The following is a 72089-nucleotide window of genomic DNA, read 5'->3' on the forward strand; positions in this document are numbered from 1 at the left end:
TCACTTTCTAGATCATTACTAATTTCTTTTTTTTTTTTACTACAGCAAGAAATAGTTGCAGAATTTGGAACAAATTCTGTTATATTTGTATTGCCATCGTTAATTTCAGCACTAGTGGTACTAGTAAGATGATTTCCACCCATTAAGCACGTACCTTTAATGCAAGAAGTCTCTGCTGATTTATTACATTCTAAAAACGAATTTTGGAATAGTCTTTAGGGATTCACAGATCATTTTCTTTTTATCTTCTGCAGGCTTCCATTTTTGTACAGCACTTAGTTATTGCCGTTTCATTTTGCCTGGATTGAAAATTAATGTCACTTTTTAAATTTGATTCTACCATAACAATAAATTTGAATAATAGAAAATAAATTTATAAAACCGGAAGTTTATAAAATAAAATTTACTTTAGAATTTAGATATTAACACAAAAAAATTTATATTTGAAAATTAAATAACTCATTGCTGTGGATTAAATTTTAACTAACAGTGACCCTATTGGACAGAATAGAACTGCACAGTAGGGTTTCTAAGGAGAGGCTGGTTGAGACCTTTTAGTTTCAGCCAAGCTCTTAACCACTGTTCCACCAGGGCTACATTTGAAAATTAGTAAGTAAAAATGTTAATTTGGACCATGAGATTTTGTTCTTGAGGTCTTAGATAGTCCAAAGAAATAGTACATGATATCCTTCTCCATGGACTAATTCCTTCTGAAAACAGGTCCAAAGTATTGTAGGATGTAGTCTAGCCAGCCATCTTTGCTTCTAGGCTAGGGTACATTCTCGTTATACTTCTTTCAGGATAGATTTTTTCCTTCTTTTGGCAGTTCATGGTATATTCAGAATTCTTCACCAACACAATTAAAAGGCATCAATTCTTCTACGGTCTTCCTTATTCATCAGCCAGCTTTCCCACACATACGAGGCCACTGAAAACACCTTGGCTTGGATCGGTTGCATCTTAGTTTTCAAGGTGATGTCTTTGCTTTTCAACACTTTGGAGGTCTTTTGGGCCGATTTGCCTGATGTCAGTGCATCTTTTGATTTCTTAACTGCTGTTTCCATGGGTGTCGATTGTGGATCCAAATAAAATGAAATCCTTGACAACTTCAGTCTTTTCTCCGTTGATCATGATGTTGCTCATTGGTCCAGTTGTGAGGATTTTTGTTTTCTTTATGTTGAGGTGCAATCTCTACTGAAGGCCGCGGTCTTTGATCTTCATCATTAAGTGCTTCAAGTCCTCTTATCTTTTAGCAAGCAGGGTTGTGTCATCTGCAAAATGCAGGTTGTTAGTGAGTCTTCCTCCAATCCTGATGTCGTGTTCTTGGTAAAGTCCAGCTTCTCAGATTATTTGCAGATTAAATAAGTATTGTAAAAGAATACAACCCTGATACACACCTTTCCTGACTTTAAACCACGCAGTATCACCTTTTTCTGTTTGAACGTCTACCTCTTGATCAGGTTCCTCATCAGCACAATTAAGTGTTCTGGAATTCCCACTCTTTGCAATGTTATCCATAATTTGTTATTACCCAAGCAGTCAAATGCCTTTGCATAGTCAATAAAACACAGGTTTAAACATCTTTCTGGTATTCTCTGCTTTCGGCCAGAATCAATATGACATCAGCTGTGATATCCCTCCTTCCATGTCCTCTTCTGAATCCTGCTTAAATTTCTGGCAGTTCCCTGTCAATGTACTGCTGCAGCTGCTTTTGCATGATTTTTAGCAGAATATTACTTGCATGTGATATTAATGATATTGTTTGATAATTTCCACATTTGGTTGGATCACCTTTCTTAGGAATCGGCATAAATATGGATCCTTTCCAGTTCGTAGGCCAGGTAGCTGTATTCCAAATTTCTTGGGATTAGACAAGTGAGCGATTCCAGTGCTGCATCCATTTGGTGAAACATCTCAGTTGGTATTCCATCAGTTCTCGGAGGCTTTTTTTTCTCACCAATTCCTTCAGTGCAGCATGGACTTCTTCCTTCAGTATCATCGGTTTCTGATCATATGCTACTTCCTGAAATGGTGGAAGGTCGACCAATTCTTTTTGGCATAGTGACTGTGGGTATTACTTTCATCTTCTTTTGATGCTTCCTGCGTCATTTAATATTATACCCGTAGAATCCTTCAGTATTGCAACTCAAGGGTTGAATTTTTTCTTCAGTTCTTTCAGCTTGAGAAATGCTGAGTGTGTTCTTCCGTTTTGGTTATTCATCCCCAGATCTTTACACATGTCATTATAATACTTTTTCTTCTCAAGCCACCCTTTGAAATCTTCTGTTCAGCTCTATTACTTCGTCATTTCTTCCTTTCCCTTTAGCTACTCGACATTCAAGAGCAACGTTCAGAGTCTCTTCCGACATCCATTATGGTCTTTTCTTTCTTTCCTGTCTTTTAAAGGACCTCTTGCTTTCTTCATGTGTGATGTCCTTGATGTCATTCCACAACTCACCTGGTCTTCAGTCATTAGTGTTTAACACATAAAATCTATTCTTGAGGTGGTCTCTAAATACAGGTGAGATATACTCAAGGTCATACTTTGGCCCTTTTTGACTTATTCTACTTTTCTTCCGTTTCAACTTGAACTCCCATATGAGCAATTGATAGTCTGTTTCACAATCGATCCCTGGCCTTGTTCCGACTGATGATATGAGTTTTCCCATCTTCTCTTTCCACAGATGTAGTCAGTTTGATTCCTGTGTATTCCAACTGGTAAAGTCCACGTGTATAGCTGCCGTTTATGTTGGTGAAAAAAAATATTTGCAGTGGATGAGTCACTGGTCTTGCAAACTTCTTTCATGAGATTTCTGGCATCATTTCTATCAGCAATGCTGTATTTTTCAACTACTTTTCCTTCTTTGTTTCCAACTTTAACATTCTAATGACCAGTAATTATCAATGCATCTTGATTGCACGTTTGATCAATCTCAGACTGCAGAAGTTGTTTAAAATCTTCAATTTCTTTGTCTTTGGCATTGGTGGTTGGTGCATAAATTTGAATAGTCATATAAACTGGTCTTCCTTATAAGTGTATGGATATTAGCCTATCAGTGACAACATTGTACTTCAGGCTAGATCTTGAAATGTTCTCTTTGATGATTAATGTAACGTCATTCTTTTGACTCTGGTGGAATATCCGTGTTTGTAAAACTGCTCACAGACTGTTTCACCAGAGAGTTTTCTGGTACTGCAATATCTACCACTAATCTCTGTGATCCCTGTGAATTGGCAAAATAAGAATAGTGCTATAGATTTCTTCCAAATACAGAAAACATAATTATGAAAATGTTCTTGCTATTGATTATGTTCTTTACCAATCCGTTCTGATGGGATTTTTGATACTTCACTCGAAAAACGAGTCCAAGGTACTGTGATGTGATTGTTTACTTTGTGTGGCCTTTCTAGCCATGGTCTTATAACATCTACCCTGGTACTTGGGCAGGACTGTGTGATAGGGTAATTGTGGCTCACCAAGGGGATTGTTTAGTTTTCCCTTCAAAGAGAACCAGTTCCAGAGCAAAGAGGAGGATTCAACTCCCATCAAGGAAGAACAGCCAGGAGCTGAGCATATATTATGGACCTGAGATCCCTGCACTGAGAAGCTCCTAGAAGCAGGAGACTGAGATAGAGAGAGGAAGCTGTAACCCTGAAGACGGTAAGATGCCATGGCAGGAGAGACCAAGCAACAGGGACCCGGGTATAGGAGATGATGGCCCATGGAGAAGGAAAGCTGAGTGCCTTTGGAGAGAGTCCCAAGGCCAGGCAGAGGCACACCTATGAGCACAGGAGGGAAGAGGCTGTCCTAATAGAAGAACTGTATTCTGAGTATCTTTGAGCCTGAGTTATAACTGTTACTTCCCTAATAAACCCCATAATCATGAATATGGACTGTGAGCTCTGTGTGGCCGTTGCAATGAATTATTGAACCCAGCAGAGAAGTAGGGAGTGCTGTGTGAGGGACAGTTGGTGTCAGGGTTAGTGAAGATGGTGGAGAGAGGATAGTTTTTTCACCAATGCCTTCAATGCAGCTTCGATTTCTTCCTTTTATACCATCAGTTCTTGATCTTATGCTACCTCTTGAAATGGTTGAAAATTATCCAGTTCTACTGCAGTACTATATTAATATCAGACAAATTATACTTCAGAAAAAGGAGTATTATTGGGAATAGGTAGGGACATAACAAAATAAAGGTTCACTTCTCCAAAAAGATAAAACCATCCTAAATGTGTACATATTTAACAACAGGGCTCCAAAATACAAAAACTAATAAATCTGAAAGGGGAAATGGACAAATACGCATTTGTAATTGGTATCAGTACTTTTCTATCAATAATTAATAGAGCCCTGCTAGTCGAAGTCCAAAGCATCTGTATGAACCACTCATGGATGTCTATGTGTGTGTGTATGTATATAGTATAAAGACAAGTAATACAGAAATAAACATAGAGTCCTTGGGAGGTGCAAACGGTTAATGCATTCAGCTGCTAACCAAAATGTTGGAGGTTTGAGTCCACCCAGAGGCACTTCGGAAGAAAGGCTTGGCGATCTACTTTTGAAAAATTAGCCGTTGAACTGACACACTTGTGTGTCACTACTACTCTGACACACATGGGGCGAGGGGTCACCATGAGTCAGATCAGCTTGATAGCAATCAAATGATTTTTTTATTCATTCTGCCAGTGTTTGTCTTTTAATTGGTATCTTAGGCTGAGTTCTCTAGAGAAGCAAAACCAGTGAGATATATATATGTATGTATTTATATATAAATAGATTTATATCAAGGAAATGGTTCCCGAGGCTGTAGAGGCTGGTAAGTCTCAAGTCCATGGGTCAGGCTGGTGGCTTCTCCTGACTCACATAGATGCAGGGACTGCAGAACTCAAGATCTGCAGGTCATACAACAGGTCTGTGGCTCACAGGCTGCAAAGGCTGACAAATCTCAAGATCGGCAGGTAAGCTGGCAGGCCGCGGCTCACAGACTGCGGAGGCTGATGAATCCCAAAATTGGAAGGTAAGCTGAGAGTTCAAGTCCCAAAAACTTGAGATCAGATGAAGAGGAGACAGCTGCAGGATTCAGAGTGAGCAAAAGCTCAAGAGCCTTGCCAGAAAGTCCACCTATATTGGATGCAGTCCACACCCCTGAGGAAACTCCCTTACATCTGATTGGCTACTCACAGCAGATCCCATCATGGAGGTAATCACATTATATCACATCTCATCATGGAAGTGATTGCATCGTTTTACGACTGCTAAACTACATCATAACTGCCAAAGCACTGAGAATCATGGTCCAACAAAGTTGACACACAACTTTAATGATCCCAATTGTGAATTTAATCTATTTATATTTAAAGCGATTAATGATAAGGAAGGACTTATATCTTCTACTTTGTAATAGTAGGTGATATACGTATTTTGTTTCTCATTTTCTTCACTACTGTCCACTTTTGTGTTTGAATGATTTTTTTTCAAGTGTACAATTTTGATCCTCTCCTTGTTTCCTTTCCTTATATTTTTTAACTTCTTAGTGGTGAGCATGAGGATTACAATTAATATCTTATATTTATAACAATCTTCTTTTAATTAATACAAATTTAGCTTCAACAGTATAGAAAATTCTGCTTTTATTCAGCTCAGTTACCTCCCCTACTTACGTTGCTGATACAAAAATTGCATCTTTATACATTGTGTGTCCATTAAGAGAGATGTGTAAGTATTTTTATGCATTCGTGCTTTAAATCATATATGAAAAAAAGAGAGGCGTGATATAAAAATATTACTGACTTTGTTTTATCTAAGTAGTTACCTTTACGGAGTCTTTGTTTCTTTTTATGGCTTCCAGTTACTGTCTAGTGTCCTTCCATGCCAGCCAGGATGATTCCCTGTAGCATTTCTCATAAGGCAGTTCTGCTGCTAACATACTCCCTCAGGTTTTGTGTATCTGGGCATGTCTTAATTTCGCCTTCATTTTAGAAAGATAATTTTGCTAGATATTGACATCTTGGTTCATAGTTTTGTTTCTGTATTTTTTTTCCAGTATCTTAAATACATCATCCCACTATTTTCTCATCTCAATGGTGTCTGATGAAAAATCAACAGTTAAACTTGTTGAGACTCTCTTCTTGTACATTAGGGGTCACTTATCTCTTGCTACTTTCAAGTTTCTGTCTTCGTCTTTTGACATTTTGATTATGTCTCTCTGTGGATATCTATGTATTTATTGTCATTTGAGTTTATTGAGCTTCTTGGATATCTAGATGACATTTGGGAAACTTCCAGTCATTACGTTTTCAAATATTCTTTCTGTCCTTTCATCTTTCTTTCCTTTCTGGGACTCCTTAATGAGTATATTGGTATGCTTGATGTTGTCCCGCAGGTCCCTTAGGCTCTGTTCATTCTCTTCATTCTTTTTCCTTTATGCTCCTCAGTTAGAACAATTTCAGTTGTGCTTTTTCAAGTTTACATTTTCCTGCTTTCTTGCTCAAATCTGCTGTTGAGCTCCTCTAATGAAAATTTTATTTCAGCTATTCTACTTTTCAGCTCTATAATTTCTATTTGGTTCTTTTGTATAATATTTCTTTATTAATATTTTCTACTGGTTCATACATTCTTCTTTTGGTTTCCTTTTTTTTTTTGTCTATGGTTTCTTGAGCTCTTTGAGGAAATTTAAGACAATTGGTTTAAAATCTTTGTCTAGTAATCCCAGTATCTGTGTTTCCTTAGGGATGCTTTCTGTTCATTCTCTTCTTTCTTTCTTCTTAACAAATGAACCATCCTTTTCTTTTTCCTTTTATGACTTAAAATAGTGTGTTGAAAACTGGATATCTTAAATATTATAATGTAACTCTGGAAATCAGATTCCCTCCAGTCATTAGGGTTTGCTTTTTTTTTTTTTAATTGTTGAGGGCCAGTCATCCATTTGCTTAGTGATGTTTCCAAACTATTTCTGCAAAGATTGTATGTCTTCTCATGTGTGGACACTGAAGTTCTGTTCTGTTATGACAGCAGTCAGTTCATGACCTGACAGTGATTTCTTTAAATACTTGTAGCCAAAAAGAAAAAGTAACATTATCCCAGTCTTTGCAGATTGGCTCTGAACTGGGGTGTTCTTTCAGTGCTAAGCAAGAGCGCCTAAAACTCTGCCTTAGCCTTCACTTCCTGCCCCCGTGGAGCCCAAAGATCAGCCAGAGGTGCAAGCCTAAAGCTTTGTCAGGATCTTTATGAGCATGTCTTCATCCTTAGGCAAGAATATTGCACTCCAGATTCCTCAGTATATGTGGTAGCCCTTCAAAGCCCTTAAACCACCAACCATTGTCCTCTCAGCCCCCTTTTTTCCAAGCTTTTGGATGTCTCTGCTGTTTTCTCTGTCCTTCATCCTTTGACCCTGGAGGTAGGACCAATTCTTATACCTTTGTACTGCTCAGTTTCCATCACATCATACCTTTTTTCTTATGTGCTGTTGAGTCAGTTCTGACTCATAGTGACTATAGGATGGAGTAGAACTTCTCCAAAGGGTTTCTAAGGCTGTAATCTTTATGGAAGGAAACTGTCATATCTTTCTCCTGTGGAATAGTTGGTGGATCAAATCAAAAGATTTAACAGCTGAGTGCTTAACCACTGCACTACTGGGGCTCCTTTTGACATCATGCATCATAATAGATTTTTAACACACCCCTCAGAAACATAGAAGTCCATAAATTGTCAAGGATACAGAAGATTTAACATGTATAAAAATACCAAATTGATATATGTGTATGTGTGTGCATTATCTAACCACTAAAGAATATACATTCATCTCATGCATATACATAGTGTTTATAAAAATTAACTGTATACTGTGTTATAAAGCAAGTCTCAACAAATTTCAAGAGTCTGCAATAATATAGAGGATACTGTGTAAGTACAGCATAATTAAAAAAAAAATCTTAGAAAAAGAAAATACAAAATCTCCATGTGCTTGGATATTTTAAAATACTAGGCGTTAGAAAAGACATCATAATGAAAATTAGAATATATTTTGAAGTGAACAATTATGAACATAGTGCATATAAAAATTGGTGCAGTACAGACAATATAAAATAGGAAACTTATAGCCTGAAAAATATAATTGGAAAGAACAAATTTTGAAAAATAAGTGAGTTAAACATCCATTCAAAATGTTGGGAAAAAAACAGAAACAAACATTCATAGGAATTTTTGTTTCTATTAATGATTGGATACATGCAAAAGACGATCAACGAAGACTAAAGTTGATTCTTAGAAAATGCTAGTAAAATTGAGAAACTTTAGGCAAGATTGATCAAGTGAAAAAGAATGAAGGTATAAATAACGAATATCAGGAATTAGAAAGAAAATGACTACAGATCTTGCAGAACTTAAAGATAATGTGAGAATGTTATGAACCATATTAGCTAATAAATTTGCAAATTTAGGTAAAGTAGGCAAACGTATCATACCATGTAAGTTAATAACAACGATTCAAGAAGAAACAGGAAGCAAAAGTAATTCCACAATTGTTAATAGAATTGAATTGGAGCTCAAACTATTCTCAAAAAGAAAACTTCATGTCAGATGGCTTTTCCTGCAAATTCTGCCAAATATTCAAGAAATACTTCACAAATTCTTCAATATAAAATGAAATATATACCCAAACTCATTTTATAAAGCTTGTAGAATGAATATTGATACCAAAACCTGACAAGAGCAGCACAAGATGGGAAAATTACAGGCCAATGTCACTGATGAACATAGATGCAAAATATAAAAAGAAATAGGCAAAACAAATCCAGCAATACTCTAAAGAAGAATATATTATGACCAAGTTCGGTCTATCCCAAGAATTCAAGGTTAGTTTAACATTCAAAAATGAATCAGTATAATTTGCCATATGTACAGGAAAAATAAATGTGATTATACTAATAGGTGTAATAAAATAAGTATTTGATAACCTCCAGCATCCACTCATGTTTTTTAAAAGAACATCTAGCATGCCATGAGACCAGAAGAACCAGAAGGTTCCCGGCTACTGTCGCTGAACATTTTGATCAAAGAGTCCATAGAAAAGCCCTGATCAAAAGGGGGAAAATGCAGAACAGAATTTCAAATTCTCATGAACCCTAGACTTTTTGGAGCCATTGAGGGTGAATGAACTCCTGAAACTATTGCCGTGAGATAATCTTTAAACATTACACCAAAAGCATTCCGTTGAATCATCTTAAAACTGAAGTATAAAAAAGGAAACACCATACTGTTGCTGTTGAGTTGATTACGACTCAGAGACCCTGTAGGACAGAATAGCACTGCCCCATAGAGTTTCCAAGGTGTAGGTGGTGGATTCAAACTGCTCTTCTTTTGCTTGGCTACCGTATCACTTAACCACTGTGCCACGAGGGCTCCAGAACATTAGCTACTTAACTAATAAAAATGGTCTACCTTGAGCATATGCTCTTTTAAGAACTGTCTATATGGCATCAGATTGACAACAGCTACTGAAAAGATTAGATAGGAACCTTAAGGAGCAGTGGGTTTATGCTAATGACAGAGGAACTACTCAGAAAAGGAGGGTAAGAATGGTTGCACAACTTGAATGTAACCAGTGTCGTTAAATTGTACAGGTAGAAACTGTTGAGTTGGTGTATGTTTTGCTGCATATATTCTCAACCACAAAAAATACATTTACAGGTAATAATTAACAAAAAATGTCAAGGAGAGCTAAATATTTTGAAAATAAGACAGAGTTGCATGTGAGGGAATGAGTGGGGTGAGCTGTTTTAGATTAATAGTTAGTAAAGGCTTATGGGATCAGGATATTTGAGGAGATAACTGACCTATATCAAAGGAGAGAATAGCTGTATGAAGTTCTGGAGGGAGGATATTGCCAATAAAGGAAAGAGTTGTTTCTGAGGCCCTTAAATAACCAAGTGTTCTGGCATGTTTTGAGGAAGCTCAGGAAATAAGTCATGGCTAGTGTGGAGTGAACCGAGGGAAGACTGTTAGGAAATGAGGTTAGTATGGTGGGCAAGCCCCGCATCATGAAAGACCATGGGAAGGATTTGGGAATTTTTCCTAATTGCCATGAGAAGCCACTGAGGTGATGCTGTTATGTAGACTGTAAGAGGGAAGATCGGTGGCATGGAGTCCAGTTTTAACCAAGAGATGATGGTGGCTGTAAGGTGGAGGTAGTGAGAAGTGGATAGAGTCAGGATTTATTTTAAGGTAGCGCCAAGAGTCCAGAATATGTGTCAATGGATTGGATACAAGATTTGAATAAAGGAGAGAAATCAAGGATGATTTCTAGGTTTTTGTCCTGAACAACCCAGACGATAGTGAGAACATTTGCTGAGATAAGGAAGACTGGGAGGTAGATAAGACACTTGGACGAAGAATTTTATTTGAACCACATTAAGTTTGAGATGCCTAGTAGACATTCAAGGGGAGATGTGAGGTCAGCCATTTGTGAAGGAACAACAGGGCAGAGTATGTAAATGAGGGTATCCTAGGGCTCAGGTGGAATTGACTGCCATGAATTGGCTCAGATAACCTAGATAGTGAGAAGTAATGAATGATGTTACTTAAACAGGGCATGGAAATCAATGAAAAAGGTGTGGGAGTGGCAGGGAGGCTAAGGTAGAGAAGTTTCTCTCTCCCTAAACCTGATTAGCTGGATTTGAAGACATCATAAGTTCCTGTACGAGAAATATCCAGCAAATTACCAGTTGATTTAATAAATTGATAACAAAGTCTACCTTTCAGCCAAAGATTGAAAAACAAACAAACCAATTGCCATCCAGTGAATTCTGACTCTTAGCAACCCTCTAGGACGGAGTAGAACTACCCCATACGGTTTCTAAGGAGCAGCTGTTGGATTCAAACAGCAGACCTTTTGGTTAGCAGCTGAGCTCTTAACCACTGCACCACCAGGCTCAAACCAAGAATAACACACATGAGGAACTTATTCCTTAGTTCAATCAAGTATGTAGAAATTCAAATTTGTGATTTTGGAGATTCCCCCTCTTTTTTTTCAAAGTGGGGGGCATTGAGATGGAGGATTTTCCTATGCCCACCATCCTAAGGGATTTAATTAACCCATAGTTGAGACATTGTACACATCTCAAGAAATTATTACCTTTGAGAAACTTGAGGGTGAGTAGGCATATCACCTGGCTCCTCTTAAACTCCTTTTAAAAACCTGACTTGAAGACTCACCTGCCTTTTTGAATAAGTGCCAGCTTGAATAGGCAGGGTTCAGGGAATTGCCAACCAAAGGTATGGTTTCTCCAGAGGCCTCCAAGGGGTGTAAAAGAAGAGTGGAGCCAGACCCCGTGCTTGGGACACACCCTTGGTAGGAAATATTTGAGTGTGTGTGTGGTGAGGGGAGCACTCGGTGTGGGAGAGTGGGGTGGGTGGGTAATAGGGAAATGCCTGTTTTTTTTGTTTTTTTTCTGGTTTTAAGAAACAGTTTTTTACTTTTTTTTTTTTTAATTACAACGAACAGTTCAGTGGAGACATGTTCCTTATCTGCACGGGCTAGTGGAATTGCTGATAGCTGAGAATGTAGCCTGCTCCCCAAGTGCGAGTTGGCATTTTGGAGAGAAATCTTGATGTTTGGAGCACTGACTGGCCCTGCCTTTTCTAAATAATTAAGGGTGGTGGGGTGGTGGTAAGAGAAAGAGGATGGTCTATGAACACTGACCCTGGAAAATTAACTCCCAAGTGTGTGGGTTGTGGATAACAGGAAAAGAACATCACCCGCAAATGACAGCAGCGCCTTTATTTATTTATTTATGTTTCTTTTTAGTTCTGAGTTGTTTTTAAGCCACAAATTAATGGGGCCACCATGAGTTTTCAGAGAATGAGTTTTACAAAAATCTAAGTGTTTTAAATATTGCAAGGATTTACTTATATATGCTGTATATGAGAAAAGTCCTTACAGTTACAGGGAGGAGAAAGAAAGTATATTCAGGAATTAAATTTTCACAGTTCTCTGAATTCTTATATTTCTCTTGTTGTCCATTTTTCTTTTTTTGTCCTTCATCCACCTCTTCCACCTTTACCCACTGTCTTCATCATCTAGTGCTGCCATAACAGAAATACCATGAGTGGATGGCTTTAACCAAGAGAAATTTAATACCTCACATTAAAGTAGGCGAATAGTCCAAGGCATCAGCTCTAAGGGAAAGTTTTCTCTCTCTTTCGGCTCTGGAAGAAGGTCCTTGTCCTTAGCCTTCCCATGGTCAAGGAGCTTCTCAGGTGCAGGGACCCTGGGTCCAGAGGACATGCTCTGCTCCTGGTGCTGCTTTCTTGATAGTCTGAGGACCCCAACTCTCCGCTTGCTTCCCTTTCCTTTTACCTCTTGCGAGATAAAAGGTGGTGCAGGCCACACCTCAGGGAAAGGTGACCTGAGTGAGGGTGGTGTTACAATCCCACCCTAATCCTCTTACAGTAAAATTACAATCACAAAATGAAGGACAACTATGCAATAGTGGGAATCATGGCCTAACCAAGTTGAGACACACATTTTTTAGGGTCATAATTTAATCCAAACCAAATCAAACTTGTCACCATCAAGTTGATTCCAACCCATACAGACCCTAGTTGATATTAACTCATAGAGACCCTATAGCATAGAGTAGAACTACCTCATAGAGTTTCCAAAGACTAGTTGGTGGATTCGAACTGCTGACCTTTTGGTTAGCAGCTGAGCTCTTAACCACTATGCCACCAGGCCTCCTCTTGATACACAGTCCACCCTAATACACCACTGTGTTAGAAAAAGGTTTTGCTATTCTGAAATAAGAACTTTTTACTATACTTTTGTGTTCGTGGTTGCTTTTGATATGTCTTTAAGCACTGAACAGTTAACTCATACCCATTAAAAACCCATTGCCACTGAGTCTATTCCAACTCATAGCGGCCCAATAGGGCAGAGCGGAACTGTGCCATAGACTTTCCAAGGAGCGCCTGGTGGATTTGAACTGATGACCTTTTGGTTAGCAGCTGTAGCTCTTAAACAGTACACCACCAGTGTGGGAGGGGTTTAATTGATAACATGATGTCTGGGCTCCAAGGGAGATGGAATGGATGTGCAGGAGAAGGGCATGCAGAGTCAGCCTGTATAGTCCCCTGAACTCTGTTCAAGATCATAACACACCTCAGTAATCACTTGAATCTAAACATACAACTTTAACAGTTGATGTAAATGACTTTACACATGAATTTTGGAACGCAACTATTTCTCGATGGAAGTTTCTTCAACTAAGCTGTTTGTATTCCCTTAATAATTATGAAAGCTAACATTTATTGTGTTCATTCTGTGTGTAAGGCCTTTTTCTAAGTGCCTTGTGTGTTTTATTTAACCTGCGTAACAACCTTTTGAATAAGACCCATTTTAGAAATGGGAAACTGAGGCAGTGAGAGGTAAAGTAACGTGCCCAGATCAACCAGCTGATAGATTGAGTTAGGATTTAAACCCAGGCAGTTTGTTTCAGAATTTGCTTATGTAATCACTGTACATGACAGCAGTGAGCCCTAGTGGCTGTGTGGCTAAAGAACTTGGCTGCTAACTGAAAGGTCAGTGGTTCGAACCCACCAGCCTCTCTGCAGGAGACAGATGTGGCAGCTTGCTTCAGTGAAGACTTACAGCCTTGGAAACCCTATGTGGCAGTTTTACTCTGTCCTTTGGGGTCACTATGAGTTAGAATCGACTTGATGACAGTGGGTTTTGGCACATAATACTAATGTGCAGTGTATTCTGTATGCCGTGTATATGTTCAGAAGCTAATTTTCCCAACATTTATGCCATATATAGATTACCAATCCAGTTGCCGTTGAGGAGATTTTCACTCATGACGACCCCGTGAGTTTTCAGAGTAGGACTGCCCTCCATACGGTTTTCAATAGCTGTGACCATTTGGAGGTAGATTGCCAGGCCTTTCTTCCAAGGCAACTGAGTGGATTTAAACTGCCAACCTTTCAGTTAGTAGCTGAGCACTTAACTCTTTGTGCCACCTAATACATATATATACTAGGAGGTTTTCCTCCTTATTTGTACTTTAATGTTTTGTAGCCTCTTATGAATACTTGTTCCTGGCAGTGAACTAGATGCTAAAGAACAGAATAGGCACATGTAACCCTCTCTCACCTTCTCCCTCCCCTCTTGCACAGAGATGAAATGAAAAGGAATTAATGAGGACAGATTATTGGATTAGGGCCCACACTCAGGGCTCTAACAGCATGGGGAGTTTCTCCTGTCACTTCAGTTCTTGTTCAGGAATTGGCACCTGCTTTTTGTGAATCACAAAGACCAGTGCTTTATATCAAGCCATTTAGATTTGGGGTATGGAGCAGTGACTTAAAAAAATTAAATTTTATTTTCAGAGATTTTTTCTATTAATTGTTTACATTTATTTTAATTGTATATTCTGAAACCGCTACAAAAAGGCATGAAATAATTGTTTAAATTTTAATTCGTATGGGTCAAAATGTATGTTAAACTACCTATCGTCGCCTTCACAGTCGTTGTTATGTTTGAGCCGATTGTTGTGGCCACTTGTTACCAAGTATGACTTTCTTCTCCAGGGACCGATCTCTCCTGACAACATGTCCAAAATATGTGAGATGAAGCCTCGCCATTCTTGCTTCTAAGGAATATTCTGGCTGTACTTCTTTCAAGACAGATTTGTTCATTCTTTTGGCAGTCCGTGGTATATTCAATATTCTTTGCAAATACCGTAATTCAGTGCCTTCAATTTTTCTTTAGTCTTCCTTATTCATTGCCCACCTTTCGTGTGCGTATGAGGTGACCGAAAACACCATGGCTTGAGTCAGGGGCACATTAGTTTTCAAGGTGACATCTGTGCGTTTGAACACTTTAAAGAGGTCTCTGGCAGCAGATTTGCCCAATGCAACGTGTCATTTGATTTCTTGACTGCTGCTTCCATGGGTGTTTATTGTGGATCCAAGTAAAATGAAGCCCTTAGTGATGTCAACATTTTCTCCGTTGTCCTGATGTTGCTTATTGGTCCTGTTGTTAGGCTGTTGGTCTGTAGTCTTTGATTTTCTTCAGTAAATGCTTTAAGGCCTCTTCACTTTCAACAAGCGAGATTGTATCATCTGCATATCTCAGGTTATTAATGAGTCTTCCTCCAATCCTGACGCCTTATTCTTCTTCAGACAGTCCAGCTTCTCGGATTATTTGCTCAGCATACAGGTCGAATAGGTATGGTGAAAGGATACAATGGAGATGCACACCTTTCTTGACTTTAAACCATGCAGTATTCCTTGTTCTGTTTAGATGACTGCCTCTTTTTCTGTGTACACGTTTCTCCTGAGAACAATTAAGTGTCCTGGAAATCTCATTCTTCCCCATGTTATCCATAATTTGTTATGAGCTGGAGTAGGTCTCAGAAATAATGTGCCATTTCTTCCAGTTGGTCCTGCACGGCTGCCTGCTTCCCTAGGTGGTAGCAAGTAAGGCCTGTCTCAGAAACACTCCCCTCCTCACTAAGCATGATTCTTCACACTGCTCCATCTTCTTTCCCGTGTGTGTTTCCTGCCCTCCTCAGTGGCTGGGGAAAATGATAGTAGTCCACTATGAGATTTATTCTTTTATTATACTTTATTTTATCATTTGTTTTTATAACATAGTTCCGTTAAAATCAAGGGTAATAAAAATGTTTGTGTGATGGAAGTGGATAATCCCACCCATTGTGTCCATCTAAAGTTTCATGAGAAAACTGTGCCCACAACAGAGGGCTCCCACTCCTCTGGCTCACTGTATTTTCTCCTTGTTTATTTGCTCTTCCCTCTTTCCTGATGCATGCATGGGACCACTGAGCTTCAGGACTCCACAATTCTGCTTTTCATACCAGTGTTACTGTAATCTTGGGTTCATGGGCTGCCTTGCCACAGATTTACTCATTCTGTTTCTGTTGATTATTTCATTACTTAAAAATCTCTCATGAATTTTTCCAGAAGTACATTCTATTCCTCAAAAACTTGGAAGCAATGGGAAAGTATGCAATAAATAACAAGAAAACATACGTAATGCATAGAATAAATTACTAACGTTCCGATATGTCTGTTATCTTACTTACATTGGCATGTATGTGTGTTAGAGTCTCTGGTTGGTGCAAATGGTTAATATCTTGAGCTGCTGACAGAAAGTTGGAGTTCAGGTCCACCCAGAATTGCTATGAAAGAGAGGTCTGGCAGTCTACTTCCGAAAACTCAGCCATTGAAACCCCTATGGAGTACAGTTCTACTCTGGCACGCTGGTGTCATCATGAATCAGAACTGACTCAATGGCAACTGGTTTTATGTGTGTATTAGCACACACATTTATGTATATTAACACGGATATTATATCCTGATATTTTCATTCATCATTAGTCTTTTCTCATGATAATTTTTTTTGTTTTTTTTAATGAGAGCATTAAATTACTTTATAATATTCTGTGTGCATGTAGTATATTTTTTTTAACAATTTGAACTATAGTTGCAATAATAAATGTGCATGTTTCTAGTAATCTTCAACGTATACTTACATCTTTTTAACATACATCTCTGCCATTAAATCTCTTTGTTTAATTATTGTTTAACACTCTTTACGCCTAAGAGATGGTCTCAGAAGCAGCCCTGATCAGTTTTTCTCCCTCTTACTCATGAAGCTCCTTAATGTATCCCAAGGTATCAACTACGAAGGATTTTACGTACTTATCGTTTATTTTTCATTCAGTCAGTATATTCCATGGGCCAGAAGTAGTCTATGTTATGCAGATACAGTGGTGAAAGGTACACACTGCCCCTGTCCTCATGAAGGGGACAACCCAGTGCAGGTGGGAGGGGCACTGGGGAAATGCAGCTGAGAGCAAGGACAGACAACCCTCCAGGAACCACACTGGACTTCAGAGAGGCTTGTTGGCTGCTGTTCACCTGGCAGGCTTCTAGATACCCGAGTACCCTTGGGCTTGGTGCCTGTTCCTCTCTCTATTGACACCCTCTCTCTAGGATGCCTCAGTGAGTTTACTGCTGTCTATTTGTAGCTAAGGACGTGAGGTTTATACCTCCATCCATTCAAACTCCTCCTGGGTCCAGACTCATATATTCAAATGTGAGCCTAGCTCTCTGTATTGACCTCTTTAGGCATTATAATGATACATTCCTCATATGGCCATCATGAAAAGCAAACATGAAAGAAAAAGCACAGGAGTGCCTGGCACCAGTGTAGGTACTCAATGAACATTAGCTGTTGGTATTATCCTTGACATCCCCATGTGGGGTGAAGTTTTATTACCTGACATCTCCATGTGAATATCTAACACCTGTACCATGTTATCTAGGCTATGAAACAATTCTTGGTTCCAACCACCATTCTTTTCTTATCCATGAATTTCTCAAGGCTTTGGTGATGGGATTGTGTGTTTTTCCACACAATGGACTTGATTAGGAATGGTTGGCCAGGTCCTACACAATAAATTGCTCTAGCATTCCTTTGGGTGACCATTGAGACAAGTTTCAGCCAACGAATGTAGCAAAGAATTGGAACCACTCTCAGCTGTTCATGCGAGTACTCTCAATCCAGAATATCTGGTAAGTCGACTGTTAGGGATTGAATTGTGTCCCTCCAAAATGTCTGTGGAAATCCTAACCCCTGTACCTGTAAATCTGACCTTGTTAGGAAAGAGGGGGCCTGCTTTTATTATGTGAATGAGGTCATACCAATGTAGGGTGGGTCCTAAGCCTAACTCTTCTTAGTTATAAAAGGAGCAGAATACACACAGACTCAAACAGGTGAAAAGGAAGACAGACAAAGAAGACAGATGCTTCTAGAAGGCCAGGAACACAAATGATTGCTGGCATCTACTAGAAGCTGAGGTAGACAAGGAAGGACCTCCCACTACAGCCATGCCCTGAATTCGAACGACCACCTGCTAAACTGTGAGAAAATAAATTTCTGTTCTTTAAAGCCATCCAGTTGTGTTATTTTTTGTTATGGAGGGACTAGGTAACTAACACACATAAGACCCGTTCTTATAAGTTCAGCCCAGTGCAGAATAATTTTCTTCCCTCCTTGGTCTAGACCACCCGAACCTGCTCTTTCCCTATCAGTGTCCTTTGCTTTCACCTAAGAGCTATGACAGAGTCAGCTTGATGCTGATGCATTGAAATTTCAATTTATTTTTTATTTATGATTACTATTAATTCCGGTATTTTCTACAGTTTTCAATGGAGACAGTCCTATAATCTATGAATAGCAGTTATACTTTTTCTCTTTTTGTACTAGCTTACACTTCCGGTGTTCAATGTTTAATAAAAGTAATGATAGAAGCACCCTTATTTTATTGTTTATTAATTTTAAAGAGAATGTCCCACACGTCACCATGAACTATCATGCTAGTTGTAGTTTTCCACGTTCGGGAACTCCTTTTCTGTTCCATATTTGCTCCTAGTCCTTATCTCTCCATGTGATTGGATTTTATCAACCTGCTTTGCCCCCATCTCTTGAGGTGAGCATATGTCTTCTCTTCTTTCACCTATGCATGTGGTGAATGAAATTACTAAATCTTTAACGTTCACTCAAATTTGTATGCCTACATGATCATGGCATGTTACGTGGTTTATACTTTGCTGGATTTCCTTTGCTGGCATCTTACGTAGAGTTTTGCATCTCAGTTACTGAGTGTGCTTGTCCTCTAACTCTTCTTCTACCATCCTTCTCTAATTTGTTATCATTTTTAAACTAGCCTTAAGGATCAAGTTAGGGGAGTATCTCATGGTTTTCTAATCTCTGTTGACTATGTACAAGATTAAAATGACTGTTTCTTGCATGTTTGCTGGAACCTGACTGGAAACGATCTAGGTCTGCCGTTTTCTTTTTAGGGAGATCTTGAACTACTGACCCATTTTATTTAGTGGTTAAAGGCATCTTCTGGTGCTAATTTACTTAGAAAAAATTCTGATGCATGTTCTAGGTTGCTCGAATCTCATCTTCAAATATTGATTATCAGGGCTTGTAGCCTCATGCAAGGCAATTCATCAATCCCAGATTTCCCCAAAGTCAGGCTCTGCAACTCTTCCCGGTACCAAATTCCCTCATTTAAGACTTATTTGCAAAGAGACAACAGTATGCTATCTACGCGGTTGTTTATCCGCAACTTTCTTGAGTCCATAATGTGAGGATACAGTCTTCTAATACTTTTTTTGTAATTGTTCTCTTTCTTATTTTTTTTTTTTTTGCTTTTTTCACTGCCAATAACCTCCCCCCCCCGTCTAGTAGTTTTAAAGTTGTGCGTTTCAGGTTCAAGTCTGTAATCCAACTGAGCTTCTGTGTGTGCTGCATGTGTACATCAAAAGAACACGCTTCTAGAAGCAGAAAGCAGGCAGTGCGACTGTTGGGTGGTTGGCGGGGGAGGGGGAGGGGAGCTGCTGCTCAGAGAGGGCTCCCAAGGGAGGCACGAGATGCCGGGCTGCCCACTGCAAGCCCACAGGCTCCAAGGAGGAGGAACCTGAGTGCGCCATGAGCCTTTTGAGACAGGCCCAAGCCCACCCAGCCGGGTGCTAACCTCGCATCCGCCAGGCTTGCAGGTTCCACCAGGACTAGGGAAGCCTAAGGCCAAGGAGGGCAAGGTCTAGGGTCTGGACCTGAGAACTGGTTCTGCCACTTGTGATCGCAGCGCTTATGCTGGAAAGGAGGGCAGAAAGCATATCGCAACGTGTGTCCGGACGATGACCCAGAACGGGGGAGTTGTGGTCACCCACGGACTCTGGGTCTGCATATGGAGGCCCCCAGGGTGCAATTCCAGGAGCAGAAGGCAAAGCCACAGAGGCCAAAGTGCACCTCGCCGATGCTTCCCAGGGGCATTGCCCCAAATATGGGGAGCAGTCCCTCCTCTGGGCTAGGGACTTTGTTTCCTCCATTGTCATCACTGACTGTGAGCAGACTCTAGTCTATGCAGACTAATGAGGAGTTATCAAAATGAGCTCCAAACTCCAGATTTGAGTTAAGGATCATAAATTAACACAGAGAAATACGACTTTAGCAATATGTGACTGTTTGAAGCCCAAGTTGCCTTAAAACACGGAATTTCAGTCTTTCAGCTCCTCTGCTAATCTAGTGACTAAGAACAGGATCTCACTGGAGCTCAAAGATGTGGGGCACTGGGAATACTCTGGGTCTGTCTGCTCACGGCTGATTGCCTGATCCCAGTTTTATTATACAGCTTAAATACAGACCAGAAGAGGAGTTTGGGGCTTGACACCTGACGTCTTAACACCAGTTCCTGTTTCTTGAGGAAGGAAGAGGTAAAATAAATCAGCGTTTACTGTGTCCTTCTCCATCCCCGGAAGTCTTCATGAAGACCCTCTCAGGTAAGGATTGACAGGGAGTGGCTTGGTTTACTATTTGACTTTGTCCTTCAGTCACTTTGTTTATGTCCTGCATGTAAACTATTATGCATTGACAGAAGCATTCTAATTCTTATGCAGAAGGACTAGACCTGCTGCAGAATGACTATATTGTGCCTCCCTTGGGCACCCCTGTCTGCGCAGCACCCCCCACCCCCAACTGCCCAACCGCCTCTCTCCTGGCATTCTGCTTCTAGAAGCATGTTCTTTTGATGCAGAGATGCAGCACACACAGAATCCCAGCTGGATTACAGACTTGAACCTGAAGACCTTATGCAGAATGACTATTTATGAACCCCTAAGCTTTTTTTTTTTTAAGCTTAGTACTAAAGCAGGTACTTACTCCTCAGAGAAGGCCCTGGGGGAGGTTGATACATGCATTCCCCAGTGCTCCTGCTGCTCTAGAAGTGCCTGAAATGCCTCTCTGGGAAAGGCCTTCAGATTAGGCTCATGGCCCACGTGGGAATTCAGGCCTATTTTTCTGTTAGAACATCTCATTTCGCTCTGAAAATTTTATTATCCAGTTTATTCACCAGACATGAGTACAGACATCTCATATTTTCAAAATAATCCCATTCTCTAATACTAATTTGCCACCAAGAGTATATTCCAAAGTGTTTCCAATAGGCTAGCAAGTCTATCCAAAGAGGGGAGTCCTGCGCCATGTTGTGCAGTGACAGCAGGGTTGGCGTAATATGTTTACCCAGATACCTACCACTTTTTAAAAAATTTTTATTGTGCTTTATTTGAAACTTTACAAAGCAAATTACTTTCTTGTTCAGCCATTTATACACAATTGGTTTGTGACATTGGTGGCAATATTCATGATGTGTCAATATTCTCTTCTATGCTCCAGTTCCCCGTTCCCATCCGCCATGATTCCTGTTCCATCCTGCCCTCTTTTCTGTGCTTTTGGGCAGGTTTTGCACCTTTGGTCTCATACACACGATTGAACTAAGAAACACTTTCTTCACGTGTGTTATTGTTTGTTTTGTAGACCTGTCTAATCTTTGGCTGAACGGCAAACTTCAGAAGGTACTTTCGACTTTGTTGCTTTCCATAATTCCTGAAATTCCAAGTCTACCACCTGAAGAACTTCCTTAGTGTTTCATTTAGAACAAGTCTGGTGGCGATGAATTCTCTTAAGCGTCCTTCACCTGAGAATGTCAATATTTTTCCTTTACTCATGAAGGAAATAACAGCCTATAGAACACTGGGTTAATGTTTCTTTTCTTTCAGTGTTGAAAAAATGTTGTTTTCACAGCCTTTTGGCCTCCATGGCTTCTGATGATGAATACAGAGTCATTCCAATGGTTTCTCCTGTGTGAAATGAGTTGTTTTCTCTCTAGCTTCTTTGAAGATATTTTCTTGGTCCTTGTTATTCCACAATTGACAGTGAGGCATTTGGGTGTAAAATTATGTGAGTTTAACTTGTTGGAGTTTGCATAGCTTCTTGAATCTGTAAGTTTATGTCTTTCAACAAATTGGGAAAGTGTTGAGCCAGTATTTCTTCAGATATTTTTTTCTACACTATATATTTTCTCTACACCTTATGGAATTCCAATAAATAAATGTTAGGTATTTTTGGATTTTTTTGAGGCTCTGTTCATTTTTTTTTCAATATTTGTCCTCTGTTTTCAGATTGGATATTTTCAATTGAACTATTTTCATCTCATTGATCCTTTTGTCTGTCAACAGCATTCCGCTGGTCAAGTGAATTTTTTATCTCTATTTTTCCTGTCTAAAATTTTCATTTGTGAATGGTTTCTATGTATTTTTCTATTTTTCTAAGGTGTGACTGTTACTTCTTTGAGCATGGTTAAAGTAGCTTTTTAAAGTTTTTGTCTATGATTCTAAGACTATGTCTTACTTCAATCTTACAGAAAATGTCGATGTTGTTTGTTTTAGCAATCACTTGACCCAGTTATGTTCAGGCTGCATGTTCTTTCCCAACTTCTGGATGCTGTGGCTCAGATGTCAGTTCAGATTTTGAAGACTTTGCAATGATATTTGGATGTAATCTATGGGAGTGTCACTCAGTCTGGGACCTTGTTGGTGTTCTAACCCATAATGCAGTTCTCAAAGGATTGATCTACTTCTTGGGGTCAGAGGAAAGCATATGCAACTATGGGAGTGGAGGGGGGTATGAAAAACAACTTTATGGTATCCCTCTCTTGAGCCACCTGGTCTCTGTCTCTCTGAGGCTCTCTGATGTCTGAGCAGCTACCTTCCTGGTCCACTGGCAAGAATGTTGGGCTTTAATCTCTTCATTCTGCCGTGCAATTAAGTGACTGGGTCTGCCTATGAGGCCAAATAACGGTAAGATGGAGAAAATGTAACAGAGATTCCTCTATATTATTTCGTCCTTATATACTTAGGTCAGAGAGAAGGCACACTGTTTCTGGTGATACTTCCAAATGGGTATGGAGAAAAAGGCATTAACAGGTCGATAGCTGCATACTAGGTGTTATGGATTAAACTCTGTCTTCCCAAAATGTATATATCAGCTTGACTAGGCCATGCTTCCCAGTATTGTGCGATTATCCACCATTTTGTCAGCTGATGTGATTTTCCAATGTATTGTAAATCCTACCTCTATGATGTTAATGAGCGAAAATTTGAAGCAGTTATGTTAAGGAGGCCGGGCTCAATCTACAAGATTAAGTTGTGTTTTAAGTCAGTCTCTTTTGAGATATAAAAGAGAAAAGAGCAGAGAGACGGGGGACCTCAGTACCACCAAGAAAGAAGTGTCAGGAGCAGTGCATCCTTTGGACCTAGGATCCCTGTGCTGAGAACCTTCTTGTCCAGGGGAAGACTGGTGACAAAGACCTTCCCCTAGGAGTGACAGAGAGAAAAAGTCTTCCCCTGGAATTGGCACCCTGAATTTGGACTTATAAAGCCTCCTGGACTGTGAGGGAATAATTTTCTTTGTTAAAGTCATCCGTTTGTGGTATTTCTGTTACAGGAGCACTAGATAGCTAAGACACTAGGTACCAGGAGATGTACATTTCCCAGCTCTTTCACTCCCAGGGACACTATGACTAAGTAGCCATTGCCATAAATCCATGTGAGCAGACTATTCTGATTACTGCTTTGACTCTACTGTCTGTTATGGTAACCACACCCACCTTGTCTTTGTTCATTGAGTGCCACCACTTGGCTGTTACCACCATGGGGTCCAGTCAACTGCATTGTAGTTAGGTGTCTTAATTCAGTTAGGGCAGTTCTCACTGTGGACTCTTACTTACATAAAATAGCAACCACAGAAGTCTTCAATAATGCTGGGGCTTGCTGCACAAATTTGTACCTCACTGCTATGGTAAAAAGAGAGCCCTCTGGGCACTCCGTGTGTGGGTCTGTGGGTCCAGCCTAATAAATCCATTCTAACCTGCCAGTTTCCCTCAGCCTTTGGTTACCTTCTCCTACAGTATACAATGGCAGATCTGCCATTTCCACTTGATTTATTGTAGGCCACCACTTAATCCATGCTTCAGTAAACCAACCAAATAAACTATGAGATCCTTTTCTAACCTCTGAAGCTGAAACACTGAATGAAGAATCTATGCTTCCTGGGTCTATATCAATAAACTTAGACTAATCCACCTTTATGTTGCTTGCACCGTTATCCCACACCCATAATAGCCATTCCCACACATATTCACCAGGTTTCTGTATATATATATTAGAAAAATCAAGTAGTTCTTTTGGAGTTTAGCATACCTTCTCCTGGGTCACACTTCATAGTTCACCTTTTGGGGCTTGTTGGGACTGAAGTCTAGGTATAGGTCTAGAAGCAAAAATGGGCAGTGGCAGTGGGATGTTCAGCCGTGTCTTATAAGACATCTGCCTAAGGTGATGCCCCAGGCAATGCCCCAGATACCACCCCAGGAGATAACTCAAACAAGACACTTCAGGCACAGCTGGGGTAATCTCATCAGATGGAGGTGGAAGGGATAATTGTTTTACTGGGAAGGGTGCCTTAGCGGCAGAGTTAGAGAATCTCTTCAGATGGGAGTAAGAGGTCTGGTTCTGTTAGGAAGAGCGATTCAATAGAAATTGGAGGTTCATTGTCCCCCGCTTCCTGACTGTCTGCCCATATGTCCTCATCCTGAGTTTCAGGATCCCATTTCTTCCCAATCAGTGCCCTCACTCTAACTTCAGACACCATTTGAGGCTGGATATTCAACTAGCGCTTTAATTCAGTCACTCTTATGATAAGAATCTGAGTTTATTTTTGGCAGCATTAGCCTTGTTACTATAAGAAATATGGTTTTCTTTCTGGGCACAAGTGGCAGCTTTCAGATCTTGTATGTGGTGCTTCAGCTTTGAGCCCATTTCTTTCATTCACCAGTGTGGCTAGCAAAAGCAGGACTAACCAAGCAGCTTCCTTATTATTCTTATTCTGACAAAATTATAGAAAAGTATCAAATATGTAATCAGGCAGAGCCTTGTCTCTCACAAATATTTGATCCAGTGGTAGTAGTATTTTGCGTATTTCTATTGTCACCTCCCACCATGGATTAGCAATAGCCTGTTTACTACTGGAGACAGTCATCAGTGCCTTTAAGACTAGCCAGACTTGAGAATCAATTCAGAAAACTCATCCTTAAGATTTGGTTCCTCTAGAACCACAGTAGGTACCAAATGTCTTAGCCTGGGATCTCTAGAGATGCAAAACTAGTGAAGAGAATATATATATATATATATATATATATATATATATGGAAACCCTAGTCGCATAATGGTTAATAGCTATAGCTGCTAACCAAAAGGTTAGCAGTTCGAATCCACCAGGCGCTCCTTGGGAACTCTGTGGGGCAGTTCTACTTTGTCCTGTAGGGTCACTATGAGTTGGAAACGACTCGATGGCAATGGGTATATATATATATATACACACACACATACACGCATACATATGTTAGTTGTGGCTGTTAGATGCCATCGATCCTGTGTAAAACAGAATGAAACACCACCTGATCCTGAACCATCCTCACAATCATTGCTATGTTTGAGCCCATTCTTGCAGCCATTGTGTCAGTTCATGTTGTTGAGCGCCTTCCTCTTTTTTTCTGACCCTCAGCTTTTCCAAGCATGATGAGCCTCTCCTGGGACAGGTCCCTCCTGAAAATATGTCCAAGGCACGTGAGACGAAGTCTCGCCATCCTTGCTTCTAAGGTGCATTCTTGGTGTACTTCTTCCAAGATGGTTTTGTTTATTCTTCTGGCAGTCCATGGTATATTCAGTATTCTTTGCCAACACCATATTTTAAATGAATCAGTTCTTCGGTTTTCCGTATTCATTGTCTAACTTGCTCAAGCATGTGAGGTGATAGAAAATATCATGGCTTTGCTCAGGCACACCTTAGTCCTCAAAGTGACATCTTTCTTTCTCAACACTTTAAGGAGGTCTTTTGCAACAGATTTGCCCAATGCAATACATTGTTTGAATTCTTGACTGCTGCTTCTGTGGGCATTGATTATGGATTCAAGTTAAATGAAATGCTTGATGACTTCAGTATTTTCTCTATTTATCATGGTGTTGCTTACTGGTCCAGTTGTGAGAATTTTTGTTTTCTTTATGTTGAGGTGTAATCCATAGTGAAGGCTGTAGTGGTTGCTCTTCATCAGTAACTGCTTCAAGTCCTCTTTACTTTCAGCAAGCAAGGTCGTATCAGCTGCATATCATAGGTTGTTAGTGAATCTTTCTCCAAAACTAATGCCATGTTCTTGTTCTTCGAGACCAGCTTCTCAGAATGTTTGCTCAGCATACAGATTGAGTAAGTATGGTGAAAGGATACCACCATGACACATAACTTTCTGATTTTAAACCACAGAGTATCACCTTGCCCTACTCAAATGACTGCCTCTTGGTCTACGTAGATATTCCGCATGACTACAGTTAAGTGTTCTGGAATTCCCATTCTTTGCTAAGCTATCCATAATTTGTCATGAGCCACACAGTTGAGTGTGCTTGTGTAGGAAACAAAAATAGGTAAACATCTTACTGATATTCTCTACTTTCAGCCAAGATCCATCAGACATCAGAAATGATATCCCACATTCCATGTCTTCCTCTGAATCCAGCTTGAATTTTTGGTAGTTGCCTATCTGTGTACTGCTGCAACTGTTTTTAAATTATATTCAGCAAAATTTTTCTTGCGTGGGATGTTAATGACATTGCTCGATAATTTCCGCATTGCGTTGGACCACCTCTCTTTGAAATGGGTACACATGTAGATCTCTTTCAGTCATTTGGTCAGGTAGCTGTCTTCCAAATATATTGGAATAGTCAAGTGAGCGCCTCCAGCACTGCGTCCCTGTGTTGAAACATCTCATTTGGTACTCCATCAGTTCCTGGAGCCGTGTTTTTTGCCAATGCCTTCAGTGCAGCTTGGAGTTCTTCCTTCAGTACCATCAGCTCTTGATCCAATGCTACCTCCTGAAATGGTTGAATGTCGACCAATTCTTTTTGGTGTATTGAGTCTGTGTATTCCTTCCGTCTTCTTTTGATGTTTCCTGTGTTGTTCGATATTTTCCCCATAGAATCCTTCCTTCAGTATTGCACCTAGAGGCTTGAATATTTCCTTCAGTTCTTTCAGCTTGAGAAATGCCAGGTGTTTTCTTCCCTTTTGGTTTTCTAACTCCAGATCTGTTCACATTATTATTATCATACTTTGTCTTCTCCAGCTTCGCTTTCAGGTATTCTGTTGAGCTCTTTTACTTTATTTTTCCTTCCATTCTCTTTAGCTACTGTACATTCAAGAGCAAGATTCAGAGTCTCTTGTGACATCCTCTTTGGTCTTTTCTTTCTTTCCTGTCTTTCTAATGACTTTTTGTTTTTTTCATATATGATGTCCTTGCTATCATCCCACAACTAATCTGGTCTTCGATCATTAGTGTGCAGTGCATCAAATCTATTCTTGAGATGGTCTCTAAATTCAGGTTTGATATACTCAAGGGCATACTTTGACTCATGGACTTGTTTTAATTTTCTTCAGCTTCTACTTGAACGTGAATATGAGCAACTGATCATCTGTTCTGCGGTCAGCCCCTGGCCTGATTCTGACTCATGATATTGACCTTCTCCATCATCACCTTCCACAAATTTGATTCCTATCTATTCTGCCTGGAATAGTTCATGAGTATAGTCACCATTTATGTTCCTGACGAAAGGTATGTGCAATGAATAAGTCATTGGTCTTGCCAAATTCTATCATGTAAGCTTCATTGTCATTTCTATCATCAATACCTTATTTTCCAACTGCTGATTTGTCTGCTTTGTTTTCAACTTCGCATCCTAATTACGTAATTATCAGTACATCTTGATTGATTAATGCATCACGTTTGATCAGTTTCAAACTGCGGAACTTGGTAAAAACCTTCAACTTCTTCATCTTTCACATTCATGATTTGTGTGTAAATTTGAATAATAGTCTTATTAACTGGTCTTCCTAGTAGGCCTGTGGATATTATCCTATTGTTCGTAGTGTTCTACTTCAGAAAAGATCTTGAAATGTTCTTTTTATCGATGAATATGATGCCGTTCTCTTCAGTATCTCAATCCTGGCATAGTAGAACATATCATTGTCTACTTTAAAATGTCCAAAACCAAGCTATTTCAGCTCACTAATGCCTTGGATTACTGACCTTTATGCATTCCATTTCATTTTTGATGACTTCCAATTTCCCTAGATTCATACTTCCTTCATTCCACATTCTGATTATTAAAGGATATTTGCATCAGTTTCTTCTCATTATGAGTTGTGCCCATCAGGAAACGTCATTAAACTGGGATCTACTTTGAGGAGGTAGCTCTTCCCCACTTGTATTTTGAGTGCCTTCCAACCTAAGGGGTTATCCTCTGTCATTCAGTCAGACAGTGTTCCAGTACTATTCGTAAGATTTCACTGGCCAGTTTTTTTTAGAAATAGATCACTAGGTCCTTTTTCCTAGTCTGTCTAAATCCAGAGCTCCACTCAAACCAGTCTACCATGGGTGAACCTGGTGGTATTTGAAATACCGGTGGCATAGCTTCTAACATCACAGCAACATGCAAGCCACCACAGTACAACAAACTGACAGAAGAGTGGTGGGAGTTAAAAATAAGAAGAACCAAAAAGAGTGCTTCTTCCATGTCTGCTGATTTAGAGGAACCATGAAAAATTGTCAAGTGAAGAGTGATTCAGAGGAAAACATGGGTAGAATGTGACCTAATTTCCATAAAAACAAACAAATGAATGTACTTACATGTGTCCAAGCAAAAAGAAGTGTGTAAAAGGGTACATATGTATCTTTGGACACTGGACACTTTGGGGGAGCAGGTACAATATAATTATGTGGGGATGGCTCTTATTATAACTTCTGTATACAAATCTCTGTTGTTAAATGTGTTATAAGAATGTAACATCTTTTAAAGTTTAATAACATCATACGTGTATGTGTGTGTATTTGAAACATTTTTTTTTTTGACTATTTTATATATGTGTTTTTTAGTTATCTAGTGTGGCTATAGCAGAGATTCCACAAGTGGATGCCTTTAACAAACAGAAACTTATTCTCTCACAGTTTAAGAAGCAAGAAGTTTGAAGTCAGGACACCAGCTCTAGGAGAAAGCTTTCTCTCTTTGTGGCTCTGGGGGAAAGTCCTTGTCATCCATCTTCCCCTGGCCTAGGAAATTCTCAGTGCGTGGACGCTGGGTCAAAAGGACCTGCTCCACTCCAGGCACTTCTTCCTTGGTGGTATGAGGTCCCTCTCATTTCTGCTCACTTTTCTCTTTGTATCTCAAAAGAGACTGACTCAAGACTCACCCTTATCCTGTAGATTGTGTCCTCCCTCATTAACCTAACTGTCTCTAATCCCGCCTCATTAACATCACAGAGGTTAGAATTTACAACACATAAGTAATCACATCAGATCACAAAATGCAGGACAACCACACAATACTGGGAATCATGGCCTGGCCAGGTTGACACACATTTTGGGGGACACTATTCAATCCATAACAATAGAGAAAACACTGTCTTCAATGCCAGATTCAGAGACTTTTATCCATTTGTGAAGGGCAAACACAGAAATTGAACAAAATTCAGACCAGCGAATTATTGCTTGCTCTTGTAACTAATGAATTCTTCTGGTCTCTGTACCTGGAAATGGCCAAAAAGAATTCTGTGAGGATTAATTCAGTTATTGCTAAAACATCTACTGCATTTGCATGTCTACAGGTAAGGAAGAATGCTTGACACTGTCTGTGATTCATTAAGTAACACAGGGACCCTTAGACTATTGTTCTCCTTCTCTGATATGTCACTATCACCTTCTCCCCTTGTTGCTCTCCTGAAAAACCCACACTTGTATATTCTAGGCTTTTATCCAGGATTGAATTTGCAGGAAGTTAAAGATATATCTTTGAAAGATAAAGAAGACTTTGGCCACATTGTCTTTAGACAGTCGAACTTCCCAGCCAACCTCTGTGCAGGATGGGAATTCACAATCCCTCCTACTCAGTACCTCTGAGCAGGACGGGATTTCTGTTTCATTGTCAGGAGAAGGCGGAATTCACCCCTCTTCAGAAAACTTACTTTCCTTTGCCTCAAACTGTCCCTCTCAGGATCTGTCACGGTCACTCTGAGAAATTCACATGGGCAGCCTGTATGGAAGTGCCCATCCTAGAGGCCCTGCCCTCCCTTCCTTGCTCCGTAGGGCTTCCTCTGACACTTGGGGTCGCATCTCCCAGGGAGCACACACCTCTGGCACTTCCAGGGATTCCAGGCCCTGGGATACTGTGGATGGGACTTGGAACTCAATCTGTTTCTTCCCATCCTCACCTTTGGTTATCTGTGTTCTGTCTTCACCAGATTTAGGAGGCCTTGTCTTCTCTTTGCTCGTTTCATCTCAGTCAGGCTTTTCTATTCCAACTCTCTGATCTCAGAACAGATCAGGTTAGACCACAGAAAAGAGAAAGACCAAGCAAACATCACTGATCTGTGCAGAAGCTGCTGGGAAGGGATTCGATTCTCATTGGTTTGGGGTTTTATGCCCACTGCTCACCGGCAGGCAGGTTCCCCCCAGAGTCTGGCTTCTGTCTGCTACCTTGTACTACAAAGAACTCAGTGACCAGCCCACCTTCACAATCACACCTCCCTTAGAGCTATCTTTGCAGAGGCTCTTTCTCAGACTTCCATGTCCCACTGAAATCCTATTTCTCTTTCCTTACAGACATTATGCTCATTCTCAGGGCCCTGAGACCTCATCTGCAGGTAAGTCTTGTCCTCTTCTCTCCTTGGCGGGGGAAGCTTTTGAGTGGGCCTCATGTCTTCGGACAGCTATCCTGGGGCTTCTTCCACCCTGGTGCCGTAGGGCTGCATCTCTCTTTGTACTAGAGGGGGCGTGGAAGGGGCACAAGGCTAAAAGAGGATGGATTTTCCAGGTGAGGTGAGTTTAAGAAGCTTGAATGAACTTCTTCCCTGAAGGGTGCATATTTTGCAGTCCAGACATCCTGCTTCTCTCAGTCTAAGAGTCCTAGCACGTCTTCAGGTGCTTTCTCCTTTGACCCTGAGGCCATGCCTGCAATCTCTGCAGCCAGGCCTCCCACATGTGTAGCAGCACCAGTAGGTGTGGTAGATTCTTCAGCCCCTGTCTCCTCCTCCAGATGCTCCTGGAGGTGCCTGGCTCTTCTTGCCAGGACTCCAGGATGCTGACCAGGGACTCAGTGTTGGTTAAAGGATGTCGGCCAGTGACCACGTGTCCTCATTTCCTTTGAAGGCTTAGGCTAGTTGCCTGGGCAGAAGACAGCCAAGGTCAGTCTGAGCCTAGACACCTAGTGACCTGTGACACTGCAGCGAGTGACAGGTGTTAATTTCCATGCTCAGGTATCCGCAGGTGGCGGATTCAGAGTGGTCGGAGGAGAAGTGTAACTAGAGATCACACACTCATGAGGGCACGGGCCCAAGGTCAGGGAAAATAGCTGAGGTCGTGGAGCTCTAGCGGAGCCAGTCTAGGGCACAGGTCTCCCTCCTGTATGTGGCAAAGAGGCGATCCATGTGCCGCCTTCTGCAGACTCTGGACTTCTGGGGCCCTGGTTGTCCGGATTTCGGCCTTGTGTTTGGAGAAGTGACGTGCATGCAGTGTGCCACCGGGGGCTGTGGCCCAGCAGAAGCAAAATCTTGACAATGGGGGCTTCAGTTGACTTTGCCTGTGCTCTCCTTTGGCTGAGTGACATCGTGTGTTTCCTAGCAGGTGAAGGCATTCGTGGAGAGAGGCGGTTTCCGTGCGTGCAGGCAAAGTGTGTGCTGAGATGAGTCGCTGGAGACTGGGGTGGACTCCTCAGACCCAGGATAGGCCTCTGGCAGGTATATGTCAATGTTTTCTGCCCATGGCACTCACCCGGATATTTGCATACAATGTTATCAGTGGAATTAGTAGTCTCCAGAGAGGCTGCCACATGTCAGCAAGCTTCACCTGGCCAGGTCCGCCCAGGATGTAGCTCCCCAATCAATCACTACTCTCTAGACCTTCCAGATAGACTAGCAGATCTTCTCTGCCCATGGGCAACCAGTAGAGCCAGAGGCCTTCTCTCTTTGCTCTTTCGTCTCTAGGCATTCTATCAGGCATTCCAAGCTGTGAAGTGCCTGGGAGGAGAAGGAAGAGATTTCAGAGAATGAACACATACAGAGAGACAGGCAAGAGACGGTGAGTGGGGATGTCTTGCCTACTGATATCCTCAGGAAAGTGGGAAAATTGGACCCTGGCCTGCTATGACAATGCCCTGAAGCAGTCCGCACCAGGGGCTCCCTTGTGCCTGCATAGCCTTTCCCAGGGTGTGCTCAAATCCTGTGGCCACTAGGTGTCCTGGGTCACAATGGAGGGCCCTGTGTCATCTGCCTGTTGGGCTGGATCTCTGCCATTGGCTGAGTCTTGTCACCAGGCCCATCATAAGCTCTGCCCACTCTTCCTGTGGGGGGACTGTCTCCATGGTGATGGCAAAGAAGCCTGAGTTCCGCCCACCTGGCCTTGACTTCACCTACCTGGCCTGCTGACCCTCACTCAGACCTCTGTGTTGATCAAAATGAGTGTCCGCCAGTGGCCAGGTGTCAGCATCTGGGATAAAGGATTGGGGACCTTGCCTGGGGCAGAAGGCAGCCTAGGTCTGTGGGTACCTGGAAGTCTTGTGACTTCTGCCGCTGCTGCCAGTGACAGATGGTGACTCCCACACTCACATATCCCCTGGTGGCAGAAGGATAGTGATGGGCGGAGAAACATGGCTCCGGAGCACACTTTAAATGCGGCACCAGCCAAAGGCCAGGGCAAGGAGTGGACGTCGTGGAGCTTAATTGCAAGCCAGTGAAGGGCCCAAGGATTTCTCCTATATGTGGCAAACAGGTCATCCGTGTCCCCACGTCCATAAACCACTGGACTGCAGTGCCAGACTGCCAGGATTTCGGCCTTGCCATTGGAGCCCGTCCACATACGCTGCGTTGCACCGGAGGCGGGGACATGTAGACAGCAAAAATTTGGAAAATGGCATCATCTCTTCAATTTCCCTAGCATTGGCCTTTTTCAGTGGCATGCTTTGTTTCCTAGTAGGATAAGGCACTGACGGAGAAAGGCAGGAGTATGTGTGTAGGAAAGGTGTGTGCCGAAAGGGTGACGACGTTGAGACCACGTTGGGATCTTTAGTCCCAGGAAAGGCCCCTGGCAGGTGTGGGTCAATGTTCTCTGCTCATCCGAGTTGGCGGGGGAGGTTTTCACCAAACAAAGCAGCAGTGGAATTATTCATAGCCTGAGAGGTTGCATCTGCCCACAAGCTCCACCTGGCCAGGGTCCGCCCCTACTGTATTGCCCATGTCAATCAACAGAAGCTAAGACCTTCCAGAGAGACTACCTGCTATTGTCTACCCACCGGGAAGCGGTCCGGCCAGAAGCCTCCCCCGTTTCATCTCCAGGCTCTCTGTCAGGCCCCTCATACTTGTGATGTGTCTCAGGGGTAGAAGGAAGAGATTTCTCTGAATGAACACATCCAGAGAGGAGCCATAGATGCTGAGGAAGGGCGCCTTGTCTACTGATATCCTAGCGTAAGTGTAAAAGAGGTACCTGCCTGCTGTCCCAGTGTGTCGAACGTGTCCACATCAGGGGTTGGCTACTGTAAAATTATTCCCTGGTGCCCTCGATTTTGTGGCCAAAGACACGAGGGGCCGTTGTGTGTCCATGGGTACAATGGAGGGCTCTGCGGAACGGGCTGGTTAGGCTGGACTTCTCCTATTGGCTCAGTGTTTGTGACTCGTCCCCGTCAGAAGTTCCGCCCAGCCTTCTGGTGGCTGTCTCCATGAGGATTGGGAAAGAAGCCCTAGGCCCCGCACTCGGCCTTCACCTGGCCTACCTGGCCTCTTTACCCTCATCTAGACCGCTCTGTGCATGAAAGAAAGGATGTCGGCCACTGACCAAGCATCCTCATTTCCTTGGAAGTATTAGGCTCCTTGCGTGGGCAGAAGACAGCCAAGGTCAGCCTGAGCCTAGACACCTAGTGACCTGTGACACTGCAGCCAGCGATAGATGTTGATGTCCACGCTCAGGTATCCGCAGTTGACGGATTCAGAGTGGTCAGAGGAGAAGTGTAACTAGAGATCACACACTCATGAGGGCACGGGCCAAAGGTCAGGGAAAATAGCTGAGGTCGTGGAGCTCTAGCGGAGCCAGTCAAGGGCCCAGGCCTCCCTCCTGTACGTGGCAAAGAGGTGTCACCTTCCGCAGAGTATGCTGCCACCCGCAGACTCTGGACTGCTGGGGCCCTGGATGCCCGGATTTCGGCCTTGTGTTTGGAGAAGTGACGTGCATGCAGTGTGCCACCGGGGGCTGTGGCCCAGCAGAAGCAAAATCTTGAAAATGGGAGCTTCAGTTGACTTTGCGTGTTCTCTCCCTTGGCTGAGTGCCATCCTGTGTTTCCTAGCAGGAGAAGGCATTCGTGGAGAAAGGCAGATTCCATGTGTGCAGGCAAAGTGTGTGCTGACATGATGAGACCCTGGAGACCAGGGTGGACTCTTCAGACCCAGGACAGGCCTCTGGCAGGTATGTGTCAATGTTTTCTGCCCGTGGCACTCAACCGGGTATTTGCATACAGTGTCATCAGCAGAATTAGTAGTCTCCGGAGAGGCTACCACATGTCAGCAAGCTTCACCTGGCCAGAGTCCACCCGTGATGTAGCTCCCCAATCAGTCACTACTGTCTAGACCTTCCAGATAGACTAGCAGATCTTCTCTGCCCATGGGCAACCAGTAGAGCCAGAGGCCTTCCCCCTTTGCTCTTTCGTCTCTAGGCACTCTATCAGGCACTCCAAGCTGTGAAGTGACTCAGGGAGAGAAGGAAGAGATTTCAGAGAATGAACACATACAGAGAGAGAGGCAAGAGATGCTGAGTGGGGATGTCTTGCGTACTGATATCCTCAGGAAAGTGGGAAAATTGGACCCTGGCCTGCTCTGCCAATGCCGTGAAGCAGTCCACTCCAGGGGCTCCCTTGTGCCTGCATAGCCTTTCCCAGGGTGTGCTCAAATCCTGTGGCCACTAGGTGTCCTGGGTCACAATGGAGGACCCTGTGTCATCTGCCTGGCGGACTGGATCTCTGCCATTGGCTGAGTCTTGTCACCAGGCCCATCATAAGCTCTGCCCACTCTTCCGGTGGGGAGACTCTCTCCATGGTGATGGCAAAGAAACCTTAGTCCTGCCCACCTGGCCTTCACTTCACGTACCTGGCCTGCTGACCCTCACTCAGACCTCTGTGTTGATCAAAATGAATGTCCGCCAGTGGCCCGGTGTCAGCGTCTGGTATAAAGGATTCGGGACTGTGCCTGAGGCAGAAGGCAGCCTAGGTCTGCGGGTACCTGGAAGTCTAGTGACTTGTGACGCTGCTGCCAGTGACAAATGGTGACTCCCACACTCACATATCCCCTGGTGGCAGAAGGATAGTGATGGGTGGAGAAACATGGCTCCGGAGCACACGTTCAGTGGGGCACCGGCGAAATGCCAGGGCCAGTAGTGGACGTCGTGGAGCTGTATGGCGAGCCAGTGAAGGGCCTAAGGATTTCTCCGATGAGGCAAAATGCAGATCAAGCCAAGGAACACAAAGATAAAGCAGCTGAAGAAATTAAAAAGGTTACTCAAGAACATAATTAAAAATTTAATAAGCTGTAAGAAACCATAGAGAGACTGCAATCAGAGATTGAGAAGATTAACAATAAAATTACAGTTAGAAAACTCAATAGAAAGTAAGAAGAGCACAATTGAGGAATTGGAAGGCAGAATTACTGAGATTGAAGATCAAACTCTTGGGACTAATATATTTGATGAGAAAGCAGATAAAAGAATTTTAAATGAAGAAATCCAAAGAATCATGTGGGACTTTATCAAGAGAAATAACTATGAGTGATTTCAGTACCAGAACAGGGAGGGCTAACAGAAAATACAGAGGGAACTGTTGAAGATTTGTTGGCAGAAAACTTCCATGATATCATGAAAGATGCTCATCGAATTCCACATAAGGTAGATCTCAAAAGAAAGTGACCGAGACACATAATAATCAAACTTGCCAAAATCAAATATAAAGAGAATTTTAAGAGAGGCTAGGGATAAAGGAAGTCACCAACAAAGGAGAGTAAATAATAAAAAACTTGGACTACTCAGCAGAAATCATGCAGGCAAGAAGGCAAAGGGATGACTTACACAAAATATTGAAGGAAAAAAATTGCCAGCCAGGAATCAAACCATAACCCTGGCCCTCTGGCCCTCTGGCCCTCTGGCCCTCTGGCCTTAGCCCTCTAACTCTAGCCCCTAAGCCCTGAGCCCCAAAGCCCCTAAGACCCTAAGCCCTTAGGTCCTAACCCCCAAGGCCCTAAACTCTAACCCTAACCCAAACCCTAACGCCTATACCCTAAACTCTACAACCTAAACACCTACACCCCAAAACACTACACATCAAAACCCTACACACTAAACCCTATACTCTAAGCCTCAAACCCTAAACCCAAACCTCAAACCCCAAACCCTAAACCTAACCGTAAACCCTAATACCTAACCCTAACCCCTAACCACCCTAACCCTAATGACCCTAACTCTAACCCTCGAACCCTAACCCTCTAACGCTAACATGAAACCCTAATCCGAAACCTGAACCCTCTAACTCTAACCTCTAGCCCTAACCCTCTAACCCTAGCCCTAATCCTAACCCTAACCTCCAAACCCAACCCCAAACCCTAAACCTCAAATCCCTAGCCCTAAACCTAAGAATGAGCCTAAGCCTAACCCTATCACTTAACTCTAAACCCTAAACCATAACACTTAAAACCCTAACACGCAAAACCCTAACACCCTTAGCCCTAACACATTTAACCCTAACACCCTAAACGCCAAAACCCTAAACACTAACACCCTTAACCCCAACCCCTAACCCCTAAACCCTAAACTTAAACACTAAACCGTCAAACCCTCTAACCCTAATACCCTAAACCCTAACCCCAGCCCCCAGCCTTAAAGCTCACTCTAAGCCTTAAACCTTAAGCCCTAAACCCTAGGCTCTAAGCCCTAAGCCCTAAACTCTAAATCCTAAAACCCTAAACTCTAAGCCCTAAGCCTAACCCTCTAATCCTAAACCCCAAAACCTTACCCCAAACCCCTAAACCTTAAGCCCTAGCCCTAACCCCTAACCCTAATCCTCTAAGCCTAACCCTCTAACCCTAACTCTCTAACCCTAACCACAACACCAACCCCAACCTCTGAACCCTGAAACCCTAACCCCAAGCTTCTGAACCCTAAGCCTAAACCCTCTAACCCTAAACCCTAACCTTCACCCCCTCACACCCTCACCTTCTCACTCCCTCACTCTATAATCTTCTCACCTCTAACCCCTGACCCTCTAACTCCCTCAATCTCTAACCCCCAACCCTCTAGACCCCAACCCTCTAACACCCACCCTCTAACCCCAAACCACATATCCCAAACAAACCCAACACCAACCCCAACCCTAAACCTAACCTCTAAACCCTAAAACCTAACCCAAACCCTAACGACTAAACCCCAAAACCCTAAACCCCAAACTGCAACCCCTAACACCTAACCTGTAACTCCAAACTCTAACTTCAAACCCTAAACCTAACCCTAACACCTAACCCCAACCAAAAAATCCTAACCCTAAACTCTAACCCCAAACCCTAACAACCCTAACCCTAACATCCCTAACCCCAAACCCTAACCGTTTTTGTTAGCAGCCGTAGCACATAACCACTAGCCACCAGGGTTTCCACGAGCAGTCACAGGAATAGACATATGCACACCCGTGTTCACTGCAACATTATTCACAGTAGCAAAAAGATGGGAACAACCTAAGTGCTCGTCCACAGAGGAATGGATAAACAAACTACGGTACATACACACAGTGGAACACTACACGACAATAAAGACCAATGATGAATCTCCGAAACATCTCACACCATGGATGAATCTGGGGCGCATCACACTGACTAAGTCAATCACAAAATGACATATACAGTGAGAGACCACTATCATAAAAACTCATGAAAACATTTACGCACAGAAACAATCCTTGATGTTCACCAGGGAGACGAAGAGTGGGTAGAGAAAAGCCAACTAAACAATAACCAAAAAAACCAAACCCACTGCTGTCGAGTCAATTCCAGCTCATAGCGATCCTACAGGACAGATTAGAACTGCCCCATAGAGTTTCCAAGGAGTGCCTGGTGGATTCGAACTGCAGACCTTTGGTTAGCACCGATGGCTCTTAACCGCTACGCCACCAGGGTTTCCAACCAAACAACAGATCGGTGGTAACTCTGGCGAAGGAAAGACGGTACACAAGACTGGGGAATCAACCTCAGCCTCACTCTAACCCTAACCCTAAACCACTTGTGCCCGAGCCTAGTAACCCCAGCCCTAACCCCAACCCCCAACCACCTAAAACCTATACCCCTAAACCTAACTCCCAAACCTCTAACCCCCAAACCCTAACCCCTAACCCTAATCCTCTAACCCTTCTGCATCTCTGGGCCTCTCGACTCTCCGTCTATTTTCTCCCTCCAAATCGTACTAACACTCAGTGGAATTTTGAAGTTTGAGCTGTGCTTTGCTTCTTGATGTCTCCACCGGTCCCATCAAGGCACTGCATCATTTGCTCTGCTTCACTATTCAGTTCCAAAACCAAGGCTTAGAATCGCCTGACACTGAACTTCAGCGATTCGGTGCAAGGCCGCGAGAGGGCGCGCGCACCGCCGGTTCTGTTCTGCCCACCAGGCCCTCCGAGCACCGGAACCTCCTGGACCTAAGCCGGGACGACCTGGGTACCGCTGCAGTGGCGACAGCAGAAGCTTTTCTTCCCGAGGGACCCAAGGCCCCAGGGCGCTCTCTCAATACTCCCATTAATGCTATGATTATCCTAACCCACTCCTTCTGCGTGACCTAGTGGGTCCTCTACCAGGCCGAGGCTTCAGGACCCGCAGCCCCCCGCCGTGGTCACGTAGAGGAACCTGCAGGGCCGCGCCCTCCCCGCCCAAGCTCTGCCCCTCCATACCCTGATGCCCTGCAGGCCTCTACTAGGTCCCCACCCAGGGGAGAGTTGTCGCCCCGCACAGGTGGGGGGACACGAGGGAACATTCGGAAACCACCCCTAGGCACGAAGCTGACTGCCCGATTGCCGGTATTGAGACCATGTGAGCAGGGCTGCCCCGCCAACTGGAGCCTGCAGGACATCACTCACGTTTGTCAGCTTCTCACCGCCCTCTGGGCTTGGGGTCCCAGAGCAGCCAATCCCCCGGGGGGGGGGGCGGTCCATCCGCAGGGGCTGGAAGATCGGGTTGGTGCCCATGGCCGGAGCGCTTAAAACCCTTAGAAACCCTCATAAACCGTCAGCTCCAGACCTTCAAATGTCAGCCCGAGAGACACCTAATCTCCAACCTAAAAAAAAAAAAAAAAACACACCCGTTGCCATCGAGTAAATTCTGACTCATAGTGACGCTATAGGACAGAGTAGAACTGCCCCACAGTTTCCAAGGAGCGCCTGGTGGATTCAAACTGCCAACCTGGGTAACCACTACGCCACCAGGGTAACCCACTAAACCTACTGCCACCAGGGTAGAGGCTCCAAATCCCGCCAGTGTGAGGAACCCTCAAATCCCCTCAGCACCAGAGACCCCGTCCACAGTGACCGGTACACAGCGCCGCACAAACGTTTAAGTTAACAAACGACCTGGTTGCTCAGGACCCCTTCCTGCTACCCCCACCCCCGCCACCCAGAGGGGGAGCGGGACCCGGCATCCACACTGTTAACAGACACTGAATCGCTGCTGCTTCCACAAGGAGTAGGATCCCCACGCTGCTCCACAGATTCCCAGGACCCCTTCCTTTCCTGGTGGGGCCGCGCCGACGCCCCAGCCCCAAGAGTAGACCGGCCAGGCGCGGGCGCGGGGTGCCTCAGCCTCCCAGGCACAGCGCCCAAAACAATAAGGGGCAGCATGGCCTTGGGCGGGGGATCCCTCTCTCCCCTGTCCGTGGCACCCTACGGAGTCTGGTGGGGGTGGGAGGAGGAATGGGGGCGAGTGCCCCGCCCTCAGTCTGGAATCTCACCCTCCCGGACGAACTCTAGGCCTTGGTTTCCCCTCTGGCAGAGGGAGCAGGTGGGGGCGGGGTGGGCAGGCCCCCATCCCCCAGCTTGGCCCGCAAACCCGCCCCGGGCAGAGTAGGGACCTGGGCGCAGCCCTGGACACGGCCTTTCTCCCCAAGCCCTTCAAGCCCCCAGGCCCGAGGGCACTCCGCAGCTGGATCCCGTGGCTGGACCCCCCTCCCCCGCTGCAAAGCCATGGGGATGCAAATTTCCCGGACCAGCTGCGTCTCCCGGGCCAGAGGCTCCCTCTCGCAGCCCGTAGAGTGGCTGCATCCGCCCGCCCCCACGCAGCGTCCGCCCCCGAGGATCACTCGGGATGGGGTAAGCTGGAGGGGGCGACGCGAGCTGCTAACCCAACGTCCGGACTCTCCAACCTCTGGAGCCCACGGGATGCTGGGACTGGGACCCGCACTCCTGGTGCCTTCCCTCCACACCTTCGAGGGGCCAGGCTTGTTCAGTCTGGGAGCTGGTCCCTCCACCCAGCTGTCGGAGTTTCATACCTTTCAGAGAACACGGCAGGGAAAGCAGCACGAACAGCATCCTCTCTAAGGCGCGCCATCCGGCCCGGACCCCTCACCACCCGTCCCAGCGCTTCCGGGAGTAACTGGCTAGATGGCGTGGAACATGGCTGCTGGCCCGGCCCAGCGGCCCGGGTGTGGGGCGGGCGTGGGGGGGTTGGGCCTCCAGAGGGAAGGGTGGGGTCTAGAAGCAAGGAGAATGCCAAGGTGTGCGGGGTGAGGAGACGGGAGACGTCAGGAGAGGGCCCTCTCGCGTGCAGAGTTAAGTATTGGAGGTGCAACGGTTAAGTGCTTGGCTAACTGAAAGGTGGGCCGTTGGAACCCACCAGCTCAAGGGTTGAAAAGATCTGGAGATGGGCTCCCGTAAAGATTCTAACCAAACAAAATCCAAACCAGTTGCTGTTGAATCAATTCCGACTCATAGTGACCCTATAGGGCAGAGCAGAACTGCCCCATAGGGTTTCTAAGACTATAAGTCTTTACAGAAGCAGACTGCCATGTCTTTCTGCAAAGAACCAACTGGTAGATTCGAACTGTCCACCCTTTGGTTAGTGGCCAAGCTCTTAACCACGGGGCCACCAGGGCTGTGCCATAAAGACTGCAACCTAGGAAACCTTGTGAGGCAGTTCTAAGTTGTCATACAGGGTTGATATGAGTCAGAATCTCTTGATGGCACACAACCATGATTGTACTAAGAAAAATTCCTCCAAGCAGCTGTCTACATGACCCCTGAAGCACACATGCATGCACGCTATCAAAGCAGTGCGGCCAAAGACAGGAAATTGGAAAAGAGACATTATAGAGTGGGCAGTGAAAAGGGATTTCTGAGGGACATGCAGCTCAAGCAGAGGAGGTAGCATACAACTAAATGCCCTTCTCCTTCTATTGTTCAATGGTCTTGAGAAAGAATGTGTCCCAGGAATTAACTGTAGCCCAGGAGAACTTGAAGACAGCAAATACAGAGGACCAGTCAGGATGCTTCTGCAGTGGTCAGGGTGAGGAGTGATGGTGGTAGTGCAGGTGGGAACAGTGGGCAGGCTTGAGGTGTACTTTGGAGCTTGAGCTGCCAAGAATTGCTGGTGGATCAGATGTATGGGATGAGGGGAACGGAGAATCAAAGGTGACTTCTAGAATTCAGGCTACCATGAGCGCATGGTCACCAGAGCTATTCTCTACCATGTGGAAAACCATGGAGGAACAAACTTGAGAAAATGACCAAACGATTTTTTCTGGACATGTTAGATTTGGATGTCTGAGGTCATCCAAGTGTGAAGAACAGTTCCCAGCTGTGGATACCACTCAGAGGTAGAGTAGTTTTCTGGGTTCTAAGAATTTGGAGATCATCAGCCTATAGCTGATTTGAAAGCCACTGGTGGTGCGATGATTATGCATTTGGGTGCTACCAAAAGGTCTGCAGTTTGAATCTACCAGTCACTCCTTGGAAACCCTGTGGGGAAGCTCTACTCTGTCCTATAGGGTCCCTATGAGTCAGAATCCACTCGACAGCGACTTTTTTGTTTTGTTTTAATACTAAGCTCAGAAAAGTTGTGTGTCAGGGTTGTATTTTTTCACAATACTTATTCAAGCAGTTCGAATCTACCAGCCACTCCTTGGAAACCCTATGGGTCAATTCTACTCTGTCCTTTAGGGTTGCTATGAGATAGAATCAACTCAACAGCAATGAACTTAGTCTTAGAGGAGCCCTTTGTCTGTCAAAGCTGAGAGTTTTACTTCATACTTTTTAAAACTGCCATGTCTCATGTTACGTGGCTACCCTTACAGGAGCATTTTTGGTGCTAACTTGACTTGTTCTTGGTGAAGGGCTCTGTATTCATTTTCTAGGGCTGCCATAGTAAATTACCAAAAACTCAGTGTCTTTAAAAAAACATATAATCCAAACAGTCCAAAAAGCTGGATTATATGAAGAAGAAGGGGCCTCAGGATTGGAGGAAGACTCATTAACAGCCTAGACATGCAGATGACACAACCTTGCTTACTGAAAGTGAAGACGACTTGAAGCACTTACTGATGAGGATCAAAGACTTCAGCCTTCAGTATGGATTACACTTCAACATAAAGAAAACAAAAATCCTCACAACTGGAACAATAAAAAAATCACAGTAAACAGACAAAATACTGAAGTCGTCAAGGATTTCATTTTACTTGGATCCACAATCAACACCCATGGAAGCAGCCGTCAAGAAATCAAACGACATATTTTATTGGGCAAATCTGCTACAAAAGACCTCTTTAAAGTGTTAAAAATCGAAGATGTCACTTTGAGGACTAAGGTGTGCCTGAACCAAGCCATGATATTTTCAATCGCCTCATGTGCAGCTAAAGCTGGACAATGAATAAGGAAGGCAAAAGAACAGAAACTTGAATTATGTTGTTGGTGAAGAATAATGAATATACCATGGACTGCTAGAAGAATGAACACACCTGTCTTGGAAGAAGTACAGCCAGAATGCTCCTTAGAAAGGTGGGTGGCAAGACTTGGTCTCACGTCCTCTGGACATATTATCAGGAGGAATCAGTCCCTGGAAAAAGACATTGTGCTTGGTAAAGTAGACGGTCAGTGAAAAAGACAAAGATCCTCAATGAGACAGATTGAGACGGTGGCTGCAACAGTGGGCTCAAACATCGCAATGAGAAAGGCCCAGGGCTGGGCACTGTTCCGTTCTGTTGTACACAGGGTCGCTATGAGTTGGAACTGACCCAACAGCACCTAACAACAACATCATAAACTCACTAGATCTCCTGGGGATAGAATGTCATATTCAGTGTAGAATAGATAGAGTTTCTTTGTTTGTTTGTTTACCATATTTACTATCACTTACATTTGATAACTTCCACATTCTGTTGGATCGCTTTTCTTTGGAATGGATACAAACGTGCATCTCTTGCAGTCTGTTGGCCAGGTAGCTAGCTTCCAAATTTCTTTGCATAGTGGAGTGGGCATGAACAGTGCTGCATCTGTTCGTTGAACCAACTCAGTGGGTATTCTGTCAGCTCCTGGAGCCTTGTTTTTCACCAGTGCCTTCAGTGTAGCTTGGACTTCTTGCTTCACTACTACCAGTTCTTGATCATATGCCACCTCATGAAATGACTGAAAGTTGACCATTTCTTTTGGTACTGTGACTCTGTGTATTCTTTCCATCTTTTGTGTGTGTGCTTTAAGTGAAACTTTACAAATCAAGTCAGTCTCTCATACAAAAATTAGTATACAGCTTGCTATGTACTCCTAGTTCCTCTCCCACTAATGAGACAGCACACTCCTTCTCTCAGCCCTGTATTCCCCATGTCCATTCAGCCACTTTCTGTCCCCCTCTGCCTTCTCATCTCCCCTCCAAACGGGAGCTGCCCACATAGTCTCATGTGTCCACTTGAGACCAGAAGGTCACTCCTCACCACTATCATTTTCCATGCTATAATCCAGTCCAATCCCTGTCTGAAGAGTTGGCTTTGGGAATAGTTCCAGTCTTGGGCCAACAGAAGGTCTGGGGATCGTGACCTCTAGGGTTCCTCTAGTCTCAGTCAGATCATTAAGTCTGATTTTTTTATGGGACTTTGAGGTCTGCATCTCACTGCTCTCGTGCTCCGTCAGGGATACTCTGTTTCGTTCCCTGTCGTAGCAGTCTTCAGTTGTAGACGGGCACCATCTAGTTCTTCTGGTCTCAGGCTGATGTAGTCTTGGATTTACGTGGCCATTTCTGTCTTTTGGACTCATAATTACCTTGTATCTTTGGTGTTCTTCATTCTCCTTTGCTCCAGGTGGGTTGAGACCAATTGATGCATCTTAGATGGCCGCTTGATAGTGTTTTTAAGACTGCAGACGCCACTCACCAAAGTGGGATGCAGAATGTTTTCTTAATAGATTTTATTATGCCAATTGACCTAGATGTCCCCTGAAAACATGGTCCCCCTACTGCTGCCCCTGCTACTCTGACCTTTGGAGCTTTTGGTTTATTCAGGAAACTGCTTTTGGTTTAGTCCAGTTATGCTGACCTCTCCTTTATTGTATGATGTCTTTCCCTTCACCTAAAATAGTTCTTGTCTACTATCTCATTTGCGAATATCCTTCTCCCTCCCTTTCTCCCCACCCTCATAACCATCAAAGAATATTTTCTTCTCTGTTTAAACTATTTCTTGAGTTCTTATAATAGTGGTCTCATACAATATTCGTCCTTTTGCAACTGACTAATTTCACTCAGCATAATGCCCTCCAGATTCCTCCAAGCTATGAAATATTTCACGGATTCATCATTGTTCTTGATCTATGTGAAGTATTCTATCGTGTGAATGTACCACAATTTATTTATCCATTCATCTGTTGGTGGGCACCTTGGTTACTTCCATCTTTCTCCTATTGTAAACAGTGCTGCAATGAACATGGTTGTGCATATATCTGTTCATATAAAGGCTCTTATTTCTCTAAGATATATTCCAAGGAGTGGGATTGCCATATGCTATGGTAGTTCTATTTCTAGCTTTTTAAGGAAGTGCCAGATTGATTTCCAAAGTGGCTGCACCATTTTAAACTCCCACCAGCAGTGAATAAGTGTTCCAGTCTCTCTACAACCTCTCCAACATTTATTATTTTGTGATTTGGGATTAATGGCAGCCTTGTTGGAGTGAGATGGTATCTCATTGTAGTTTTGATTTACATTTCTCTAACGGCTAATGATTATGAGCATTTCCTCATGTATCTGTTACCTGCCTGAATGTCTTCTTCGTTGAAGTGCCTATTCCTATCCTTTGCCCATTTTTAAAATGGATTATTTGTCTTTTTGTTATTGAGTTTTTGCAATATCATGTAGATTTTAGAGATCAGATGCTGATCGGAAATGTTATAGCTCAAAACTGTTTCCCAGGCTGTAGGCAATCAGTTTACTCTCCTGGTGAAGACTTTGGATGAGCATAAGTGTTTGATTTTTAGGAGTTACCTAATTTCTCTTTGGGTACTTGTACATTGTTAGTAATGTTTTTTGCTACAATCCCACCCTAATCCTCTTTAACATAAAATTACAATCACAAAATGGAGGACAACTACAGAACACTGGGAATCATGGCCTAACCAACTTGGTACACACATTTTTCGGGGGGGACATAATACAATCCATGACATCCACCTTTTAGTATATTTTGGGGACTGGCTCTTTTAGTCAGAAACAGGTTGAATAAAAGTGCTTACTTACCAGCAGTTTCCCGACAGTGTTGGTGACGGATCCCCAGTTGGATACACACAATCACACTGACTGCATTTGCGGTGCCTCAGCAAGTCCCACTTGCCTTCGTAACACTGATCTCTAGAACAAAACACAGCTCTGTAAGCAAGTCAGTTAAAAATAAAGGCATTGGATATTGAACATCACTAAAGACATAAGTGCATATTGGTTCTGTGTTGGTTGCCAGAATCTAATTCTCTTAATTAATTCATATTTTTTGTAGATATTTTTCTTGCTCCATATACCCAGAGTTCTGTGTACATATAATGAACATTCTACACGTAGGTTTCTCACAAATATTACCCAATGTCATTCATTTTTTTGACCATTCACTCAATGTTCAAGAATAAATTGAAGTATAGGAAATATTCTTATGGTTATTTAACTCTAAGGATGAAGAAATTGCATAGCGGGTCTTGGCTCCCTTTAGAAATTCTCTACCTGATGCAGTTCCACACAGCAACACGGACCTTCATCTCAGCACAGGAAGAAAGACAGCTTTGTCTCAATATCTGCCACTGCTCTTCACCTTCTACTAAGGTAAAAATTCTTCAGCCTGCCAAGAGCATTGTTCAAGAATTGGCTCCAAATCTCTCCTTGAAAAGTACAGTGAAAAATCTTATAAAAATGTTAAGTTTTATTATTAGGCAAACCACTATTTTGTCAAATCATCGTCTCTATATAAATTTTTCACCACTATGTGGCTTAAGGCAGCAATCAGGTGTGTAATAATGTGTATATCATTACATTTCAAATTATAAAGTGATGTTCCAATGGTTTAAAGAGTTGGAGGGACTATTGTGGCTAGAGAATATTGAATCAAAAAATATTTTGACATGAAAGTTTCAACAACAAATATGTTCCATAACTGTAGGTGTACTTGTAGATAAATATTTAATGTAATAATTCGGATGGTTAAAAAAGACAAAAACAAATAAAAACACATTAAACAGCAGAATAAGTCAATAGATGTCTATTATCATGACAGATACAAACAGAAAACAAAGAATAAAAAATAAGTGCAGCAGAGGTTACCAGCATTATGTAAAAGAGAGGAGCATCTTGACACCGAAATAAAATAGCTAGATGCTTCAAAATGTGCATCCAGCAGCTTTTCCTTTTAGCAGGTGTTGCAATTTCTGATTTATTGGAATTAAACTAGTTGTCCATGTCATTCACGTATTATTTTAGTGCAATAAATCATTTTACAAGTCCCATGCTGTAGAAAAAATGCTTAAATCATTACATAAACATAGCTTTGCTCACAACTCTTCCCATTCTGAATCCATTACTTTTCCCTTTACCACTTCCTAAATAGCTTTGAAAATCTTCGCAAAGCTGTAAACCCAAGTTCTAGTCCCACCACCATTTTATGTGATACTGATCACTCTGTATCCCTGTGAAGTCTTTTTTTTTTTTTTTACCTCGTCACTATTGTCGACTCAACATGTTTACTGCCTTATTGCGCTCTTTACCTGTTGTTGAAGCCTTGGTATTTACTTTCAAATGTCTTTCTTATTTCTCTACCTTAACAGTTAAAACAGTGTTTCATTTTATTTGCTGTTGTTGTTTTCTTTTATTATATTTCTTCTTGTCCACTCAGAGTTCAGGCATGATTAAACATATGGGTAATTACATTTTTGTGGAGACAGAATGGGATTTAGAATCAAGTTTCAATTACCCGGGTTTTACTTCCTTCATTGACTAGCTGTATATCGGCAATACTTACTGACTATAAAACTTAATTTCAACATTTGTAAAACAGGTTACAATCTATGCTTTTTTTAGATATATACATTTTTTAAAATTTCAAAATATAAATTCACCAAAAATGATGTTAACATTTAGATTTTTCTTGTGATAAAAAAACTAAACCAAACCTGTTGTCATCAAGTTGATTCCAACTCATACCGACTCTATAGGACAGAGGAGAGCTGCGCCATAAGGGCTTCCAAGGAGTGGCTGGTGGATTTGAACTGTCGGCCTTTTGGTTAGCAGCCAGGTTGTAATCCACTACATCACCAGGACTCCTTTCTTGTAATAAGTCAGATAAATTGATAAGCTTATATTCCAGCTATGTATTTAGTGCATGAAATATGTCAAAGAGAATTATGTAATGTTTAAAAGTTTAAAATGTAAATTGATCAAAAATTATAATAAATTCCAAATAAGTAAGATAAAATGATTAGCTCCAAATCTCAGTAGGGGTTTAAATGCCTTTGAGACCAGTTGGTGCTCCTGTTTTCACCCATTCTCAATGGCACAAACTCAGCATCAGTCTCTGAATAGTGATTATGATGCTAACCCTGTAGACGATCAGGAGTGGTTAGGCTACTATTTTCACATGTTTTGCTGGCTAATAGATTTAAATTATCTTTACTGTCTAATATTTTTTATCTTTTACTTTTGGAGAACGAAGTCAATTGTTCATGTCGTATTATGTATGGTACAGCCCAGAGTGTTTGTAGTGTTCAATACTTTAAATTTCTCACCACTTTCATCATTACTTTTTTGTATAGGAAACTCAGGAATCAAATATTTTATACTGTCCAGCAATGCTTACACTGTAAGTATAAAGTGGGAGCCATTATAACGTTAAGGGAAATATCATTGATACAATGTTGGCTTTTTAATTAGGCAGATTTGTCTTTGTAATCCCACTCTGCCCTTAATTGGCTGATGACTTTAAGTATGCTTCTTTACTTTCCGTAGCCTTGATTTACTCACCCACAGAATGGGACGATGACCTTCATCTGGAAAGAATATACATATATACATATATACAGACGTATGAAGCTTACTTCTGACAATACTAACAAATATTGCTATTTTTTTTTTTTGCCTTCTTTACTCCAAGCTTCTAGACGGTTTACTCAGTTACATTTCCTTCCTTCCTTTCTTCTTTCTTTCTATGCTGCCTCTTTTTTTTTCCCTTTCAGTTTTATTGTGAATTCATAAACGCTAGGTTGAATTTCAGTGTTTATATGCTATTGGGGGTATGCATATAAGTAAGCAAATTTAGCTTCCTGAAATTGAAATGTAGGTAATTCCTGCACTGTCTGCCTCACATGACATGCGAAAGTTATTTAAAATAGTAAGAAAATATAAATATGTTACTTATTATCTATTGAATCCATACATCAGGCTAGATAATTTAACTGTCATGTTGAAGTGATAAATTTATAAATATAGATATTAATATTTTGTTATTAATGTAAGAAGAGTAAGTTAGACACCTAATATGAAGAGCAGGTAAGGATTTCAAAAGGATTGGTTCTCAGAAGAGTAGGACTAGAACAGTAATAAACAAAAGGTAAAATATGTTCGTAGCAGGAACATACAGAAGGTTGCTTCTACAATGGTGTTTAAAATAGAATAATGTATATTTGATTAGACAATCATTTATGGGAATAAAAAGATTAAGAAAATTTATCCTTACCTGCAAAATCTTAGAACCGAAAAACCAAACCAAACCCAGTGCCGTCGAGTCGACTCCACTCCTACTCATGGCGACCCTATAGGACAGAGTAGAACTGCCCCATAGAGTTTCCAAGGAGCGCCTGGAGGATTCAAACTGCTGACCCTTTGGTTAGCAGCTGTAGCACTTAACCACTATGCCACCAGGGTTTCCACAAAATCTTAGAAGCAGCAACATATTCATCATATTTCATCCAGAACATTCCTGATGTCCTGCAGTCATGCATTTAAAGTCATTTTTGCAGAAACATTCATTTTTATAGCTACTTACCTTCCTGGTGATTACATCATTGGCTCATAAAGACGAGAAAAAGAACCAAATGCAATTTGGCTGTCTTGACTGGGTCCCAAAGAAGACTATTAAGTTAAACAAATGAATAGAAACATCTTAAATAAGCAATATCTTCTATGTGCAACTGCTTGTGTGTGGCACCAGGAAAATAAACACTAATCAAGGTAATTTTAATTCCCAGTGAAATGAAACATCATATGGAAACATGGGGATTTTACTCTCCCTTGATAATTATATCATCTAGAATCATCTCATGTGAGATTTTTATCATAAAGGAAGGGTCCATGGAAAGGAAATGCCTGACTGGAGCCCGCTGTGGATTATTCTTAATTGCCTCTCCACTCTCACATTCCCAAAAGGAAGGAGGATATCAGGGCTTAATATGACTCAAGTACAGCATGAAAAAATGGAATATGTTTGCAAATGTCAACACAACTATTTGTAAAATAATTAGATATTTATTAAATCATTTTGTGAGAAATGAAGTGGCTCTGATCAGACTTAAATAAATGGGTTGACTAATTTTTTTTTTGTTGTTAATATTTGAATGTACCATGCAACTAGGTTGATGGAAGTTGTATATAAAAGTTATCCAAATCACTCAGTAGGATCATTTCAAAGAATCTGAAAAAAGTTAGGAAAATAAATTTGAAATACTGTGGCACTATGAGTCAACCAGAATTACAGAGCGTTCAGTAAATTGGAGTAAAAAAAGAACTGAAGGTATCATTTTCAAGTCGATTGTTGTTAGGTGCCATCAAGTCTGTTCTGACTCATAGCCAAACTATGTATCACAGAACAAAACACTGCCTGGTCCTGTGCCATTCTTACAATCGTTACTATGCTTGAGCCCATTGTCGCACCCACTGTGTCAGTCTCTCTCTTTGAGGGTCTTCCTTTTTTTCCACTGATCCTGTACTGTACCAAGCATGATGTCCTTCTCCAGGAACTGATCTTTCCTGACAACATGTCCAAAGTATGTAAGACACAGTCTCGCCATCCTTGCTTCTAAGGAGCATTCTGGTTGTACTTCTTCCAAGACAGATTTGTTCCTTCTCTTGGCAGTGCATTCAATATTCTTTGCCAAGGCCAAAATTCAAAGGTGTCAATTCTTCTTTGGTCTTCCTTATTCATTGTCCAGTTTTCACATGCATATTAGGTGATTGAAAACACAATGCCTTGGGTCAGGTACACCTTAGTCTTCAAGGTGACATATTTGCTTTTCAACACTTTAAAGAAGTCCTTTGCAGCAGATTTACCTAATGCAATGCGTCTTTTGATTTGTTTAATTTTTTAAATTTTGTTGTGCTTTAAGTGAAAGTTTACAAATCAAGTCAGTCTCTTACACAAAAACTTATATTCACCTTGTTACATACTCCCAATTGCTCTTCCCCTAATGAGACAGCCTACTCCCTCCCTCCACTCTCTCTTTTCATGTCCATTCCTCCAGCTTCTAACCCTCTCTACCCTCTCCTCTTCCCTCCAGACAGGAGATGCCAGCATAGTCTCAAGTGTCCACCTGATCCAAGAAGCTCACTCCTCACCAGCATCCCTCTCCAACCTATTGTCCAGTCCAATCCCTGTCTGAAGAGTTGGTTTCTGTCCTGGGCCAACAGAAGGTCTGGGGGCCATGACCACCAGGGTCCTTCTAGTCTCAGTCAGACCATTAAGTCTGGTCTTTTTAGAGAATTTGGAGTCTGCATCCCACTGCTCTCCTGCTCCCTCAGGGGTTCTCTGTGTTCCCTGTCAGGGCAGTCATCAGTTGTAGCTGGGCACCATCTAGTTCTTCTGGTCTCAGGCTGTTGTAGTCTCTGGTTTATGTGGCCCTTTCTGTCTCTTGGGCTCTTAATGACCTTGTGTCCTTGGTGTTCTACATTCTCCTTTGATCCAGGTGGACTGAGACCAATTGATGCATCTTAGATGGCCGCTTGCTAGGGCCGAAGACCCCAGATGCCAATCTCCAAAGTAGGATGCAGAATGTTTTCTTAATAGATTTTATTATTCCAATTGACTTAGATGTCCCTTGAAACCATGGTCCCCAAACCCCTGCCCCTGCTACTCTGGCTTTCGAAGCGTTCAGTTTCTTCAGGAAACTTCTTTGCTTTTGGTTTAGTCCAGTTGTGCTGACCTTCCCTGTATTGTGTGTTGTCTTTCCCATCACCTAAAGTAGTTCTTATCTACTACCTAATTAGTGAATATCCCTCTCCTTCCCCCCTCCCTCCCATCTCTCTTAACCATCAAAGAATATTTTCTTCTCTGTTTAAACTATTTCTCAGTTCTTATAGTAGTGGTCTTATACAATACTTATTCTTTTGTAACTAATTTCACTCAGCATAATGCCTTCCAGGTTCCTCCATGTTATGAAATGTTTCACAGATTTATCACTGTTCTTTATCAATGTGTAGTATTCTGTCGTGTGAATATACCAAAGTTTATTTATTCATTCATCCGTTAATGGGCACCTTGGTTGCTTCCATCTTTTTGCTATTTTAAACAGTGCTGCAATGAACATAAGGGTGCATATATCTGTTCCTGTAAAAGTTCTTATTTCTCTAGGATATATTCCAAGGAGTGGGATTGCTGGATCTTACGGTAGTTCTATTTGTAGCTTTTTAAGGAAGCGCCAAATTGATTTCCAAAGTGGTTGTACCATTTTACATTCCCACCAACCGTGTATAAGTGTTCCAATCTCTCCACGACTTCCCCAACATTTCTTGTTTTGTGTTTTTTGGATTAATGCCAGCCTTGTTGGAGTGAGATGAAATCTCATTGTAGTTTTGATCTGCATTTCTCTAATGGCTAATGACCATGAACATTTCCTCATGTATCTGTTAGCTACCTGAATGTCTTCTTTAGTGAAGTGTCTGTTCATATCTTTTACCAATTTTTTAATTGTGTTATTTGTCTTTTTGTAGTTGAATTTTTGCAGTATCATGTAGATTTTAGGGATCAGGCACTGATTGGAAATGTCATACCTAAAAACTTTTCCTCAGTCTGGGTAATCTTTTAACTCTTTTGGTGAAGTCTTTGGATGAGCATAGGTGTTCGATTTTTAGGAACTCCCAGCTATCTAATTTTTCTTCTGCATTGTTAATAATGTTTTATATACTGTTTATGCCATGTATTAGGGCTCCGAACAGTGTCGCTATTTTTTCTTCCATGATCTTTATCATTTTAGATTTTATATTTAGGTCTTTGATCCATTTTGAGTTTGTTCTTGTGCATGGAGTGAGGTATGGGTCTCGTTTCATTTTTTTGCAGATGGATATCCAGTTATGCCAGCATCATTTGTTAAAAAAAACTGTCTTTTCCCCGTTTAACTGTTTTGGGGCCTTAGTCAAATATCAACGGCTCATATGTGGATGGATTTATGTCTGGATTCTCAAATCTGTTCCATTGGTCTATGTATCTGTTGTTGTAGGAGTACCAGGCTGTTTTGACTACTGTGGCAGTGTAATATGTTCTAAAATCAGGTAGAGTGAGGCCTCCCACTCTATTCTTCTTTTCCAGGAATGCTTTATTTATCTGGGGCCTCTTTCCCTTCCCTATGAAGATGGTGATTTTTTCTCCATCTCATTAAAAAATGTCATTGGACTCATTAGACCTGGATTGGACTGGACAACGGATTGGAGAGAGAGATGATGAGGAGTGAGCTACTTGTATCAGGTGGACACTTGAGGCGATGTTGACATCTCCTGTTTGGAGGGAAGATGAGAGGGTTAGAAGCTTACAAAATGGTCACGAAAAGAGAGACTGGAAGGAGGGAGCGGGCTATCTCATTGTGTAGTAAGGTGTATATAAGTCTATATGTGAGAGACTGACTTGATTTGTAAGCTTTCACTTAAAGCACAATACAAATTATTTTTAAAAAGTTGGAATTTGGCTTGGAATTGCATTAAATCTATTGATTGCTTTTGGTAGAATAGACATTTTTATAATGTTAAGTCTTCCTATCCATGAGCAACATATGTTTTTCCACATAGGTAGGTCTCTTTTGGTTTCTTGCAGTAGCGTCTTCTAGTTTTCTATGTTTAGGTATTTTACATCTCTGGTAAGATGTATTCCTAAGTATTTTATCTTCTTCGGGGCTATTGTAAGCGGTATTGATTTGGGGATTTCCTTTTCGGTGTTCTTTTCGTTGGTGTAGAGGAATCCAACTGATTTTTGTATGTTTATCTTGTATCCCGATACTCTGCTGAACTCTTCGATTAGTTTCAGTAGTTTTCTGGAGGATTCCTTAGGGTTTTCTGTGTATAAGATATGTCATCTGCAAATAGAGATACTTTTATTTTTCCCTGCCAATCTGGATGTCTTTATGTCTTTATCTAGCCTAATTGCTATGGGTAGGACCTCCAGCACAGTGTTCAATAAAAGTGTTGATAAAGGGCAAACTTGTCTGGTTCCCTATCTCAAGGGGAATACTTTCAGGCTCTCTGCATTTAGGATGATGTTGGCTATCGGTTTTGTATCAAAGCCCTTTATTATGTTGAGGAATTTTCCTTCTATTCCTATTTTGCTGAGAGTTTTTATCATGAATGGTGTCGAACTTTGTCAAATGCCTTTTCTGCATCAACTGATGAAATCATGTGATTCTTGTCTTTTGTTTTATTTATATGATAGATTACATTAATGGTTTTTCCAATGTTGAACCATTCCTGCATACGTGGTATGAATCCCATTTGGTCATGGTGAATTATTTTTTTGATATGTTGTTGAACTCTATTGGCTAGAGTTTTGTTGAGGATTTTGGCATCTAAGTTCATGAGGGATATAGGTCTGTAATTTTTGTGTGTGTGTGTGATGTCTTTATGTGGTTTTGGTATCAGGGATATGGTGGCTTCACAGAATGAGTTTGGGAGTATTCTGTCCTTTTCTGTTCTCTGAAATACCTTTAGTAGTAGTGGTGTTAACCCTTCTCTGAAAGTTTGGTAGAACTCTTCAGTGAAACTGTTCGGGTCGGAGCTTTTTTTGGGGGGGGGAGAGTTTTTTGATTACCTTTTCCACCTCGTCTTTTGTTATGGGTCTATTTAGTTGTTCTACCTCTGTTTGTGTTAGTTTAAGTAGGTAATGTGTTTCTAGGAATTCATCCATTTCTTCTAGGTTTTCAAATTGTTAGAGTACCATTTTTCAGAGTAATCTGATATGAGTCTCTTAATTTCAGTTGGGTGTGTTGTGATATGGCCCATCTCATTTCTTATTCGGGTTATTTGGTTCCTCTCCTGTTTTTCTTTTGTCAGTTTGGCCAGTGGTTTATCAATTTTGTTCATTTTTTTCAAAAACACTAGCTTTTGATCTTGTTAATTCTTTCAATTGTTTTTATGTTTTCTATTTCATTTAGTTCTGCTCTAATTTTTATTATTTGTTTTCTTCTAGTGCCTGTGAGTTTCTTTTGTTGCTGTCTTTCTATTTCTTCAAGTTGTAGAGATAATTCTTTCATTTTGGCCATTTTTTCTTTTTGTATGTGTGCATTTATTGATATAATTTGGCCTCTGAGCACCGCTTTTGCTGTGTCCCAAAGGTTCTGTTAGGAAGTGTTTTCATTCTTATTGGATTCTATCAATTTCTTTATTCCATCCTTATTTTTTTTTTTTAATGTCTTCTATAATCCAATCTTTTTGGAGCAGGGTATTGTTCAGTTTCCAAGTGTTTGATTTCTTTTTCCTGTTTTTCCTGTTATTGATTTCCACTTTTATGGCCTCTGGTCAGACAAAATGCTTTGTAATATTTCAATGTTTTGGATTCTGCTAAGGCTTGTTTTATGGCCTAATATGTGGTCTATTCTAGAGAATGTTCCATGTGCACTAGAAAAGAAAGTATAGTTGGTTGCTGTTGGGTGGAGTGTTCTGTATATGTCTATGAGGTCATGTTAGCTGATTGTGGCATTTAAATCTTCCGTGTCTTTATTGAGCTTCTTTCTGGATATCCTGTCCTTCAGCGAAAGTGGTGTGTTGAAATCTCCTGGTATTATTGTGGAGCTATCTATCTCACTTTTCAATGCTGATAGAGTTTGTTTTATGTATATTGCAGCCCTGTCATTGGGTGTGTAAATATTTAATATGGTTATATCTTCTTGGTGTATTGTCCCTTTAATCATTATATAGTGTCCTTCCTTATCCTTTCTGATGGATTTAACTTTAAAGTCTATTTTGTCAGAAATTAATATTGCTACTCCTGCTTTTTTTGATTGTTGTTTGCTTGATTTTTTTTTCCATCCTTTGAGTTTTAGTTTGTGTTTCTAATTCTAATGTATGTTTCTTGTAGGCAGCATATAGACGGATCTTGTTTTTTAATCCATTCTGCCACTCTCTGTCTCTTTATTGGTGCATTTAGTCCATTTACATTAAGAGTAATTATGGATAGGTGTGCATTTAGTGCTATCATTTTGATGTCTTTTTTTGTGTGTTGACAGTTTCTTTTTCCCACTTGATTTTATATGCTGAGTAGATTTTCTTTATATATTGTCTTTTCCTCATATTTGTTGTTGTTGATTTTGTTTCTGCTGAGTCTGTATTTTTCCCTTGTATTTTATTTTGATGAGTAGGATAGTTTGTCTCCTTTGTGGTTACCTTATTCTTTACCCCTATTTTTCCAAATTTAAATGTAACTTCTATTTCTTTGTATTGCCATATTTTCCTCTCCATATAGAAGGTGTATGATAACATTTCTTACTCCCTCTTTATTATTCTAATGTTGTCTTCTTTTATATGATAACATTGCTGTTACCCTGTTTTGAGCTTTTTTTTTTTTAAATAATTTTGCTTTGTTTTTTTGGATTTCTCCATCTGGGTTGACTTCTGGTTGCTCTGCCCAGTGTTCTAGTCTTTGGTTGATACTGATATTATCGATTTTCTAGCCAAAGAACTCCCTTTAGTATTTCTTGTAGTTTTGCTTTGGTTTTTATGAATTCTCTAAACTTCTGTTTATCTGGAAATGTCTTAATTTCACCTTTATATTTGAGAGACATTTTTGCTGGATATATGATTCTTGGTTGGCAATTTTTTCCTTCAACTTTTTATATGTCATCCCATTGCCTTCTTGCCTGTGTGGTTTCTGCCTAGTAGTCCAAGCTTACTCTTATTGGCTCTCCTTTCTAGGTGACTTTTACTTTATCCCTAGCTACCCTTAAAATTCTTTCTTTATCTTTGGTTTTGGCAAGTTCAAGTATAATCTGTCTTGGAGACTTTCTTTTGACATCTGTCTCATGTTCAGTTAGATGAGTATCTTGGATAGATATCTTCTCATCTTTCATGACATCAGGGAAGTTTTCCGCTAAAAAATCTTCAACAATTTTCTCTGTATTTTGTGTTATCCCTCCCTGTTCTGATACTCCAATTACTCGTAGGTTATTTCCCTTGATACAGTCTGCCATGATTCTTAAGCTTTCTTCATTTTTTAAAAATTCTTTTGTCTGATTTTTCTTCAAACGTATGAGTGCCAAGTGCTTATCTTCAAGTTCAGAAATTATGCCTTCCATATGCTCAAATCTGCTTCTCTGGCTTTCTATTGGAGTTGTTTATTTCTTTAATTTTATTGTTAATTTTCTGAATTTCTGATTGCTGTCTGTCTATGGATTTTTCCAGCTTATGAAATTTTTCCTTATGTTCCTGAATAATCTTTTTAATTTCTTCAATTGCTTTATCTGTATGTTCCTTGGCTTGTTCTGCGCATTGCCTTATTTCCTTCTTGATGTTTTGAAAGGTTCTGCATATTAATGTTTTGTTTTCTGCCTCTGGTAATTCCAGGAATGCACTTTCATCTAGAAGATCCCTTGATTCTTTGTTTTGAGAGTTTGTTGAGGTGATTATGGTCTGTTTCTTTATGTGACTTGAAATTGACTGTTTTCTTTGAGCCATCTATAAGTTATTGTATTAGTTTATTTTATGTTTGCTTACTGTGTCATAGCTTCTTGCTTTGTTTTGTTTTGATATGCCCAGATGGGTTGCTTGAGTGAGCTAACTTGATTATTTTCAATTTTGGTGCTCTGATGTCCTCTCACCAGATGGTTAGAGCTGTTATCAGGCAGATCAGTCTAGGAGTGCATTCAGTTTTCTTGTATGAATTCAGCTCAGTTGTCTAGGTAGCTGATCATCAAGTGTGTGGTGCAGGCTGTGTCCTACACCCTTAGAGGGGCAGGGGTGATTGGTGCAGGTACCTGTATCTGGTTGTAGCAGGTGGTCATACTCTGAACAAGGCAGGGGGCTGAGAATCATCCCCCAAGTGTCTCTGAAGAAAGTGTGCCCCTATTCCCTAGAGTGTACAGTTGGGTGGGTTCTTTAGATGGACCATGAGCACCCAATATTTTTGGTTGTAAGGACTGAGAAGTACCAGTTATCCTCGGACCCCTTTTGTGGTTGGCTGGGTGACCTGAGTGGAGCCATCTGTCCTTAGGCCCCTGATATGGGTAGGTGAGGACCCTGTTTAATAGGCAAAGCAATGTCAAACATCAAACACCCACCTTTCCACTGCACAGCTGAAATAGTTGCTGTCTGCCAACAGGGGCCTATTCTCCTGAAATAGGCCCAGACAGGTCCATGCAGAGGGGAAAGGTTGTCAAAGTCCATGGACCGCTTATGTCTGATCAGGAGCTGCTTCTGTCCTGAGCTTCCCTGGTTAATGGAGCTGGTAAATTAAGATTTTCCCCAGTTGCAAATTTACTCCTTCTCAAAGCCCGTGAGGATGGGTCTAGGCTCTAAACAGGACCTATCTCAGGCCCAGGGAAGTCAGCCACTGAAGCCATCTTGGGAGTAGGGGGGTGGGGGTGCAGAGTGGGGATTGCAGTGAAATATATGAAGGTAATTAGCTTTTGCTGAGAGCGCCATTCTTCTCTGGTTCCGGAGGTCTGAGTAGGCTGTATGGCTGGCTGCTTCTCCCTGAGGAAACTGTGGCCGAACGCTAGTACCAACCAGCCACTGCAGCTCCTGGGAATGGTGCCTGAGGGTTCCCCATGATTCAGGTGTGGTAACTCCTCTCCACTTCTGAACCATCTCTTCCTCCCCCTGCCCCTCAGTTCTTTTTCTAAGCTTGCCTTTGATACTCAGGGCTCCTAGCTTGTCATAAATATACTTGTTTCACTTGTTTTTTTCAGGTGTTTGTTGTAAAGAGAGCTCGCTGGAAGCGCCTGTCTATTCTGCCACTTTGGCTCTGCCTCTGGAAATAGCATCTTTTGATTTCTTGATTGCTGCTGCTATGGGTATTGATTGTGGATCCAAGTAAAATGAAATCCTTGACAACTTCAATCTTTTTTCTGTTTATCATGGTTTGGCTTATTGGTCCAATAGTGAGGATTTTTGGTTTTTTATGTTCAAGTGTAATCCATAATGAAGGCTGTAGTCTTTTATTTTCCTCAGTAAATGCTTCAAATCCTCTTCACTTTCAGCAAGCAAAGTTGTGTCATCTGCATAATGCAGGCTGTAATGAGTCTTCTTCCAATTCTGATACCTCATTCTTCTTCATGTAGTCCAGTTCCTCAGATTATTTGCTCAGCACAGAGATTGAATAGGTATGGTGAAAGGACACAACCCTGACACTCACCTTTCTTGTCTGTAAACCACTCAGTCTCCCCATGTTCTGTCTGAACAATTGGCTCTTGATCCATGGACAGGTTCCTGATAACACAATTATGTGTTCTGGAATTCCCATTCTTCACAATGTTATCCGTAATTTGTTATGATCCACACAGTCAAATGCCTTTGCATAGCCAGTAAAACACAAGTAAACATCCTTCTGGTATTCTCTGCTTTCAGCCAGGATCCATCTAACATCAGCAATGATATCCCTGGTTCCACTCCCTCTTCTGAATCTGGCTTGAATTTCTTGCAGTTCCCTGTTGTTATACTGATATTCAAATCTATTAATGTCCCGTTTATCTTACCATTAATAAGGACCAGTTATAAAAATATATAAATGGTCACCTAATGGTATTAAAAATATGATATTCAAGTCAGCTATTATAGAGACCTCTTTGGTTTAGGGTCTGTCAAAACCAATATGCCTATTGTTCATAGGAGACATCTATGATATCTCACTGGTTTCTAGTCATGCTTGTAGAGCAAGTCAAAATTTCACCCAAGCTCCTGTCAGTATTAATTATATAAAATACATATGGGTTGGGACGGGTGTATATCATCGCCATTATTATCAGCAACAGCACTTTTTTTGCATTATCACTAAATCAGTTAAAATTTGTTTTAACTGGGTTAAAAAAAAAAAAAACCTGAGTTCAAACTTGTATAATAATTACAGGTGCATGAACCCCTTTAGGAAAAATAAACAACTGACCTAATTAGACAACATCTGGTTTAATTCATGCTCCAGACATAATCACGACAAATGGGATTACAGTTATTGGTGAAATGGTTAGATTATATCCTTGGAACTGGGCTTGAACTCTATCCTAGTTGATTGACAATCCACAAGCTTCATTGACTTAAAATGTGGGGATATTTCTCATTTATAATACCTCTTGGATGTGAGTCAAGTGCAAATCTGCTCTGTATTATCATCTTTCCTATTTCATTTGTGGTTAGCAGCTCTTATGTTAGCCACTATCATGGCAAATGCATAGGAATATGCCTGGAACCAGATAAATGGCACTTAATTCTTCTGTTTGAATGTGGAATCCTTCACTTCACTCATATTCCATTTGCCCAGCAAGTCATATCGCAAATCCTGACGTGAAAGAGAAGAGAAATACCCCGCTACTCAGGATGCACCAAGGATAACCCTCTCCCTTGTTTCTAGGTATAGTGAATTAATCATATATTTCATATACCATTAGGCCTGTATTTGGCTTCCATATCATGTTCTTATATTAGTCGTGGAATCGACTCGAAGGCACTGGGTTGGGATATTAGTCAGAATTTACTACAATAGTGCATGAAAGACAACCACAGAATCTTAGTGACAAATAATAAAAAGTATTTCATGCAACTCTACAGATCAGCTAGGTTTTGAGTTCAGGTTGTTTCCATGCATCTCTTAGTTTCCTTGGACAAGTTGAAGGGGCAGCAGACACTTGAGGCATGTTCATCTCATGGTAGAACTTCAAGCTTTCAGAGGAGAAGTCTCTTACAGACTAGGCTGGGAAACACCACACTCACACTCATATCCACATTCCATTAACCAAGTACCATGGCCAAGACTAGTGTCAGTGGGTCAGGAAATATACTCCTCCCATGGAGACAGTGTAGGTCTATGTGTGTGGGGGCAAGCAGGGGAATAATGTCAATATTTGGTGACTAATAATCTAATCTACACAAGTTGCATTCACTCATCCAAGAAATACTTTCTGGACACAAATATTTTTTTCGGGTACCAAGCAGGATGTCAAAGTATATGCATTCTAGTTGTTGTTAGCTGCCATCAAGTTGGTTCCGAGTTATGGTGACTTTATGCATCATAAAATGAAAGATTGCCATGTCCTGTAACATCTTCATGATCTTTGGTATTTTGAGTCCATTGTTGCAGCTATTGGGTTAATCCGTCTCACTGAGGGTTTCCCCCATTTTGGTTGGCTCTCTACTTTACCAAACATGGTACCTTTTTCCAGCAATTAGTTTTTCCTGATGACATGTCCAAAGCAAGCAATTTGAAGTCTCACCATCTGTCATGGATTGAATTGTGTCCCCCCCCCAAAATATCTGTCAACTTGCCTAGGTCATGATTCCCTTGTACGATTCTATGATTGCCTATCATTTTACGATCTGATGTGGTTTCGCTAAGTGTTGTACACCCCATCACTATGATGTAATAAGATGGATTAGCAGAAGTTATGTTGATGAAATGTATAAGATCAGGTAGTGTCTTAAGTGAATCTCTTTTGAGATACAAAAGAGAGAAGTGAGAAGAGAGACATGGGGGCCTCATACCACCGAGAAAGGAGTGCTGAAGCAGAGCATGTCCTTTGGGTCTGCACTGAGATGCTCCCAGACCAAGGGAAGATTGATGACAAGGACATTCCTCCAGCGCAGACAGAGAGAGAAAGCCTTCCCCTGGAGCTCACGACCTGAATTTGGACTTGTAGCCTACTAGACAGTGAGAGAATAAATTTTTCTTTGTTAAAGCCATCCTCCTGTGGTATTTCTGATATAGCAGCATTAGATGACTAAGACACCATCCTAATTTCTAAGGTACATTTTGGTTGTATTTCTTCTAAGACTGAATGACTAAACATTCATTCTATTGGGAGTCTATGGTATATTGAATATTCTTCATCAATACTGGAGTTTGCATGCATCGATTCTTTTTCTAGTAGTAGACAGAAATAGATACACATAATTACATATATATAGTAAGATGGTGCCTTGCTATCTGAAGAAAAATTTAAAAAGTAAGGTAAAAGGACAAGATAGTAACTGGTTCAGGGATGAAGTCTCTCTATCATTTCTAGAAGCAGACTGCTCAAAGCAAATGAACTGGCTAAAGCCCTAAAATAAGAGATGAGTTATTATCCAAAGAAGAAACCTCAGCAAAATATAGATGTAATACAATGAAAGAGCCCAGTGAGGTAATAGGAATTGAGGAGCATACAATAATGGAGGCCATGTGGAGTTGGGCCTTGAGTTTAATTTTAAAAGCTTTCCATTCAACTCAAGTTTTTGTAAAATTGAGTAGAACCTTAATAAAATCTAACATACTTTAAATGGATTATTCCATGTGCTTTATGGTACAAAGATGGGCACAGTAAGACCATTTAGGTAGATACTACAAAAGTACAGGTGAGTAAGTATGATGACTTGAACCATCAACTATGGAAAATAGCAAAAGTAGCAAAGTCCTGAAGACAATGAGGAAATGCTGAATAATGCATTCTTTGAGAGAACAGTGGAGTCAGGGATGCTACTAAAGCTTTGGTTGAATAAAGGCATCATTTAACGATAGGGTGAAGATTGAGCAGGAAAATATCCTGGAGAGCGTAATCAACCTTTAAACTTCAAATATGTCAATTTTGAATACTTAATATATATCCTCATGGAGATATTACCTTGGAAGTTGATATTCAACCATGGATTTCAGGGAAGAGATTCTATTTGGAAGTATAAATTTGGTTGTAGAAATTAAACAATGACATAAACTAAAAAAAAAAAAAAAAACTGGATTTAGTCAAATGAGAAGTCTGTTTATTTAAATAAGGACACAGCACTGTTCATTTATTACAAAATGTCAGGTATCTGGTAGGGGCTGTTACTTATTTTTTGGTATTACTCTGGCTACTATTGGGCCTTTACATACCTACATAAGTTTTAGAATTAGTTTGTCATTTTCTTTACAAATTTTGTTGTGATTTTTATTAGATTTGCGTAGAATATATAAACAGTATTGGTGGAATTTAGTCTTCTTAACCATTAACTTTCTATAACTCAAGAATTATTGAGATCTACCTTCATGTCAATATTATAATTTTATCCATGAAATCCTTGAGTGGATATGTGTGTTCACGAGTCTAGGAGTGTGTGCATGCAAGTGTGCATTCATATACACGCGTGTAAGTCTGTTCACAGATATACATTAACAAAATATAATCAATAAAATACCAAAAAAACACTGAATAGAAAATACCTAAACCAGAAAGCTACTGAACCATTAAAATCCAAAGCAAATTGCTGTCGTATAATTTTTATGTTACTTTTATCAAAATATCAAGAAAGTTGCAATTCTTATACTTTGTAGTATATTTCACACACAGGGCATAGTGAGGGTAAGGAGTTTCCAGGGGCAATCTTTAAGTTCAGCCTTTCCCTATCCCAAATTTCAAGATGAATAGATGTTGATGAGTCAGCAGAAATGTCTTCCCCCCTCTTGTCTGGCTTTCATATATGTGGCGCCTAAAATCATTCTGTACCTTGTCTGCTGCACCCTTGGACTTGGACCCTGGTGCATGTGCCCTCCTCTGCCCCCCTTTTGCTATGCTTCTGTTTAGACAATGGAGAATATAAAATAGAACAAAACGATGTGATTAATAATCCCTCTTGCAAAAAAGACTCGGAAAAACAAGTGAATTGATCACATACATAACAATCTATGAACCCTGAACAACAAACACAGATTTAGAGATGGAGAATGAACAAATACGGAGAGGCAGCGATTGTTTTCAGAGCCTGGAGCCAGCTTACCAGTCAGCAGATTTTCTGGAAAAACTAGTTTCCCAGTGATGGCTCGGAGACAGCAGTCCATATCAAACCACATAAAGAAGCAGACCATGACAGCTTCTACAACCCCCCAAACAAAAGAATCAAAATCTTTGTCAAATGAAGATACAATCCTGGAATTATCAGATACAGAATAGAAAAAACTAATTTACAGAATGCTTCAAGACATCAGAAACGAAATAAGGCAAACTGCAGAAAAAGCCAAGGAACACACCAATAAAACTGTTGAAGAACTCAGAAAGATTATTCAAGAACATAGTGGAAAAATTAATAAGTTGCAAGAATCCATAGAGAGACAGCATGTAGAAATCCAAAAGATTAACAATAAAATTACAGAATTAGACAACGCAATAGGAAGTCAGAGGAGCAGACTCGAGCAATTAGAAGGCAGACTGGGACTTCTGGAGGACCAGGGAATCAACACCAACATAGCTGAAAAAAAAATCAGATAAAAGAATTAAAAAAAATGAAGAAACCCTAAGAATCATGTGGGACTCTATCAAGAAGGATAACTTGCGAGTGATTGGAGTCCCAGAACAGGGAGGGGGGACAGAAAACACAGAGAAAATAGTTGAAGAACTCCTGACACAAAACTTCCCTGACATCATGAAAGACGAAAGAATATCTATCTGAGATGCTCATCGAACCCCATTTAAGATTGATCCAAAAAGGAAAACACCAAGACATATTATCATCAAACTCGCCAAAACCAAAGATAAACAGAAAATTTTAAAAGCAGCCAGGGAGAAAAGAAAGGTTTCCTTCAAGGGAGAATCAATAAGAATAAGTTCAGACTACTCAGCAGAAACCATGCAGGCAAGAAGGGAATGGGATGACATATACAGAGCACTGAAGGAGAAAAACTGCCAGCCAAGGATCATATATCCAGCCAAACTCTCTCTGAAATATGAAGGAGAAATTAAGATATTTACAGATAAACACAAGTTTAGAGAATTTGCAAAAACCAAACCAAAGCTACAAGAAATACTAAAGGATATTGTTTGGTCAGAAAACCAATAATATCAGATACCAGCACAATACAAGGTCACAAAACAGAATGTCCTGATATCAACTCAAATAGGGAAATCACAAAAACAAACAAATTAAGATTAATTAAAAAAATAACAATACACATAATGGAATCATGGAAGTCAATAGGTAAAAGATCACAATAATCAAAAAGAGGGACTAAATACAGGAGGCATTGAACTGCCAGATGGAGAGCGATACAAGGCGATATAGAATGATACAAGTTAGGTTTTTACGTAGAAAAATAGGGGTAAATAATAAGGTAACCACAAAAAAGTATAACAAATCCATAACTCAAGATAAAAGCCAAGAAAAATGTAATGACTCAACCAACATAAAGTCAAACACTATGAAAATGAGGATCTCACAATTTACTAAGAAAAACGTCTCAGCACAAAAAAGTATGTGGACAAATGAAATTGCCAACACCACACATGAAAAGGCATCAAAATGACAACACTAAACACTTATTTATCTATAATTACGCTGAATGTAAATGGAATAAATGCACCAATAAAGAGACAGAGTCACGGACTGGATAAAGAAACACGATCCATCTATATGCTGCCTACAAGAGACACACATTAGACTTAGAGACACAGACAAAATAAAACTCAAAGGATGGAAAAAAATATATCAAGCAAACAATAAGTAAAAAAGAAGAGGAGTAGCAATATTAATTTCTGACAAAATAGACTTTAGACTTAAATCCACCACAAAGGATAAAGAAGGACACTATATAATGATAAAAGGGACAATTGATCAGGAAGACATAACTATATTAAATATTTATGCACCCAATGACAGGGCTGCAAGATACATAAATCAAATTTTAACAGAATTGAAAAGTGAGATAGACACTTCCACAATTATAGTAGGAGACTTCAACACACCACTTTCGAAGAGGGACAGGAATTCCAGTAAGAAGCTCAATAGAGACACGGAAGACCTACTTACAACAATCAACCAACTTGACCTCATTGACTTATACAGAACTCTCCACCCAACTGCTGCAAAGTATACTTTTTTTTCTAGCGCACATGGAACATTCTCTAGAATAGACCACGTATTAGGTCATAAAACAAACCTTTGCAGAGTCCAAAACATCGAAATATTACAAAGCATCTTCTCAGACCACAAGGCAATAAAACTAGAAATCAATAACAGAAAACCTAGGGGAAAAGAACTCAAATACTTGGAAAATGAACAATACCCTCCTGAAAAAAGACTGGGTTATAGAAGACATCAAGGAGGGAATAAGGAAATTCATAGAATGCAACGAGAATGAAAATACTTCCTATCAAAACCTCTGGGACACAGCAAAAGCAGTGCTCAGAGGCCAATTTATATCGATAAATGCACACATACAAAAAGAAGAAAGAGCCAAAATCAGAGAACTGTCCCGACAACTTGAACAAATAGAAAGTGAGCAACAAAAGAACCCATCAGGCACCAGAAGAAAACAAATAATAAAAATTAGAGCTGAACTAAATGAATTAGAGAACAGAAAAACAATTGAAAGAATTAACAAAGCCAAAAGCTGGTTTTTCGAAAAAATTAACAAAATTGATAAACCATTGGCTAGACTGACTAAAGAAATACAGGAAACAAATAACCCAAATAAGAAACGAGAAGGACCACATCACAACAGAACCAAATGAAATTAAAAGAATCAGATTACTATGAAAAATTGTACTCTAACAAATTTGCAAACCTAGAAGAAATGGATGAATTCTTGGAAAAACACTACCTACCTAAACTAACACATTCAGAAGTAGAACAACTGAACAGACCCATAACAAAAAAAGAGATTGAAACGGTAATCAAAAAACTTCCAACAAAAAAAAAAAGCCCTGGCCCGGACGGCTTCACTGCAGAGTTCTACCAAACTTTCAGAGAAGAGTTAACACCACTACTACTGAAGGTATTTCAAAGTATAGAAAAGGACGGAATACTACCCAACTCATTCTATGAAGCCACCATCTCCCTGATCCCAAAACCAGGTAAAGACATTACAAAAAAAGAAAATTACAGACCTATATCCCTCATGAACATAGATGCAAAAATCCTCAACAAAATTCTAGCCAAAGAATCCAACAACACATCAGAAAAATAATTCACCATGATCAAGTGGGATTTATACCAGGTATGCAAGGGTGGTTTAACATCAGAAAAACCATTAATGTAATCCATCACATAAATAAAACAAAAGACAAAAACCACATGATCTTATCAATTGATGCAGAAAAGGCATTTGACAAAGTCCAACACCCATTTATGATAAAAACTCTTACCAAAATAGGAATTGAAGGAAAATTCCTCAACATAATAAAGGGCATCTATGCAAAGCCAACAGCCAATATCACTCTAAATGGAGAGAACCTGAAAGCATTTCCCTTGAGAACGGGAACCAGACAAGGATGCCCTTTATCACCGCTCTTATTCAACATCGTGCTGGAAGTCCTAGCCAGGGCAATTAGGCTAGACAAAGAAATAAAGGGTATCCGGATTGGCAAGGAGGAAGTAAAGTTATCACTATTTGCAGATGACATGATCTTATACACAGAAAACCCTAAGGAATCCTCCAGAAAACTACTGAAACTAATAAAAGAGTTTGGCAGAGTCTCAGGTTATAAAATAAACATACAAAAATCACTTGGATTCCTCTACATCAACAAAAAGAACATCGAAGAGAAAATCACCAAATCAATACCATTCACAGTAGCCCCCAAGAAGATAAAATACTTAGGAATAAATCTTACCAAGGATGTAAAAGACCTATACAAAGAAAACTACAAAGCTCTACTACAAGAAATTCAAAAGGACATACTTAAGTGGAAAAACATACCCTGCTCATGGATAGGAAGACTTAACATAGTAAAAATGTCTATTCTACCAAAAGCCATCTATACATTTAACGCACTTCCGATCCAAATTCCAATGTCATATTTTAAGGGGATAGAGAAACAAATCACCAATTTCATATGAAAGGGAAAGAAGCCCCGGATAAGCAAAGCATTACTGAAAAAGAAGAAGAAAGTGGGAGGCCTCACTGTACCTGATTTCAGAACCTATTATACAGCCACAGTAGTCAAAACAGCCTGGTACTGGTACAACAACAGGCACATAGACCAATGGAACAGAATTGAGAACCCAGATATAAGTCCATCCACGTATGAGCAGCTGATATTTGACAAAGGACCAGTGTCAGTAAGTTGGGGAAAAGATAGTCTTTTTAACAAATGGTGCTGGCATAACTGGATATCCATTTGCAAAAGAATGAAACAGGACCCATGCCTCACACCATGCACAAAAACTAACTCCAAGTGGATCAAAGACCTAAACATAAAGACTAAAACGATAAAGATCATGGAAGAAAAAATAGGTACAACCCTAGGAGCCCTAATACAAGGCATAAACAGAATGCAAAACATTACCAAAAATGATGAAGAGAAACCCGATAACTGGGAGCTCCTAAAAATCAAACATCTATGCTCATCTAAAGACTTCACCAAAAGAGTAAAAAGACCACCTACAGACGGAAAGAATTTTCAGCTATGACATCTCCGACCAGCGCCTGATCTCTAAAATCTATATGATTCTGTCAAAACTCAACCACAAAAAGACAAACAACCCAATCAAGAAGTGGGCAAAGGATATGAACACACATTTCACTAAAGACATTCAGGCAGCCAACAGATACATGAGAAAATGCTCTCGATCATTAGCCATTAGAGAAATGCAAATTAAAACTACGATGAGATTCCATCTCACTCCAACAAGGCTGGCATTAATCCAAAAAACACAAAATAATAAATGTTGGAGATGCTGCGGAGAGATTGGAACTCTTATACACTGCTGGTGGGAATGTCAAATGGTACAACCACTTTGGAAATCTATCTGGCGTTATCTTAAACAGTTAGAAATAGAACTACCATACAACCCAGAAATCCCACTCCTCGGAATATACCCTAGAGATACAAGAGCCTTCACACAAACAGATATATGCACACCCATGTTTATTGCAGCTCTGTTTACAATAGCAAAAAGCTGGAAGCAACCAAGGTGTCTGTCAACGGATGAATGGGTAAATAAATTGTGGTATATTCACACAATGGAATACTACGCATCGATAAAGAACAGTGACGAATCTCTGAAATATTTCATAACATGGAGGAACCTGGAAGGCATTCTGCTGAGCGAAATTAGAGGCAAAAGGACAAATATTGTATAAGACCACTATTATAAGATCTTGAGAAATAGTAAAAACTGAGAAGAACACATACTTTTGTGGTCACGAAGGGGGAAGGGTGGGAGAGGGTTTTTTATTGATTAATCAGTAGATAAGAACTGCTTTGGGTGAAGGGAAAGACAACACTCAGTACATGGAAGATCAGCTCAATTGGACAGGACCAAAAGCAAAGAAGTTTCCGGGATAAAATGAATGATTCAAAGGTCAGTGGAGCAGGGGCGGGCGTCTGGGGAAAATGGTTTGAGGGGACTCCTATGTCAATTGGCAAAATAATTCTATTATGAAAACATTCTGCATCCCACTTTGAAATGTGGCGTCTGGGGTCTTAAATGCTAACAAGCGGCCATCTAAGATGCATCAGTTGGTCTCAACCCACCTGGAACAAAGGAGAATGAAAAACACCAAGGTCACACGACAGCTAGGAGCCCAAGAGACAGAAAGGGCCACATGAACCAGAGACCTACATCATCCTGAGACCAGAAGAACTAGTTGGTGCCTGGCCACAATCGATGACTGCCCTGACAGGGAGCACAACAGAGAACTCCTGAGGGAACAGGAGATCAGTGGGATGCAGACTCCAAATTCTCATAAAAAGACCATACTTAATGGTCTGACTGAGACTAGAGGAATCCCGGCGGCCATGGTCCCCAGACCTTCTGTTGATACAGGACAGGAACCGTCCCCGAAGACAACTCATCAGACATGAAAGGGACTGGTCAGCGGGTGGGAGAGAGATGCTTATGAAGAGTGAGCTAATTATATCAGGTGGACACTTGGGAGTGTGTTGGCAGCTCTTGTCTGGAGGGGGAATGGGAGGATAGAGAGAGAGGGAAGCTGGCAAAATTGTGACGAAAGGAGAGACTGAAAGGGCTGACTCAATAAGGGAAGAGCAGGTGGGAGAACGGAGTAAGATGTATGTAAACTTATATGTGACAGACCGATTGGAATTGTAAACGTTCACTTGAAGGTTAATAAAAGTTAATAAAAAAATACAAAAAAAAAATGTTAAGTAAGTGCATATTGTTTGTCAACTGCTGTTTCAGGTCCCATAGAAACATAAGTAAACCATCAGACAAATTCTCTGCCCATCAGAAACTTACAGTCCAATGTAGAAATACACAAAAAATGCATATACAAATAGAGATAACAGTAAAAATCAAAGTGATGCTAATGCTTACAAAATGAGCAAGGCATTGAAGTAGAATGTTAATTTATAGGTTAAATTAGTTGGTCAGCAAAGTCCTTTCTTAACAGTGATATCTCAGCAGAGATCTGAATGATAGGGGAGAGCCAAACAACAGGAAAATATGCAAAAAAAAAAAAAAAATACTAGGAGAGAGAACAAACCCCAGTCCAAAGGCCTAGAGAAAATGAAACAAAACAAGCAGGATGCACAGCAGAAATCAAGGGAGAGAAGGTTGCTGTGTAGTGAGGCGAGAGATATGTCCAAAAGATTATCATGGCAGCCTAAAGGACTTGGATTTATTTAAAATCTTTGAAAAGATTTGATCAGAGAGACATGTCACCTGAGTAATGTTTTAAGAACTTCCACCTGGTTGTTGTCTGATTAGACTCTAGAGGGAAAAACTGAAGGTTGGGAGAGCAGTTAGGAGGCCCTTACAGTGTCTGAGCAAGCTGTAGTGGCAGCCAGGCCCAGGGTGTTGGCAAGGGAGTAATTTAGAAGTGGGCAGATATGGAATCTATTCTGAAGATACAACCAACAGAAAATGTTGTATATAAGATGTTAAAGAAAGAGAGAAGTCATTGATGAGTCCAAATTAGAGAAAAACCCTGACATCACATCAGTGGGGGATAAACCTTTTTGGTAAAAAATAATACAAATTCCCATAGAACACTAAATACAAACATACTAATTTTTTTTAATAGTCTAGAAGAGGCAGAAAAAAATCTGTAATATGATAAAATGCATACATAGTTTAAATGGAAAATAAAACACTGTTAATGTTTTCCCTCAATGTTACAATCAAACATTAAGGATCAAATACTCAACATTTTTCTTGGAAGTTGTAGACCTGGATATCATGGCAAACAACACTGGAACCAAAAATATCTTACCTTTGAAAAGCTAGCAAAAACGAATGGTATTTACGTATGATATAATCAACCTGAAACACTATTAGACTCAACTGAAAAATCATATGAACTAAAAAGAATGCTCAGAAAGTATAATTGGCACCCCATTAATATAGATAAAGTATAACCCTGAAGAGTTACAAATTTTATTTTCTCATAAATAAAAAATGCAACAAAATTTATACATTTCCTAAATCTAAATTATCAATTTAGATTTAGGAAATGTATTTTGTGATATTTATATAAAACATTTTTTCCTTGAACTCCACTTAAACCAAATGAAACCCATGTTATTGAGTTGATTCCAACTTACAGCAACCCTATAAGAGAGATGTAACTGCTCAGTAGGATATTCTTGCTGTACTTCTTCCAGGACAGATTTTTTTCTCCTTTTGGCAGTCAACGGTACATTAAATATTCTTCACTAAAACCATTATTCAAAGGCACCAACTCTTCTCTGGTCTTCCTTACTCCTTGTCTAGCTTTCACACACGTATAAGGCAGTTGAAAACACCATGGCTTGGATCAGGCACTCCGTGGTCCTTAAAGTGACATCTTTGCTTTTTAACACTTTAAGGAAGTCTTTTGCAGCAGATTTGCCTAAAGTAACACGTCATTTGATTTCTTGAATGCTGCTTTGATTGTCACTCCAAGTAAAATGAAATCCTTGACAAGTTCAATATTTTCTCCTTTTATCATGACGTTTCTTACTGGTCTGGTTGTGAGGATTTCTGTTTTCTTTATGTTGAGGTGTAATCTATAATGAAGGCTGTGGTTTTTGATCTTTATCACTAAGTGCTTCAAGTCCTCTTCACTTTCAGTAAGCATGGTCTTGTCATCTGCATATCACAGGTTGTTAATGAGTCTTCCTCTAATCCTGATGCCAAATTCTTCTATACAGTCTGGCTTCTCAGGTTACTTGGTCAGCGTACAGATTGAATAAGTATGGTGAAAAGATACAAACCTGATGCACATCTTCCTTAACTTTA

At 41.0% G+C, this 72089-nt stretch overlaps 2 long non-coding RNA genes across 3 annotated transcripts; both read left to right on the forward strand.

Annotated features, from left to right (window-relative positions):
- The first annotated feature begins 5985 nt into the window (after positions 1–5985).
- On the forward strand, positions 5986–34950 carry LOC135229850 (uncharacterized). 2 transcript variants are annotated; one of them, XR_010320513.1, is made up of 6 exons: positions 5986–20374; positions 27408–27582; positions 30625–30665; positions 31642–31757; positions 32004–32097; positions 34355–34950. It is a non-coding gene; the product is annotated as an uncharacterized LOC135229850 (long non-coding RNA). The 2 variants fall into 2 exon arrangements; XR_010320512.1 differs by lacking the exon at positions 34355–34950 and having other exon boundaries at positions 32004–33175.
- A 5792-nt stretch (positions 34951–40742) lies between these two features.
- Positions 40743–50656, forward strand: LOC135229849 (uncharacterized). Its single transcript, XR_010320511.1, has 2 exons — positions 40743–46349; positions 48329–50656. It is a non-coding gene; the product is annotated as an uncharacterized LOC135229849 (long non-coding RNA).
- Positions 50657–72089: the final 21433 nt, after the last annotated feature.

The sequence above is a fragment of the Loxodonta africana genome, unplaced genomic scaffold, assembly GCF_030014295.1.
Source record: "Loxodonta africana isolate mLoxAfr1 unplaced genomic scaffold, mLoxAfr1.hap2 scaffold_568, whole genome shotgun sequence".
Taxonomy (NCBI): Eukaryota; Metazoa; Chordata; class Mammalia; order Proboscidea; family Elephantidae; genus Loxodonta; species Loxodonta africana.